Source organism: Onychostoma macrolepis, chromosome 03 (genome assembly GCF_012432095.1).
Source record: "Onychostoma macrolepis isolate SWU-2019 chromosome 03, ASM1243209v1, whole genome shotgun sequence".
NCBI classification, from domain to species: domain Eukaryota; kingdom Metazoa; phylum Chordata; class Actinopteri; order Cypriniformes; family Cyprinidae; genus Onychostoma; species Onychostoma macrolepis.
In genome coordinates this window covers 12,026,738-12,098,826 of record NC_081157.1, presented here as the reverse complement: position 1 = coordinate 12,098,826, position 72,089 = coordinate 12,026,738, and the positions used below count along the sequence as shown (strand labels likewise).

The following is a 72,089-nucleotide window of genomic DNA, read 5'->3' as shown; positions in this document are numbered from 1 at the left end:
TCGGAAACAGTACTTTCAACATCGTTGCCTCAGAGGAGCCAAACAGAAGCTGGGTTTCCACAGCCCGACTCCTGATGATCCTCTCCAGGTTGGGGAAGTTGGCCAGGCACAGGTAAGAGAGACGGTAGAGAAGAGCTGTCTTTTCGGCAGCAGGGAGGAGCTCTTGTACAAACGTCGGGCTCCACTGGGACATTGGGAAACTGGGAAAATAAAATCATATTTTTAATAAAAAGATCACGTTGATGGCTGGTATTTATTTCAGCAGATTTGAAAACATGAAATAAGCTAATACTTGCGTCTGCTATAAGCCATCCTTAGTAGGTTTACACAATTTGTTCTTCAAAACTGTACTAAAGCAAAACCAGAGTTTTGTTTGGTTTAAAACATGTCTCGAAAATAGAACATGTAACTGGAAGGATATCTGAAAACGATTATAAAGCTGTGAAAATTACTTACCCTTTGTTTTAGCAAGTGATATTGAGAACAAGGTATCTGGTGTTTTTATACTAAAGGTATCCCCCACCCTGTCTCTGCCCTCAGAGAAAATGACTTAAAATAATCATGAGATCATCAAATTAGGTTGTGCTATCTGGAATATAACTTCCTTTATAACAGGGGATTCAAACTCAATTACTGGAGGGCCACATCCCTGCAGAGTTTAGCTCCAACCCTAATTAAACACACCTGATCCAGCTAATCAAGTCCTTCAGGCTTAATTGAAAACTACATGGTTTGCCTGTTGGAGCAGGGTTGGAACTAAACTCTGCAGGGCTGCGTTTGACACCCCTGGCTTAAATCATAGAGCTCTGTCATAATTATGAGAATGTTTCTCAATATTTTTTGTCTCTCGTAATAATGAGAATTGTTTTTTATAATAAGGACTTAGTTCTTTGTTACCATTTGAGTTTTATTCAAAATTTAATGATGATTAAATAAGTTAAAGTGGGAATAAATTATTTCTTGAAAGTATTGCAGCAATATTTTAAATATCTGTATCTTATTATTAATAAGATATACTTAATTGGTCCTGGATTTGCTTTTTTACCAAAATATCTGCTTGCTGCATGAGGGACAGGTGAAAATGTCCTGAAATGTGGGGGTATCAGTGCTATTAGCATGTTAAGTAAAATAAGCTTGAGCACAATAAACTATCAGACAGTATCTTGTGAATTCTGTGGAATGGCCTAATTCTTTAAAATGTGTAAGTATGATTGGGATTGATTTCCACTGAGATTAATTAGCCTGGAAAACAATGTTTTGTTTTTGTCTTTTTCACCATTTCAGAATGCCACCAACCAGGAAAGACCATTGATGCCGTTCAAAATGGGAACTATGACTTTGAAATTATTTGATTCCCTGCTGATTTTGTACGTTTGCCCACTGACAAAGAAATTATCAGTCTATAATTTTAATGGTAGGTTTATTTGAACAGTGAGAGACAGAGTACAACAAAAAAAAAGTTATACATTGATTTGCATTTTAATGATTCAAATAAGTATTTGACCCCTTGGCAAAACATGACTTGGCATGAAACTCTGCAGGACACCGGCCCTCCAGGACCAAGTTTCGAGACCCCTGTCCTAAAGAATCCATAGCACAGTGTAACCAAAAATAAACCAAAGGGGCATTTTCAACAGCCTTCCCAAGCAAGGCTGTATAGCAAACATGAACACCCTCAGCTATGTGTGAAAAACATGACTTAGTACTTGGTGGCAAAACCCTTGTTGGCAATCACAGAGGTCAGATGTTTCTTGTAGTTGGCCACCAGGTTTGCACACATCTCAGGAGGGATTTTGTCCCACTCCTCTTTGCAGATCCTCTCCAAGTCATTAAGGTTTCAATACTGACGTTTGGCAACTCGAACCTTCAGCTCCCTCCACAGATTCTCTATGGGATTAAGGTCTGGAGACTGGCTAGGCCACTACAGGGGCCAGTTGCACCAGCTGGACGTAAAATGCACTTTAAGACATGCGTAGAATTTATACCCGTTGCACCATCTCGGCGTAGTGCTATGTCTGACACTAAATCTTACGCCTAGTCAGATTTGCTCAGACATTATTTGATTTCAGGATTCATATCTATTAGTTAATTATTACTGCAGACGTGAACTGTAGTCTAATGTTTATGGTCTTTTCGGGCAGGATAAGCGATATCAATCGCAAAGCTTGGTGTAGACTATACCACACTGCCGACAGTAATTGAATACAAAATACATTTCTGTACAGCATGTAATTATGCAGTAAAATATTGCATATGAACTGGGATTATTAAAAGAAACTGAACCATTCGAGATCTTGCTTGGAAGGATAGTGTAAATGCTTGGAAATATTTCTGGTGCTTTGGTGGCACAGCGTTTTTCCAGCTGTCGATTTGGTCGCTCTGATAAGGAATATCCACGGCAGTAACGTATTAACTATCTCATTTTGAAGAATATTACTGAATATAAAAATGCAGTAACCAGCAATATTAACTTCTCTATTGTTGTACAAATAGGATGAATAGTCAGTGTAGTATTTGTCCCGCCCCTCCTCCATTGATTGGACGGGTGGGTAAAAGTGACAATGAGAAACGCTCTGATTTTTCCCAAAGCTAAACAACTATCTTTCATGGGAATGAGCAGGGAGACTTCAGATATACAGTGCCCTCCACTAATATTGGCACCCTTGGTAAATATGAGCAAAGGCGGCTGTGAAAATAAATCTGCATTGTTTATCCTTTTTATCTTTCATTCAAAAAATACACAAAATTCCAACCTATCATTGAAGTAAAACAATTGAAAGTGGGGAGAAAATCTCTTTGTGAAATAAATGCTTTCTCTAGTTCATGTTGGCCACAATTATTGGCACCCAATTATTGCAACGTCCTTTTCCCAGGGTAACAGCTCTGAGTTTTCTCCTATAATGCCTGAAGAGTTTGAAGAACACCTGATAAGAGATCAGAGACAATTTTCTTCAGACAGAATCTCTCCAGATCCTTCAGATTCACAGCTCCATGTTAGTAGTACTTCTCTTCAGTTCACCCACTCATTTTCTGTAGGGTTCAGGTCAGAGGACAGGGACAGCCATGGCAAAAGATTCATTTAGTGCTCAGTGACACATTTATAAGATTTCTAACAGAGTCAGTCAGGTTTTTTTATCTGTTGGTATTTGATAGAATCCATGATGCCATGCATCTGAACAAGATGTCCAGGACCTCCGGCAGAAAAACAGGCCCACAACATTAAAGATCCAGCAGTATATTTAACCGTGGACATGGGGTACTTTTTTATCCCTGTTTGTACTAAACTCATCTGGTGGGTTTGCTGCCAAAAAGCTATTTTTTTCAGTTTCATCTGATCATAGAAGCCAGTGCCATTTGAAGTTCCAGTCGTGTCTGATAACTGAATATGCTGGAGTTTGTTTTTGGATGAGCTAGGGGAATTTTTCTTGAAGCCCTCCCAAACAACATGTGGTGATGTAGGGGATGTTTGATTATTTTTAGGCTTTCTGACCTCAAGATTTAACTAATCTCTGCAATTCTCCAGCTGTGATCCTTGAAGAGTCTTTAGCCACTCAAACTCTCCTTCTCACCGTGCATTAGGACGATGTAGACACACGTTCTCTTCCAGGCAGATGTTTAACATCTTTAGTTGATTGGAACCTCTTAATTATTACCCTGATGGTGGAAATGGGGATTTTCAATGCTTTAACTCTTTTCTTAAAGCCACTTTCTATTTTGTGAAGCTCAGCAATCTTGTTCTGCACATCAGAACTATATTCTTAGGTTTTACTCCTTGTGATGGATAATTAAGGGCATCTGGCCTTTGTGTTCCTCATATTTATAATCCTGTGGAACAGGAAGTCATGGCTGGACAATTTCATGCTCCTAGTCAACCTGGTGTGATAAATATTGTGAATATGAATGGGAATATACTTCAGAGATATTTTACTCATAAGAATGTCTAGGGGTGCCAATAATTGTGGCCAACATTCATTGGAGAAAAACATTTATTTCACAATGAGATTTCCCCCCCCCACTTTCAATTGTTTTACTTCAATGATAGATTAGAATTTTGTGAATTTGTTGAATGAAAGATCAAAAGGATAAACAATGCAGATTTATTTTCACAGCCGCCTTTGCTCATATTTATCAAGCGTGCCAATATTAGTGGAAGGCACTGTGTATATATATATATATATATAAGTCCACTCACAAGAAACAACTAAGGTCAAAATCCACATTTAAACCGTTTGGAGTTAGAGTATTTAATTCACGATTCTAATAAGCCTCATGTTTCACTAAAATGCGGTCCAAGTCACCCCCTCTTCTTGGTAAATATATCTTTTCAATTCCTATATATCATAATGAGGTGATTGGATGGTTAAACTCCACAAAATGCAATGCAAGAGGGTAATTCATGTTTTTACATCTTATAGTACTGCAATGTTACGCGATTGTTTTTCCTATGTAAGATTTTCCTCAGGGACATGTAATTAGATAAATCACCACTCTTGTTTTACAAGTTATTATTCCTTTAATAGGAATTGATTTACCCGTGTGAGGGTTTTTGAACGATGTACAATGGTAGGTGTAACTACATTGACTGCACATCCCACAACAATAATTGCCATCTGGGATAGGTTTTAATGTAGTTTGTGTATTAATAGAAAGAGGAGATAAATCTGATCTCACTAAAGAATCTCTTAAGTTATGTCCACGTTTAAACACCACTAAAGGGGGGTCATGAAAAATTTCCTTAAGTCTTTCATCGGATTGTAAAATATACCAATGACTTTAATTTGAATTTGAATTTATTTTTTTGATATGTACTGTTTGTCTAGTGTATCGCATAGTACAGATATTAAATTAAAACGAATTTAAAAATGCAAAACTATAATAACCGTGCCTCCCACCATAGGTAGCTAGCCTATGGCAGGCCCAATGAGGTCTTCCCCTCCTGCCAGCTGCTCTATTCACAGCATTCACTATATGCATCCAGTTAAATGGTTGCAGATATTTATAAGTGTTTATAAATATTTATAATCAATGCAAAAGATTACGCTAACCATAGTAAACATGGTAAATACGACTGCTTGAACAAATCAGACAAATCATATAGGCTATCACAATCATTTATTTATTTAGTAACATATTTAATCTGTCAGAAAGTCTTGTCTCTTTATACCTGACTGCCTGATGTTCATATTTAGCTCCACGTATGTCATAAAATATATAATCATAGCTAGTTTTTGTTCGGGAGCTCCCTCTCCTAACGTTACTCAGGTCTTATTTTTGATGGAAAAATTATAGAAATGATAATTCCTTATAAGTGTGACGTATACTGTGACCACAAATAAACAGAAACCGACGCGACTGAATAAGTATATGTGCGCTCTTTCTTTTGTCTAACAGTAAATATCACTTTATTTCTGTGACAAATTTTCAATTCTGACAAATTAATTCATTTTGATCAATGTATCACTTATTATTGTAAAACTGGTAAAACATTGATGCTTTTAGATTCAAATTGTTACGCAAACAACAAAAAATGCAAACAAATAGCCACATTTATGTTCGTTTTGTGATCTCGGTAGCCTCCAGTATTTATTTCTAATTAGTTTTCTGATAACTTCTCTTTGTTGGTGAAATGACGGGGTTGCGTGACATTGTTCCAAAGAGGCATGTAAAGGGCACAGCGGAGCTTCTGGCCCAATGGTGGAAACAGCGTGATTTTGGGCTCGGTGCTACAAATCTGACACTATAAGCCCCATCTGGTCCGTTGAAAGCACTGGCACGACAGTGGAAAAGCAGCTAATGAAGCTCTCTCACGCAGGGCTGAAAGGAGAACAAAGACGGACTAGCTGCAACATTAACAAGTCTGGACTAGAAGTCTGAAGATGTCATCTTCACACAACAGAAAGCTTGTTTTCATGGACTATGGAACTTTTTGCCTCTTTAGGTGTGGCCAACAGCTCAGGGATTTGATATATAATGAACTAAGTGACAGGCTAAATTATTTGTGAAGTGTATCATCAGCTGTTTGATTGCACTGGAAACATACATGACAACAAATGTTATCTGCTTAGTAATATATAAAATTTGTTGAGATTGAGAAGCAATACCATGATATGATCATAATGTTTGTTTGTTTTTTGTTTTGTTTTTTACTTACAGTATTTCTCTTTATTGGTGTTACCTTTACATATAACTTTTTTTTGTTGTGGAACATTTATTGAATTGAAATGAAAATGCAGACCTACTAATGTTCAAAATAAAAATAAAAAAACTAAGAAAACAGCATTGGTTTTATACTGCATTGTTTGTTAAATACAGTATAATGTCACAGGAATGGCTGTAGGAAAACAGCACAACAAATCATTGCATTGCAACATATCCTTAAGACATCACAGAGCCTACTGTAGAGTCAGACCATTTGGCCAAGGTAGGCAACCACCTTAGATCCCCAAATGCCAAGGGCCCCCTAATTTGCTTTTCATATAAGAGATGCGCATTAAACACGGACGCACAAACAATTGCTGTGGTGTTCATTACCACATCAACCGTCGGTGTGTCCACGTTGAACATGCTTCTTGTGTATCCTGCTTGTAGCAATTAAAAATATCATGCATCTGAAAGCTCTAAATATTTAGCGTGTTTATTGTTTTACTCGTTTATGAGAAAGACCCATGTTTTTCTCTGTTTTGATTGTCTGATTTGGACTTAGACTCAAACTTCTTTGGACTCGGTAGTCTCAGACTCGACAAAGGTGGACTTGACTACAGCCCTACTGTCCATCAAGTCGCCAAATTGACGAATCCGTGAAATTTCCTTCCAGAGACGAGGAGGATATAATAGTGGAGTGTTTTTTTTTTTGCAGTCTCTGGATTCCCACGCATTTGCGGAGTGATATATTGAACACGTACAAATTCAAGCCCCCCACCAATAAGATCAATTCGTCAACCGCAAAAATTTCCATTCCATACATTTGCAGATGATATGTGACCCAGACAGTAAAATAACAAATGTTACCGCTGAGTGGCCCGGGAGTAACTATGACACATGTGCGTTGTCAGAGTAACATTTATTGCAGTTTTGAGAATGGATCACACAGAGCTTGCTTTTGGGGGACAGTGGATATCCCTTCGTTCATGGCTGATGACAACTTTCAGGAATCCAGTAGGAGCTACACAGGCAAAATAGATTTAAATAACTTCAGCTTAGCTATTTATATGGATAAATAAATACATTTAGTGAAAGGAAAATTAATGAGGTAGCTATCATCTTTCTTTTTCATATTGCATGAAAGATACAACACTGCTCTAACAAAAACTAAAGTAATCATTGAAAGGACGATTGGCCAGCTTAAAAGGAGATTTCACAGTCTTCATGGAGTACTACATCTAGAGCCAACAAGAGCAGGGAGAGTCATCATTGTACAGGTGCATCTCAATAAATTAGAATGTCATGGAAAAGTTCATTTATTTCAGTAATTCAACTCAAATTGTGAAACTCGTGTATTAAATAAATTCAATGCACACAGACTGAAGTAGTTTAAGTCTTTGGTTCTTTTAATTGTGATGATTTTGGCTCACATTTAACAAAAACCCACCAATTCACTATCTCAACAAATTAGAATACTTCATAAGACCAATAAAAAAAAACATTTTTAGTGAATTGTTGGCCTTCTGGAAAGTATGTTCATTTACTGTATATGTACTCAATACTTGGTAGGGGCTCCTTTTGCTTTAATTACTGCCTCAGTTCGGCGTGGCATGGAGGTGATCAGTTTGTGGCACTGCTGAGGTGGTATGGAAGCCCAGGTTGCTTTGACAGTGGCCTTCAGCTCACCTGCATTTTTTGGTCTCTTGTTTCTCATTTTCCTCTTGATAGATTCTCTATGGGGTTCAGGTCTGGTGAGTTTGCTGGCCAGTCAAGCACACCAACACCAAGGTCATTTAACCAATTTTTGGTGCTTTTGGCAGTGTGGGCAGGTGCCAAGTCCTGCTGGAAAATGAAATCAGCATCTTTAAAAAGCTGGTCAGCAGAAGGAAGCATGAAGTGCTCCAAAATTTCTTGGTAAACGGGTGCAGTGACTTTGGTTTTCAAAAAACACAATGGACCAACACCAGCAGATGACATTGCACCCCAAATCATCACAGACTGTGGAAACTTAACACTGGACTTCAAGCAACTTGGGCTATGAGCTTCTTCACCCTTCCTCCAGACTCTAGGACCTTTCAAATGAAATACAAAACTTGCTCTCATCTGAAAAGAGGACTTTGGACCACTGGGCAACAGTCCAGTTCTTCTCCTCCTTAGCCCAGGTAAGACGCCTCTGACGTTGTCTGTGGTTCAGAAGTGGCTTAACAAGAGGAATACGACATCTGTAGCCAAATTCCTTGACACATCTGTGACAAAAATTCCCAAACTCACTGCATATTTTAACACAGGCATAGGAGAAGATGAAGACGAAGATCACGGTGAAGGGGAAAGGCAATCACCACCAATTAACGTTACTGGTAGGTCATATGCTAGCAGTAGCTAGATGCAGTAGGCTATAATTAGTCAACTAATTAACTCGGTTTTTCATCTTAAAATAGTTGAGTTTGCAGTACTACACACTGGAGCTGTGGATATATTTTTTATGATCCATACGTGATGTTGATGTGAACGATTCTGCATAATTGTAATTAAATAGGAATATCCTACATATTAACAGACTGCAGTATTGTAAATAAAGTACTCTTGTTATATGCTATATTAATAAAGAAAAGTTGCCTTTGCCTTTCAGGGCTCTACAATGCGACCATTTCAGTCGCATTTGCAATATTAAACAAGAAGTTAATATTAAGGGACTCGCATTGTCTGACTTTAACAATATTGCCTGATTTTGCTCTATTGCGTCAACGTAAATAGTTTCAAAAAAAGTCCCCAAAAATTTAGGGAGCACACTGCCAGAGCTGAGCCGCTGCCAAGCAAACATAGCGGTATTTTGATTCACTTGCTTCGTTCCTGTATGAACCAGCTGCTCGAACGAATCAATTGAATGAATGATTCAGTGAGAAAATCAATGACTTACCGCCACCTACTGGCCGTTTTATTTTTTCAAAGTATCATTTCAATCGACCTATATTTCTGTGTTCAAAATTTTTATATTTAAAACATTAATCTCACAACATTATGAATTTAAAACATCCATGCCACCTCTGAGCCTCTTTAAATGTCTGTAAATATACCTATATGCCTCTTTTGTGTTCTTCTGTGCCACCTTTAGTGGAAATTAATTTTGTTATTGATTTCTTTAGATTGGTAACTTATTCTTCTTATTCTACTTGTTCTTATTCTATTGTTTTAATTAGAAATTTTGGAAAAGATTATAAATATACATTTTTGAATTTGACATAAAATTATATACTTTTAATAAAGTTAGAAAAAATGCCCCAGTAAATCACTTTAAGGAGTCAAATATTACCTTGGAATGAGATTTTTGTAATTGATCAGAAGGTGCTCCTGAATTTTTTGACTGTGCGCCTAAATATTTAAAAATAAAAATATTAAATAGCCTTTTTGTGAGTGGTTTTTATGTTTATTTTTTTATCTTACACAGCCCCAGCATTGGATGATGAGCCACGCACCTCTGATGTCTTAAATGACTGCATTGAGGAAAGCTTGGAGAGTAACGCAGCAAGTGAACAAGTTCTAACTTCACCCTCAAATCAACCGGATTACACAAACACAGATCCAGGTTGCTGGGGCTGCATTAAAGAAGCAGCAAGGGAATACTGGATTGAGAAAGGACCTTTAATATGCCAGAACAGAAATGCAGATTTTTCTGTGTCAGAAAAACAGTACAAACACCAGAAACTAAGTTTTTCCAAAAGCCTCTTCTCACGCAAGCTTGCCAATGGTGAATCCGTGTCACGTGAATGGATGCTTTATTCCCCATCAAAGGGATGTGCATTTTGTTTTGTGTGCCTCTTGTTTTCTGAGAAGAAAGATTCCCTATTTTCCTCCTGCGGCTTTAATGACTGGAAGCATGCTCAACAGCGTGTGGCTGAGCATCAGAGTTCTGAGTCACATCACAGGTGTATGTATGTTTGGGCATGTCGAACTGCACAGAACGGACAGATTGACAACGAACTACGAGAACAGTTTCAGACAGAATGCCACTACTGGGTTAGTGTACTCCAAAGGGTTGTGGCTGTTGTGAAGTTCCTAGCTGAGCATGGACTCGCATTTCGAGGGGAGACACGTGTTTGGTCAGCAAAACAATGGCAATTATTTAGGATTGCTCGAATTGATTAGTCAATTTGATCCATTTCTCAGTGATCACATTGCTCGCTTTGGAAATCGCTTTGCTTCAGGACCAGAATGTCAGGTAGACATAAATTTGTTGTCAATGTTTTTAATGTCATCATTGATAAACTTGTTGCAGAGGTAAGCAAGAGATGCGAGCCCTACAAAGAACTGGACAACACATTTGGATTTTTGAACAAGGTCACTGAACTCTCGCCACAACAAATTTGTTCATCTGCCACATTGCTTCAAAAGAAATATAGTTGTGACTTACAAGAAGATTTAGTTGATGAATTTAAACATTTTAGGGAATACATCAGGAATACAGACGTTAAATCAGCAAGACAGTGTTTATAGCTAATCCGAAAAAGGAACATTCACACCGTGTGTGGAGAATGTGGACATTGCCCTGAGGCTTTTTTTTTTAACTATACAAGTAACAAATGCAACTGGAGAACATTCTTTTTCAAAGTTGTCATTAGTAAAAAACAGACTGAGATCGACAATGGCATAAGAAAGACTTAATCATCTGACGCGCATTCGAAAGTGACATACTAAGGGAGTTGAACTTTTCTGATGTTATAAGGGATTTTTCATCCCAAAAAAGCCGAAGGAAACCTTTGTAATGTACTCCCTATTATCTGATTAATTTATAGCAGGGGTGGCGAACGTCGCTCCTGGAGAGCCGCAGCCCTGCAGAGTTCAGCTCCAACCCTAATTAAAACTCACCTGCCTGTAGCTTTCTAGTAACCCGTCAGACCTTGATTAGCTTGTTCAGGTGTGTTTGATTAGGGTTGAAGCAAAACTCTGCAGGGCTGCGGCTCTCCAGGAGCGATGTTCGCCACCCCTTATTTATAGCATTAAAAGGAACATGTTCAGACAGTATCATTTTTGTATATTGTTTATATGAAATTATAAATGAATCAGTGAATTTTTTTTATATGAAAGTTTATTTCTAGAAAACAAAAGGCTAATTTGTTTGCAAGATGGAGCCGATGTAGAATGTAGTTCTACATAAATAGCCTGTGCAAAATATGTAGGACTATGTGTATAGTTCATGCAATGATATTTGTGTATATTGTACATGAATCTTGATGACTTATTGGTTTTGATATTTTATGGCATTTATTTCAACAAAATAAAAGGCTGATAACTTGCACTTTGTGATTATTAAGATTGTGTGAATGTAGGCTGTAATTCTGGTGGATGAAGGGCCCCACAAGTGGTAAAGCCCAGGGGCCCCTTACAGTGTTAATGCGGCCCTGCCCATCGGGTACCTGACTGCTTCAAACAGAATACAACCTTTTAATTACTAAACGCATTGAGAACTTGATGAACAAAACACATTATAGAACATATGAACATGGTTTAGCTCACCAACTGAGGCAAAAGACAGCAGATCGCACTATAACTCAAATAAAAGATAAATTAGGCAATAAATGTACGGAACATTTACAGATCAACCATTGTTTTTATGAGTTCTACTCAGAACTATATACCTCTGAATCTCATAAAGATGAGAATTTGTTCTCATAATTTTTTGATAAAATTACTATACCTTCAATTGATAGTAAGACTACAGCTGAACTTGAAACCCCTTTTTCAGTTGAAGAAATAAATGCCTCAGTAATGTCAATGCAAAATGCAAAGTCACCTGGTCCTGATAGGTTTCCGAGCAAGTTCTATAATAAATTTAAGAATGAATTATCTCCACTATTATCAAACGTGTTTGAGGAATCTTTTTCTTCTGGTACTCTGCCAGAACTCTGACTTTCTTTTTTATGTTTTGGGAAAATTTGGGTTTGGTTCAAAATTTAGACATTGGATTAAAGTTCTTTATACTTCACCAGTAGCAGCAGTACGTACAAATAATAACTTTTTTTTAATTTTCTCTACAACGTGGTACGAGACAGGGTTGTCCTTTGTCTCCTCTTTTGTTTGCGTTGGTAATTGAACCCCTAGCCGTGGCTTTGGAGTACCAAAAAGGACTATATAGAGGAGATATTGAACATAAAGTTTCTCTCTATGCAGACGATATGCTTGTGTACTTGTCTCATCCACGTACCAGCTCTGATTGAACTGTTAAACAACTTTGGCAAAATTTCAGGATATAAAATTAATATGCAGAAAAGTGCGCTCATGCCTATAAATTTTACATCACATTCAATACTATCTAATTCTTTTCCATTTGAAATAAGTACTGAAAAATTTAAATACTTGGGTATCTCGGTCACTCACAAATATCATAAACTTTATAAAGCTAATTTCTGCCCACTTATAAACAATTTAAAACAGGATCTTGACCATTGGAACCTGCTCTTATTATCTTTAGGAGGTAGAATTAACACTGTCAAAATGAATATGCTGCCTATGGTTTTTGTTTTGTTCCAAAGTCTCCCTACTTTTTTAACAAAATCTTTTTTATGAACATAGACACCCTTATATCTGATTTGATCTGGAATAGGAAAACACCTCAGATGCGTAAAAATATACTGCAAAGACATCGTTCTTGTGGTAGACTGTCTCTCCCGAATTTTCAACAATACCATTGGGCTTCTAATATTAAATTTATGTCGTACTGGGCTAATCCTTCTGACAGTCCAGCATGGCTGTTGTTAGAAAAAGCTTCTTGTAAACCTGCATTATCTGCTTTACTTTGTACAAAGATTCCTCTTTCTGACCCAGTGTCTAGACATTCTCTAAATCCAATTGTTAGAGCATCTTTTAAAATATGGAATCAGTTTAGACGAGCCATTTTGCTTACTGATCTCTCAATGCAAGCTCCTATCATATGAAATCATACGTTTCCTCTTTCGATTACAGATTCTGCTTTTAATTGCTGGGTAGAGAAAGGACTTGTCACATTGAAGGATCTATATAGTGATTTTGGTTTTATGTCATTTTATCAAATAAAAGCAAAATATAATATTCCACAAACACATTTCTTTAGATATTTACAGATTCACAGCTTTATGATATCTAACACTCTGGATTTTCCAGTTCTACCTACAGAATCACTACTTGATACAATTCTAAAAATCAACCCACTTTCCACAAATAATATAGGTTTGATATACTCTCTGATTTCTTCACAAAATTGAGCATCCTTAACAAAATCAAAGCAACAATATCACACCAATTCTATGCACATTGCACTGGCTACCAGTCCAATATCGAATTGACTACAAAATTATTTTATTTGTCTACAAAGCTTTTAACAACCTAGCTCCGAGGTATCTCTCCGACTTACTCACCATCTATAACCCGGCTAGGTCACTTTTATCCCAAGATGGCCATCTTCTGCGAATACCACAGTCTCGCATGCAACGCAGGGGCGACAGAGCCTTCGCAGTAGCTGGTCCTAAGCTATGGAATAGCCTGCCATTATCTGTCAGAACTGCCTCCACGCTAGCCGAATTCAAATCTAGGTTAAAAAACGCATCTTTTTTCTTGTGCTTTTAATTCTGTGTAATGTGTATGTGTTTATTTTGCTTTTATCCTTACTGTATTTTATTTTACTTTGTACAGCACTTTGGCCAACAAAGGTGGAATTTAAACGTGCTTTAGAAATAAATTGAATTGAAAATTGAATTGAACAATGGGAAAGTGAGCTTAATTTGCTTCTCTCAGAGGAAACATGGCAGGATATTATAAATAAGATTCATTCAACTTCAATTTGTCTACGACATACAATTATTCAGTTTAAAGTGGTTCACCGCTTACACTAGACAAAAGCAAAACTAGCAAACTTTTCACCAAATATCAACTCTTTGTGTGACAGGTGTAGAGTTGAGATAGCTAATCATACACACGTTTTGGTCATGTTCTGAGCTTGCAAATTTTTGGCAATTAATATTTAATTTTCTTTCTGAAGTCCTGTATTTATCTATTGATCCTTCCCCTATTCTTGCAATATTTGGTTTAACTACAGAACTTTGTTTAGATAATAATACAAAAAACATGATTTCTTTTTCAACTTTAATAGCTATATGTCTTATATTGCGTAAGTGGAAGGACAAATTTCCACCTACCTGTATTGTAAAACAAAATGCACTGTAAAATACATTTCACGTATTTGATTAGTATATTATTTTAGGCAGAATCTAAAACAATCAATAAACATCAGTAAGACTGAGAATGAAGACTCAAAACCTTATTCAATTTTTGCAAGAATGGTCAGTTCACATACACAGAGTTTCTTAGTGCAAAGGACAGCAAGTTGTTATTCTTCCAGATTTTTATACAGAAGATACCGCGCTCTGAAAGACCTTGCTTAGTAAACACGTCATATGCTGATTAGTTATAGACTACATCCTGTTCTAGAAACGTATGAGGCCCTATCATCTTATACACTGGTGTCAGCAGAATAGTCGACATTACACAGAGCCACCAGTCACGAACATAGGATAGGGAGGAACATAAGAGTTCACCCAAAAAACAACTGTTATAAGGATGTGTATGGTGAGAGATACTGTGGTTCTGGTGTTTCCAGAGGCTGAAATATGCTTTCCTGGCTTTTCTGCCAGAAGGTTGATCTTGGGTGGCAGCTATTGAAGCAAGATCAGAAACAAATGATTTTTTGATTACATGCACAATTTTTTTTTTTTTGATAGCCCCGGTTTATGGTTATTGTTCAGTTACCACTTACACCGTTCTAATTCTTTTGCAAATTACTCTCTTTTCTTTTCACAGGTGGGTGGAGAGTCAGTCTGTCGGTTTTTGCCGTGACCACCCAGTTTATCTGGGTATCAAGTGTCATCAGTTTTTTAAAATTTCCCAGAAAGGCAAACCTCAAAGAAGTGACAACATCTCAAAAAGCAATCAAAAGCAGAATTTCCCGTTTCGAGGTGCTATCACAGAAACTCAGAAAAAAGTTCACCACACAGAATAAAGGTCAAAGCAGCAAAATCTGGTATGTTACACTTTTTTATATTATACATATTTATTTAGTATTTTCTGCTGCATTCATTTCTCAATACGAGCTTATCAAAAATTAGCTCAGGTTTGTAGTTGACAATAGCTATTAGGGCTGCACGATTAATCACATTAATCGTGTCTTGTAAATTAGTAGTGAATGTCCATCACCTGCTTTCAAATGGAGCAGCATTTACTACACAGAGCCGTAGTTCACTGACATTGAAATCGATTCATCTGCGATTATGAGTGCAATATTGCATAGCTTGTCAGCAAACTACGGCTCTGCGTAGTAAATGCCGCTCCATTTGAAAGCAGGTGATGGACATTTACTACTAATCACAGAACCGGCTTTACTGATGAGATATGCATGACAATCACATGCGACTAATTGTGTGGCCTTAATAGATATACGTTTTTTTTTTTTGTTTTTTTTTTAAAGCAATAGGGCACAGTCTGGAGAAATTTTGACCTAGGGATTCACTGATACCGATATTGACATTGGGTAATGCGCCCAGTATTAGTGTGGTACTCATACTGGTTCTCTTTAAAATGCTCTGATACCAAAAACTTGATTCTGATTAGCCAGTCACAACATTTTGAGGTGTGTTATTCCCTGATAACAATCTTTGTTATTAACAACAGTGTATTACATTCCACTCATCCAGGTATTTTAGATTGGCGCAATCATACACAGTTCTGTTGAGCTTATGAATGCAATGGCCTTCTGATGACTCATCGCTGAAATGGCATTGTTTTCAATGCAGATTTTAATTTAACAGCTGGTAATGTGCCGTACTGAATGTTCTAATCATGCTGGTGTGATCGTATCAAATATAAAAAATATATTATTCAGATATTTTTTGTCTTTTGGAAGCTGCATTCAAAATCTACTAGTCTCAAAATTCAGTTTGAATAGGCATGATGCCACTGTGCCCAGGGTTGGGTATCGTTTGGTTTTGTTTTTTGATACCGGTGCCAAATCGATCCTTTTAAAACGGTACGGTGCCTGAACTGATACTTATAAAAAATATATATATAAACACTCGACTACGAAAATGTATAGTTTTATCTGTGTTATTAAAGCCATCTCTGGTATTTTCATAATGATTAAGTATATTTACAATCCATTGCAAATCAATCTTTTAGTAGCCTATGGAACATATTTTCTACCTCATTCTGTGACAAGAAGCTACATCAGATCACAAAAGGAAGCATTTAACTGGTGTTGTGGACTAAAAAGGTTTATAATGTTCTCTTTCGTTGGACAGCAGGTTTAAAAACGTGAATACAAGAGAAGTTTAGCTTTAGGCGTTTAAGCATGTTTAGCTTAGCTAGTTACTAATCTGCATTCTGATTCGGTTCTAGTACATACTGGTTACATAGGTACCGGTGCCATATTGGTACCAGGTTTCGGTACCCAACCCTAACTGTGCCCCACGGTTGAAATCGCGTTCTGGGAGGAGCGTTATGTCGGCTGGGCCCACCTCTGGTCTAGTGCCCTGGGCACATGTCCAGTAGGTCCGTGCGTTAATCTGTCCCTGATTCTGTGAAGTGAAGTTTAGCTGATCTCAGACTCAGTTGTGTAAGGAACAAAAATGTATTGCAAACTGTATTTTGTAAGTGAAAAAAACAAAAAACTATTTAGCTTGTTCAATTAAATGTATTTATCCAAACTGTCAATAGCATCCTGTTTTGAGTATGTTCTCCATTCATTTGGGATCTCACCCTTCCTCTCAAATGTTTTATTGTAATATTTTTCCAGATCTTTCTGGAATGTGCACACAAACCACTTCCAGTAAGGAAGTTCAGAGAGATCAGGAAGTTCAGTGATGCTCCAGTCTGCGTAAACTCTTCTGTATTCTCTCCAGAGGACTGCCTTATTTGACGAATCAGGAAAAAAACACTTTATACTGTTCGCTACTGCAGATGTGCATATTTCAGTAGAAAAGTTTGTTGTTTTGTAGTGAAACCACCCTTCAAGGCCTGTAACACGATGGAAAGGAACACTGTGATCTCCATCATGGTTTTCTATGGTGTTGGTGCAGATGGCTTTACAGAATGGACACTGAACCCAACAGCACTGACAGAGGTGATCAATCAAAAGCTCATCTGGTCTGAATTTAAAGTCCAGCTTTACTGGAAATGTCTCTGTGTTGAATCCACTGCTGATATCTGACATTACAGCAGGAAGTTCTTGTCTTATCACATCTTCTAGGAGGTTGAAATAATCAACATCATCATGTTTGACTCCACTGAGGTCTTTTTCAGAGAAGATCAGCTCATCTGAGAGCTGCTGTGTGAAAGTCTTCAACCACAAACCAGCATCTCCACTGTTGACTTGAACATGTTCAGTAGATTCACGAGCTGCTTTCATGATCTTGTGCTGCAGTTGTTCAGTGTTCTCCTTCATCTTGGGTAAAACACTGACACTGAACTGATCAGTGATGTACCGACTGACTTCATCTCTGATGAAACTCTTGAAGTGATCTCTGGGTTTATGAATGTAGTTCATGTATTTGTCAAAATCCTCCTCTTCTGCCAGTTTCTTCAGGATGTGTTTCTCCAGATTTGATCTGTTTCCATTCAGTGATGGACAGTTTGATCTAATTTCATCTGCTAAATCTCTGGCAGTCTTCTTGTAGACACTCTGCTCAATGGGCTCTTTAAGTTTCTGACAGATGATTTCACCAAAAATAGCAGCTGATGTTGCTCCATGACAGTATTTCTGGAAAATACTATAGAACTCATCTCTCTTCTTCTCTAAATATATTACAGGATCATTTCTGTCCCTGAACAGTCCGAGTTGTTCAGTGATCATTTTGTTTGCTCTCTTGCAGAGCGAAAAAACCAAATGAATGAAGAACTCTTTCTTGAACACATATTTCGCTGATTCTTCCTCATGCCCTGTTATTCTCTTCCTGATGTAATCTGTGAGTTGTTGAATGTAGCTGATGTTGTAGCCCATCTTTGAAATATTAAATGACTGAATCATTTTGTTTGTTTGCCCTGCAACATCTGCGACTAATGATCTTATCTGAGCTTCATCCTCTGGAGACAGAGTTTGAGCAAATCCATGTGTTTCTTTAACTCTTTGTGCAGACTTTCGGAAAATAACATGTTCAGAGTAACTGAGCACAGGGAAAATATCATTGTATTCACTGCTTTCTTTCCAGAGGTCAACAGGGAGAATTCCCTGATGAATGTCATTAAGATGTCTTCTCACATCTCTCATTATGTCAATGTATTTGATTGTAGGATTGTAATCTTGGATGATCTCCTTCACACTCTGTTCCCAAAACAAATCAAACTCTTTCTTCAGTGTTTCTTCATCATTTGTTTTGTCTTTGAGTTTTAAAGCAAGTTCTTTACTCTTTTCATAGAGAGTGTTTTCATGATGTTTCCTCTGAGCATCAATCTTTTTCTTCAGGTCTCGCTGCTGAAGAATCTCATTTAATTTTCTCTTTGTTTCACTCACAATATTTTCCTGAAGCTCTTTGATTTTGATTTCAAATGATGTTTTCCAGTGAATCAGTATATTTTTATCTTTATCTTTCTCAAAGAACTTCGACATTGATTTTTTCACTTCTTCACTTGTATTCTTCAGTTCTCTTTGAAGATCAGTTTCTTCAACCTCATGAATTGTTTCGTTTTCTATTTTGTTGTGTAGTTTGTTCTCAGTTTCCAGCATGGCACTGCGGAGACTCCAGGACCATTTGCTGTATTCTGTCTCCAGTTTCCGGTAGGCTGCAACTTCCAGAGAATTTCTGAAGCTGAAAACGAATCCTTCATTCAGTAAAGCCTCCCAGAGATCTTTAATACGGTCTTTTAAGTCTATCAGCATCATTCCACATGATTTTGAGGCATGAGACATAACAGTTTCCTTTAGTTCTTGAATGTTTTCACAGTAGTTTGGGTTTGGTGGTGCCATGGGTGGACTGCCCTCCCAGAGATGAGCAAAATACTTCACATCATTATGAACATCAAATCTAATGATATCACTGAAATGTTCTGCATCATAGACTTCCTCTTCAGCAGCAAGTTTTGTCATTTCATCCAGTGTCTCCTGCAGTCGTCTCCTTCCCTCCATGTTTTCTCTCCAGCTGTGATGTCTGAAACGTTCTGATGCACAAACACACAGCTGGGATTCAGTCTGACCTTCTTCATCCTCAGGAACGCCTGAACAACAATCTGAAGAATGTCCTGCATCTCAGATGGGTTTTCACCAAAAATATTGATCAATGTAATATTTCCAAGACCAACAACAAATGTGGCCAATTCATTGTCATGATCTCTTGTTGATCTTCCAGCCAGTTCTAGAGCACGAAGACCCTCAGTATCGACAACCAGAATATAGTCAAAGTTCAGTTGTGTTTTCATCTCGTCTGAGACTCTGACCAGCTGCATGAAAGCTCCTCTGGTGCACCGGCCAGCACTGACGGCAAACTGGAGACCAAACATGGCGTTCAGCATGGTGGATTTCCCAGAGCTCTGAAGCCCTAAAACTGACAGCACAAAGACTCTCTGGTCTCCCAGTTTCTGGATGAGTTGATCTAGAACAGCAGAGATCCAGATCACAGGAATATGAGCAGCATCTCCATCCATCAGCTCCAGTGGAAATCCAGAGATCATCATCTCTGCTGCAAGACTCGGGAGAGAAGAGAACTGAACCTGCAGGTCTTTCTTGTTCTTCTTCACAGATGAACATGATTCATAGATCTGACCGATCTCCCTCATGATGTGCTCCAAACCAAAGGTTGCTGTTTGTAGTTCCTCAGATATTCTCTCAAGTTCAGTTTGATCAGTGTTGAGATGTTCAGAATTATAATGACTCTTTTTCGGCCACTTTTCATCATATTTGTGATGAAGGTCAGAAATATCCCACGAGGAATGTGCATCTAGGAAAATTCCAAGCCATTTAAGAAAATACATCTTATTCTCAGCATGTGAGATCATTTCTTTAATAAATGACTGTATAAAAGTATTTATGTTAACTTTATGCTGCTGTTCCCGAAGTTCTTTCATTTTGGCTCTTTGACTTTTTTCCTTTTCTGTCTCATCTGCTTGAGGTCGATGTAGTTCTTTGTTCTTCTGACACCACTGATGCCACAGTTTCCCCTGATGAGGCAGAAGTGATTCTTTGATTTTTGTCAGATCTTTATTCCCCAGTAAACTCATCGTCTGCTGTGCTGCTTCTCTTCCTCTCTTGCAGTCACCATCATCTTCCTCATCTACTCTGATATCTGAGCGTTTAGACACATCTTCAAGTCTGAAAATGGAAGATGATTCTTTGAGACAATCATTTATAACTCTTCTGAGTTCTTCAGATACATCTGACTGATTTCTGCCTTTTAGACCAATCTTGTATTTCTCTTTTTTCATTTCAGTGACAGCAGAATCATCCTCTGTAAAAAGACAAATGAGTGGCTTTCTTTCCTTGTACAGGTTTTGTATCTTTGCTGCATGTCTGTCATACTTGTCCAGTCGTGGTAGAAGAACAACATTGACTGAGGCCATTTCAGTGAGGATCTGCAGCTGTTTCTCATGGTCTCCTGCATCACCGTGTAGATTACAGAATGCAACACAGTCAGTGAATTTATCTGTGTTTTTCCCAGAAGGGCAGTACCAGGCGATCTCCACCACTCCATCCATCAGTTCTCTGGTTCTGCTGCTGCCTGGGCAGTTCCTGTGGAAGAACGTGTTGTGTTTCTCATTGATCAGACTGTTCATCAGCTGAGACTTGGATGAAGACACAGAGCCAAACCTGAAGAAAAACACCATTGGAGTTTCTGCCTTGTAGACCGGCTGGGTTTGACTGATGATTTCATTGTTGGTGTTTCTCATCTTCCAGCTCTTGTTGATTTGTCTGAATGTCCAGAGAAGAAACTCAGTCTGTTGTGTGAATGGATCAGGAACAAGCAGAGGCAGAGCGTACTGACACTGGGACAGTTTAGTCACCATCAGCTGCTTCAGGAAACCATCAGCACAATGAAACACGGCCATCTGAACATCCATCGGGTGAACAGGGTCAGACTGACTTGTTCCTTTTTTAAGAACATCATCAAAAATATTATCCTCAACTTCTTTGTCTCTTTGTTGTGTGTGATCTTCCTCAGTTTTAATGTGTGTGTGATTGTTCTCCTCAGTTTTAATGTATCTTGCTCTGTAGTTCATCATCAGTAGTTTTTGTATGAAAGTCTGAATCAGCTCCTCTTCAGCACAAGATTCATGGGACTGTAATGAATGTTTAGTTATCTGAAGAACATCTGCAGATCTCAGTTTATTGTGGTGTCTGTCTTCAAGACGAAGTCTATGAAATAGCAGGTTTTTTCCCTAATGAATATGAAACAAATAACATTAAATTTACGTCGATCCTTTGGTTTTAAATAATAAGCAATGTGGTTGATTATTACATTTTGGTCATTAAACACATACTCCAGAAAGATAAAAGATAAAATTAGACTGTAGTTTTTTTTAATTCTTCTTCTTATCATTATTATCTTTAAATGTTAACCCAGGAAGTTATTAAAATAACTGGTCACTCACTTTTTGTTCTCCAGTCTCTGATGTTCCTGTGTCCTCCATTCTTGTCAGTGCATCATCTTAAAAAGCAGAAAGTAAACAGAATACAAGTAATGTATCCAGTATGCAAATTTGTTTCAATACCCAGCCCTAGTAAAAATGTTAATATCATGTTATATTGTAGACTCAATATTGTCTATTCTTGCTCAGTTTGTACAATGACAATATTACCTATAAAGCCATAGCAGAACCGTGCATCATGATTCAATGGTTCATAGAGAGAACCATTTACATCATTCCTGAATTAATCATCCGTTTGAAGGAATTCAATGAAAGAATGATTTTCTAAGTTAAGACATTCAGTGCCATCTACAGGCAGTTTATGTTTCTTATTTATAGTATAACTTAATCAATAATAATATTATTGTTATAAATGATTATTTCACATTAATTAGTGGCAGGTGTTCAAAGTATAAAAGGGGCAAATGCAACAAGGCTTTAAATAGGGCTAGGGCGGTTGCGGTTAAGGTATTTCCCTTGCGGTAATTTTGAGTGGCTCAATAGCGCGGTATGCAGTATTACCGCATATATATATATATATACGTTACGATGTAAGGAGGTCATATTCAGAAACCGAAACTAAATCGCGTTGAAACTGGAAGTGAAGTAAACAGAAGAGAATGACAAAATAACGGTCCACATAAAACATAAACCTGACAATAAGATCATTAGTATACCACGGTTAGTTCTGATCCTCGAATCTGACTGACGAGATACTTTTTCTGTTGATATTTCACCTGCGTGTTCTAGACGGACTGTTACTCAGTCAGTGCGGCTTCATCATTTCGCCTCAAGGTGGCGGCAAGAGACTGTCTTTGAGTGAGTCTTTAAACCGTTCATTCAACTACACGTTCAGAAACGCTGATTCATTCAGAGATTTGTAATAAAACACGCTGTTTAAATAATTTTAACTTTGAGCGCCACTTTTAAAGGCTCAGCTGACCAGCAGAGCGTCAATGCTAAGACAGATTTCGCTTTCCTTGGACATGACAACCTGTTTTCACAAATTTATACATGACTCGGCCTGAAGGACAGACGCAGGTAATCGCACGCAGGTAATAGGGCTGTGCTCAAAATATCAGTACAGCAAATTATTGTGACGCATTCCTTGCTGATATGTGTATTGATATGGATGTTTCTGTTACGGAGCCGACGAGACGTGAGGCAAGCGGATCCAAGTGCAAGCTTTTATTAGTAAACAGTCAAAACACAGGCAGGGTCAAAACAACAGCAAATGGGTAAGGCACGGGCAAGACACAAGAGTAAACCTAGGGCAAGCGTGGATCTTCGATTGGCAAACAATATCCAGAGGGCTTGACAAGAGGGGTAATCCGATAACGTGAGCAGTAGTCCAGGCAGGAGCAAACAGAGCACAAAACAACAAGACTAAAGAGAAATCCAAGGTAAGCTATAAACTTCAGGGCAGGCAGAGATCAGACAAGAAATGAGATACACAGGCTAGGATAAAGATACGAATGACTCAGGCAATAAACTAGTCTTAGACTTAGAAAACACGGAAGGGCTCCGTAATGTAGCTATCACTGGGAGAGCGATAAACGCTAGACCAGTGCTTCCCAAACCTGTCCTGTAGGACCCCTAGCCCTGCACATTTTGTATGTCTACCTTATCAGACACACCCAATTCATGTCTTGCAGTCTCTAGTAACGAGCTGATTAGTTGAATCAGGCGTGTTAGATAAGGGAGACATGCAAAATGTGCAGGGCTAGGGGTCCTCCAGGACAGGTTTGGGAAGCACTGCGCTAGACAATACTCGGCCACTTGATCAGGATCTGAGTGGGTGTTATATAGTGGGTGTGATTAGTTTTAGGTGAGCGTGTGATTAGTGAAATGCAGTGGCGGCTGGTGGCAAATTTTCTAGGTGGGGCGCCACATCCAAAAATTTTAGCATACATCCCGTTATGATTTATCCCAGTACATGAAACATTTTAAATAAAGAAAATTGTTTTACCAAATTCAAGATTGAGGATGATTCTCACAAAACTATTTTCTGCAAGATTTTTTCAAGAAAATTGATGTATACAGTGCAACAGCAAAATTTTTGTTTAGACCATTTTCTATACATATATAAATAACTACAAGTCAAGCTGCAGTGCCAACAGACCACTATCCCAGTCGCCTTAAAGTTATATAAATATACACGGATCTGTATTCAGAATTATTAAACAGAGCAAAACACAAATTAAAAAAGTAAATAAAAACATGAATTTGTTGTGTGCGGTGATCTGAAGGCAGCTCAACATGACCAGTGAACAGTTCCTCTGTCAGAGTGAATGTTGATGCCAGTACACCGCTATACATAGCAAACTCCTATAAAAACACGCTTCCTCAGCGAGTGTCCATTATAAAACACTTGGAAGACATGCCATCATACTGAAGTGTGCTCATAAAGCTATCAGAGAGCGCACATAAACAGTTTGTTTATTTGCATATTAATAATAATGGACATCTAATAATGTAAGTGACGATTCATGTATGTCACTGACTGTAATCATCTTGACCTCCATTACAATCGTCATCCATCAAAACTTCACTGGTAAGCCCATACAGACTAGTCCTGACTTCATATTTCTTCTTATTAGCGGTATGTTTGTTCCAACCAGTCGCTGCACAAGTTAAGGTTACGCATGATGACGAAAGCACGTTAGTGCTAGCCCTCCCGGAACCCATAGAGATTGCATTGCAGTCTTAAAAAATAAATAAATTTGTATGGAAGTCTGACAGAAATCGCCCAAAAAGGGCGGTACTACACAGAACGTGACTCGACGCTGATTGGACTATATTTCCAGAGGCAGAACAAACAGTACAGAAGAGTTAAAGCTAGCGTAACACTGTGATTGAATGTGAAAGAAAAGAAAATTACTCCCTTTCGTGCTTTGGTGGTGCGTCGCCCGATCGCCCTAATGGAGAAACCGGCCCTGGTGAAATGGCTGCTGGGAAATGTAGTCCAGAGTGACATGTAACAGTCTGTGTAGTGTGAGTCAATATAATGTGAAAGCGACCTCTGGTGACGAGTGGACGGAAGACCACGGAAGACCGGATTTGTGACAATTTCTGTACTGATACAGCAGCAAATGCTGTGACCCAGTTTAAAAAATAAATAAATAAGAAACACAAAACAGAAAAGACCAGTTATCAAATATTTTCTTTGCACCTATTAATAACTCTGGGATAAGAAACTGAAGTTTCTTACATTGTCCAAACCTTTAGGCTCTCAAGGCTCTCTGTTATACAGAATATATTATTCATTTTATATTGACATTTTAAAATTTATTTCAAGAGAGATAATTGAGTTTACAGGCTATGGTGGTTTTGCTGTTGTAAACACTACTGTTGCTGTTGCAGAAAAAATAATCAATATATTTTTGTCATAATTCTGTTCTGGTTTTATTGATTTTTTTAAATGATACTCTTGAAAATAAATTTAAGCAAGCATATACATTAAAACTGCAAACTCAATGCGAACCATCAAACGTATTCCATAACAAAGTTTAATATTTATGAATTAGATAAACATCCATTTCATTGCGAGTGCAGTGCGCTTCCAGAGAGAGCCCGCCCTCACACACTTTTGATTGGTTGTGATATTTGATTGATTCTGTTGCGTCACATTGTCGTGTCACATCTGTTGTGGGCTGCCAAATTATTTGTCACTGGAATCTTGTCATGTAGTGTGTAGTTAGGACACAGAGTTAGTTTGTCGCAAAGACATGCACTTAAGCCTGGGACACACTAGACGATTTTAAAACCATGGGAGACCACAGACCTGAAAACAGTTTCGACTGATTTTTAGCCTTATAATCCTCTGAACGCACACACCAGGTGATTCGACCAGACCGCGGGACCACACACTTGATGACTGCAGGAACGATTTCACAGTGACGCGAAATCTCAAGGAGACTTGCGAGATCAAACGTGACTACAGAAAAAAAAACATAGAGGACAATTGACATTGTTAGCTGGCTCGCCTGGCATGCGTTCTATTGTACTGTTCTGTTGTACTCCTGGCATGCATTCTACGGAACTCCTGTTGGACAACATCTCCAGGACGCTACTCTCCATATGACTAGTAAGCCAATTCTCAAATAACTGCTATGATGACTTTTGTTCTATCCACTTAAATGATAGAAGTACTTATGCTGTCCAATCTATAAAGACTGTGTCTGTCTGTGCCAGGATCTAGAAAAAATCTGATCGTGATTAAACCAGAAAAATACAAAATTAATGAACAAAAACAATTTTTAAAACTTGGGCTCCTAAACAGTAGGTCACTCACACCCAAAGCAGTTATTGGAAATGAAATGATCACAGATAATAGTTTTGATGTATTCTGCTTGACTGAAACCTGGCTTAAACCAAATTATTATATTGGTCTAAATGAGCCTACTCCACCAAGCTACTGTTATAAGCATGAGCCCCGTCAGACTGGTTGTGGCGGCAGTGTTGCAACAATATGGTGATATTCTCAATGTCACTCAGAAAACAGAATACAGGTTCTCATTCGAAACTAATTCGAAATACTTATGCTTAATGTTACACTGTCAGATATGCAAAATAAATCTGTCCTATCTCTTGCTCTGGCTACTGTGTATAGACCGCCAGGGCCTTATACAGATTTCCTAAAAGAATTAGCAGATTTCCTCTCAAACCTATTGGTTTATGCTGATAAAGCGCTAATTGTCCGAGATTTTAACATTCACGTTGATAATACAAATGATGTGTTAGGACTTGCATTTACTGACCTAAAAAACTGTTAGGTTACTTGCATAACCCCGGTTCTCTGAGAACAGAGGGAGGTATCTCACTATGGAAAACGCCCCAGGTGTGATAGACTATGGAAGCACCAATTACACAACGTCTGTCCGGAGGATGGACCAATCACAGCCCACCCTCCCTATATATACACAGCTGTGATCCCCGAAATGGCATTCTAAGCGCGCTCTTCCCCCGTGTTATGTGAGTAGGGAAGCTTGGTGAGATACCTCGCGCTGTTCTCAGAGAACCAGGGTTGCGCAAGTAACCTAACGTTCTCTTTCAAACAATCGCTTGGTATCTCACTATGGGAATGATATTGCCAACTCCCATAACGCATGCTTTCCGAAGCCGCCGAACAGATGAAGGTGCAGTGACATCAGGGCGGTAAAATCTGATAAATGTATGCGGGGAAGCCCAACTTGCCGCCACACAAATATCTCCCACCGACACCCCTTTGTACAACGCCCATGAGGTAGAAAACCCTTGTGTAGAATGGGCCCATAAGCCCTCTGGGCAATGAAGACCCATAGATGTATAGGCTAGTTCAATCGTCTCCACCATCCAATGGGAGAGGTGGTGCGAAGAGATCGGCTTACCCTTACAATGAGTGGCTCATGAAACAAATAATTGATAATTCTTCCTGAACGATCGTGTCCTGTTTACATAATAGCACAACGCTCGTACAGGACATAAAGTGTGCAATTTCCTTTCCTCCGGAGGGTAAAAAGCTTGCAACTCCAAAGCAGAGCAGTTATAAGCAGAATCACTGACTTTGAGAACGAAAGCCGGGTTTGGCAGCAGAGTAACCTTGCTGTCATCCGGACTAAAATTCAGACATGCTTGATGAACTGACGAGGCATGTAACTCACCTACTCGCTTAGCTGAGGCTAAAGCAAGTAGTAAGAGCGTTTTCAAAGATAGGAGCTTAATATGAAGACTCTCCAGAGGTTCGAATGGGGCCTGAGATAAGGCATTCAAGACCATGGACAAATCCCATGACGAGACCAGTCGCTTCGACACCGGGCTCAAACACTTCACCCCCTTCATAAAACGGCATATAAGAGGTTGCCGACCCACTGTAACTCCTTCGAATCCCACATGACAAGCAGAAATAGCAGCCAAGTAAACTTTAATTGTAGAGAACGCTCTCCCATTCTTCAGTAAGCTTTGCAAAAAGCAGAGAACATCACTCACCGCGCACTGAAAAGGAATAATTCCTGCACCAGTCCTCAAACACCCTCCATTTAACCCTCTGGGGTCGACAAACGCAGATACGCGTTTTGTGGCATCTTCTCCTGATAACGCTGAAAATAACTTAAATTACACTTTCAGTTTTGATTGTACAGATAAGACCAATACATCAATCGATATGTAAACGCTCAACACAAACAAAGCGTGAGGAGATTGTTCATCGCGGCTACTGTTCGTTTCTGGAAGAAGATGCGCTGAGTAAAGGCAGGATTTCCCTCAAAAGAAGAACAAGATTTCATCCAGAAGAGGAGATCAATCTGATGAGTAAGTAATGTTTCTTTTTTACATTAGTTAATGTGTTATTGTGACATAAACACATTTAGTTGGGTTTTTCCCAAACTACAACATGATGAATGCTACACGTCTAAGAATGTTTAGACCATGTTTATTATTAATACTCTGTTCACAAATAGATTTAATAGCGTGCTAAACAATAATAATTAGCTTCTCAGATAAAAATATCCTTTTTTTACGATTGTACAAATCATGCATGAGTCTATGGCAACAGAATCATATCATAGGCTACTATAAAATCATACAGAGGCTAGGCTATATGACTACAAAATCATAGTTGGGTTTTTCCTGACTAAAATGTTTGAAATCGAGTAAAACATTTTGAATATGATAGGCAATTCATTGTAGTTAAATTTCTTACGGCGCAATGATGTTTTCATGCTCTATATAAAAACAAAAGTAATATGAATATACACTGTAACATGATGAATGCTACGAGTCTAAGTATGTTTAGAACACGTTTATTATTAGTAGCCTACTCTGTTCAAAAATACTGTCATTGATATAACTGAGATAAGCGCGTGCTTCTGACGCTGCGTGCAGCTGAAATCAACCACACACTCATCACAATGAAAACATTGACCTTAGAATAAATAACGAACGTGAACATTGAGATTACGCTGATGTAAATGATGAAGCCCATACACAAGAATGCTTATTTCGTTTAACCTGTTTTCATGTCCGTTACTATCGGCATGTCCTCAGAGTAATTACATGCTCTAAACTGCCTTTGCTCCAGCTGTATAAACACAGATGCTAAATGCTGCTGCTAATATGCTTAATATTTCGCTGATGCATACAATGCAAACCGCTAACATGACACTTAGTTTAAACTTGTTTATGGTAGTGATGTTACGTTCAACACTAAAGCTCCGAAGCTTGTATCAAAATAACAACATATTTCACATTGAAGCAATGTATTGGAGCTTGATTAATTTTGCCAAAAGCACATGATCTATGACGTCCGAAGCTTCATTCGCCTGAAAACCACGTGACTGCTTCAGTATCTGGTTCAAACGAAGCGAACCTCAGCACCGTTTCCTTTACATTATATTACATTATAATGCATTAACATTACTTTTTTAAAAATCATAATTTATACATTAAGCTCAAATGAACTTTTCCTGATTAAATAACTAAGGACTGAGGCAGAGTTAAAATAGACAAATCAGATCACAGTTTTAATTTATGAATTTGTTTAATTTATTTTACTTATTTTAGTGGCAGTACACTGACACAGATGAATGACTTTGACAATGACCATTATATATGTATATATATATATATATATATATATATATGTACATACATACAATGAAATAAAGAATCATTTGTAGAACCAGATGTGAAATCAGCATCTGTAATGGAACACAGCCCTTTGGAAGGTGTTATTCATTTTTATGACCACTAGATGGCCACAGCATGAACAGTTTTGAAAAAGCATCGCGTAATGAACCTTTTTCCGATACAATTGTGTTGAAAGCGTCGCTGGTTCAGAACGCTTCACTTCGCCATCACAAGTTTATGGTTGCTCATTTTTGTATTCAATTAATGAAAATAACCACAGTAGTGAAGTTCGGTTCTTGAACGAATCGTTCTTTTGAGCCGGTTTTCAGGAAGTAACCGGTCGAGCCAGTTCACAAATCGAACTGAATCGAACTTTAGTTCTGGTTTGATGATGCAGGACACACAGCCGAAGTAGCACCTCCAACTCAAAAAGAACCGAATGAGCCGTGACAAAGTTTGCCAAGGATTACGAAGATTCTGATGAGCGAGTTGACGATACTGTACAAGCCTGAGGGGCATACTGGAAATATGCTTATGACTGTTATTAATTTACATTTTATTAAAACCTGCAAAAACCTTTCTGTCGAGTGATGTAAGTAATTTTACTATAGTTTATTGTGCATGCATATTACATTTAAAGTTGCTTAAGCGAAATCAAGGAGTTTATAAGACTGGTTTATGCATTCTTTATACTATAGACATGTAGAACATATCCGCGTTTGTGCATCAATGTCTGTAATGTGTGCTGTAAGTGTGACACTTTTAGGAATCTTATCCAGGTTGTAGGCTAGTCGATATTGGTCAGTCAGTCGTATCTGACAAAAAGGATCCGCGAATGAAACTGTGACCACAAATGCCATTAACTTAAGTGAATTATATGGCAATAATCAGCAATATTCTTTCACACAAATAACTTTATGTTTTGAATGTTTCAATATTTGTTGACACAAATGACTTATTTGAATTTTTCAGTGCTATAACATGGCACTGAGTTGTTAGAAAAGAAATGCGTAGAGACGTTATTGCTTAATGATGTCAGGAACCAATGAATCGGCTTTCTGAACCGGTTCAATGAGCCGATCTGTCCGAAAAAACCGGTTTGCGGAAATGAATCGGACTTTACATCACTAATACAAAGCAATATGGATTTAAACAGCATTTACTTATAAGATGTTGATTTCAGCTGTTCTGAAGTGTGCTGCCAAACTGCTACAGCAAACAAAAGCCAAAGTATTTGAATATTGAGCAGTGAGCTCATTGGCTACTGATACAGGAGAAAACCAATCAGCTGTGCCATGTGATAATGATGTCATTAGGTCAAATTGAGTTAGACCTATCGGACTGTGCCATCTAGAGTTTCATGCCAGAACTCTGTATTTATTTATTTAAACATTCATTGGGCTAGTGCAGGGGTTTTCAAACCTGTCCTGGAGGACCTGCCCATTTTACATGTCTCCCTCATCTAACACACCTGATTCCACTCATTAGCTCGTTAGTAGAGACTGCAAAAACTAAATTGGGTGTGTCTAATTAGGGAGACATACAAAATGTGCAGGGCTAGGGGTCCTCCAGGACAGGTTTGAAAACCACTGGGGCTAGTGTATCAGATGATTGTACATGTGTACAAATATATTTAGTAATTGACTGGTTATTGAATGTTGAATTAAAATATCAAGAAAATAAATCTGTGTTCCTACCCCTTTCACATTTACTGTTGTTCAGGTCTTCTCTCTGTCTTAATGCAGTGTTGTACATCTCTCCAGTGTAGTGATGCTTTTGATTCTCATCAAACAGACGCTTAATCTTGTTCATCAGTTCTCTCATCTCTGATTGGTTGTTCATCATCTTGTTGCAGGTGTGATATCTTTCTCCACATTTCTTCAGCAGCTGCTCCAGAACAGTGTTTTTCTTCAGATCATCTATTACAATATCAGACTCATCTTCTCTCTCATAGACAAAGAGAATCATCACAAAATGAAAAATCGTGTCACCGAACACATTCTGAAGCCATTCAAGACCCATCTTATCAGCATCTGTTAACTGGCCCAGTCGTAGAACAAAGATGAAGACGTGGATTTCATTTTCATTCACCAGTTGATCAATGAGATTATCCACATGTTCAGCTTCATGTAAATCAGTCATATTGATCACAGAAACATGACGATCTGATATCTTCTTCTGTACAGGAAAAATCCTGGATATTTCTGCATTTTCCACATTTGTCTGTTTTTCTCCTAGTAGAAGGTTTTCATGTCCAAACTGGATGGCCACAGAGTTTCCAGTTAACGCAATGGTCAGATTGGGAGGTATGAACTCTAAAATAAACATCAAAGTTCTGTTCTTAAACACATCAAACATTTCAACATAATAATGAGTCTTATTATAAACAATATCGTTGCTATCTTACCCTTGCTGTTATCTGATGAATCGGAGTCACATTGTTCTTCAGGTTTGGAGTTGCTCCCTTCTTTTCTAGACTGTCCATTATCCTGAAGAAAGATTAATTATCATAATCTAATAGTATATTTAGATCTTTTACATGTATCTATATATGTACAGTTTCTCTTCAGTTTCTCTGTAGTCTAATTTTCTGGACAATTTCCTTTATACTTCAACTTTGTATTCATCATCAGTGATTTGCTCTTTGCAGAGTCTGGGTCTTTGTTTCTTTACTGACTTCCTTTTTAACTGGATCAGTGTCTTTATCATAAAAGACTGAGCTTTTTTAGATTCAGAGAACTCATCTACCTCTAGATTAGACCTGTGCTGAGTTTGGTTCATGTCTTTGCTGATCTCTCCTTCTGTCGCAGGAAGATGGTCTGTCTCTACAGAAGTGTCCATGGTATCATCTAGATTTGAATTGGCCATCATGTCACTGTAAAGTAAACAACAAACAAAAAACAGATCAAGCCTTGCAACCACAGGATATGTTGATGGTATTCAGACATCTGGAGTCGATGGATGAAGTTTGTAGCACTTACGATATTAAGAATACCAACCACATCAATTCAAACTATTACAGTTTTTTGTAATTCTATTACAGTTTTAAATTGCTTACCATTTCTGAAACTATGGCTCTTCTTCTCTAAAGTCTACACACAAAACTTGCACACAATATGCAGAACATTACACATCCCTTGCAAAATCAAACTCTTATAAAAAATGGCGTTTTTTAAAGCCAGACATACGCATTACAAGTGCAGACACTCGGGAGGTCATGATTGCACACGCTACAAGTCAGTTAACCTGATAATCGTTTTGAAGCATTTGGCACAAGGCACGACTATACTACACAGCAAGCCAGCATAGGGTCAAAAATTATCGAAGACCTCTGCTTTCTTTCCCAAACCTATCTTCAGTAACAAAAGGGCAAAGGGATGCTGACAGTGATCAAGGCCTGTAGGCCAAGATGTGTATACATTGGGGGTCTACTAATTGCACAGTGGGTGCAGCTGTAATCTGCTGATTGGTCAGTTTGAATGTCTCACATTTGGTTTTTAGTCACATTGTCAAGAAAGGGATAAAAGAAGACTGTATTCGATTTGAAGCAGTGCTGCGCAGACCAATCGAAGACTGGCATCAAAGTATCGTGAGAGTAATCTGAAAGCATAAGAATTAAGCATAAGTTTAGCTCAACTGCTGGTATATGTGCAGTACATTTATGAAGGTACAATTATGGAAGATGTACTTTTTTGCAAAGTGTTGGATGGCAGGACAACTGCGGAGGAGATTTTCAAAGTCTTTGCCTTGTAACATCACATGGGCTTCTTTAGAGTTCACACAAAAATCACTGCCAGATTTCTGGATAGCCCTGTGTGCAGAGTACCCTGCCTTGGCAAATCGTGCTGTAAAGACTTTGATGCCCTTTGCAACAGCATACCTCTGTGAAAGTGGATCCTCAGCACTTACCAACATGAAGAACAAATATCGACACAGACTGTCCACGATTGAGAACGATTTAAGACTCAGACTCTCTCCAATACACCCAAACATCGCAGAGTTATGCAAGTCACTTCAAGCACACCCATCTCATTAAACGGTGAGTAATTTATTAAAAATATACGATAGGTTGCATACAAATTATGCTTGATAAAAGGGAGTTATTTTACAAAGGTGTTACACGTGCACATTTTTAAAATACTTTGTGACTGTAGTTTAAGTGTGAGAGAGGGGGTAGGCGGAAGGACGTTAAATGCCTGGGGGGGGGGACGCGACTGTAAAAAGTTTGAGAACCACTGCCCTAGAGTAACCAGAACAAAACAAAGCAAATATCATTAATGTACTTAATGACATGTAAGTGCAACAACATTATTCAAGATAAAAAGAGTTTGATTCAACAAAGAGTATCAGAAAGCCAAGTCCTGACTGTGGCGAAAGGAGGAGTTGGGGATGGAGGAGGGTAATTTGCTCCTGAGCAAGCAAAAAAGCTGCTGAATAATACAGAATAGAGCTTATGCCGTGATTGGCATAGTATTCTTATAGGTAGATGTGATCAGCCGATGCAAGCTTGCCAGAACTAACGCTATATGCTTGATTAAAACTAATGTTATGCTGGTTTATCTAATTGTTTTCTGCAGCGTTAATGACAGATCATGTCAGGAAAAAGGGAAGCAAAACATTCTGTTGTCTCCGCTGGCTTTATTTCTTAAACAGCTTCAAGTTTGACACACTTCTGTGTTCTATACAGTCTGTTTCACGTTTATTTTCACACGCCGCTTACTACGCCTATATTAAGACAATTGCTTTTCTCAGCAATTCTCAGTCTTTAAATCCATATAATTTGTGCTGTCATTGATGGAAAAATGTTTGCTTATAGTAGTACTTTTAACAGTATAGAAAGACAAAGTAACCGCAGTTTTACACAATGCATGTCTGGTTTGGTGACGCAACTGCTAAAGCGAGTGCGCTTATGTGGAAGCGACCCAGGTTCAAATCCAGTCCGTGGTGTTTCCTACAACATTCAATGTTCAAATATGTGTGCCACTGATGTTCTCTAGATAAGTGAGTTAGCTGGTATGATGGGGGTGTTAGTAAAAGGTGAACTATTATACTGTGCTGTTATTAATTTATTGCATTAGAAGCACATTAGAAGTCACTAAAATACATTTGAAGTATATGCTGAGTGAATTCTGCATTTAAAAACTTAAATACAAGTGTGGTTATTTAAAGTGTACTTAAGTATACTTGGAATAGTTCCAGTTTAGCACAAACTTTAGTTGAACTTCAACACTGCTTTTTAAGTTAAATGCATTTAGTACAAAATTAGTTGTTCCAATTTAACAGACTTTAAGTATTCCAATTTATAGTGTGCCATAAATACATTTAGTTATACTAAAATACATATGAATAAATTGTGATTAAGTATACTATTTTTATTTTTTTTACCTGGGGTAAAAAGAAATCTACTTGAAATCTACCAGTCAAAATCGGGCCGACTTCCCAATTTTTTTAAGCATGTTTGAAAATCGTGAGCTCAGTAGGCACTCGGGAGGTGCTTGGCAGAACTCTTCTTGGCAGAAATTCTTCTTGGCCATGACCATTCGAGCATCAATGATTTCCATGTGATTTCTCCTGATGGGAAAAAAATCGCGTACAAGCTCAAATGACAGCAAAAATCGCACAGTGTAAGGCCCAGATTAACTCTACACACAAAGATCAAATGAACCAGGTTCATGTTTTGATAGGTTGTGTTTCAATTTGAAATGAAATAAGCAGAAACAACAAAATGGCACCTTTAGTCGTTTTTCTGTTTGTTAAAAAAAAAAATTGATTTCAGCTCCATTTTCGTTTTTTAGGTCATGGTTAAAAAAAACGGATGAATGACCTCAAAATTCATTTTCCACATATGGGTGGTCATGAGACACCCCTTTCTGCTGATTGGTCAACCTGGACCTGTGACATCATCAGTTATTCCTCAGTTCAGTTCAACAAAATAATAGTCCTCTACTGCTATAGCATACAGGGCAGGTCCTAGATTGATCTTTCTTTTGTGCAACTTCACAGAAATGTTAATTTCAGAAATATTAATCTGCACCCAAACTATTTCATTTAGCTGTGCAGAATTTGGATTTAATTGGAGTGGATTTTTCCCTTTGAAACAAAAGCTATGTTACATTAAACAAAGAAATATATATTTTTTTATTAACAAAAGTTCTCTTGCACTTTTGCCTCCACTATCATCCTGTCAATCATCTCGCTGGCTCGCTCGTCACGTGACTCTGCTTTGCTCTGGGGCTGTGGCTCGTGCTGTATTAAGCGGATGCTTGTCTGCTGTCTAACTGAACTACATTTATGGTATTTCTGTAAAAATGCAAAACAACGATGGGGTGGTGGGCAAGTAATGCAATCATTGGATGGCCAAACACTGTGTAACACCAACTACTGGCATAAGCCTGAACAGTTATTTATTTATCATTATCTAGTTATTTATCAACATTTCACTTAAAGGGATAGTTGAGTCAAACATTTTTTGTCATTAATTACTCACCCTCATGTCGTTCCAAACCCATAAGACCTTTGTTCATCTTCAGAACACAAATTAAGATATTTTTGATTTTAAGGGTCCTTACACGATCAAGGCACAGAAACATAGTAAGGACGCTGTTAAAATTATCCTTGTGACATAAGTGGTTCAATTGTTATTTTATGAAGCTATGAGAGTACTTTTTGTGCACAAAGAAAACAAAAATAATGAATTTGAGAATTCTTCAATTATGGAGAGTATCACGAAGCATGCGTGAGGTGCTACTGATGTAGAACACGCTGCGCCTTGTTTACAAACTGCAAAAAATGGCTTATCTTACATAGTATTTTTGTCTTGTTTCTAGTCAAAATATCTCAAAATTCTTAAATCAAGATACTTTTACTAGATAAGCAAAATGACTTAAGATATTTAGTCTTAGTTCCAGAGGAAAAAACTAAATTAACTAAACTAAATTAAAACAAGTAACATTTTCTGCCAGTACACTGTACAGTAAAATACTTGATAATACTTTAAATACTTTTAAGAGTATTTTACTTACCCCACTGGCAGATAGTGTGTGTGCTGTGTAGTGGTTAGCGCTGCTTCACCACAGAGATTTAACTCCGCACAGCTAAATAAAATGCTGGGTGCAGATTAATATTTCTGAAATAAATATTTCTGTGAAATGCATTAGGTTGCATAGAAGAAAGCTCAATCTAGGGCCTGCCCTGTACAGTTTAAGAATCAGTAATACTATAGCATAAACTTTTATTAACATAACAGTTATTAACATAACTGATGTACGGATGCTAGTCACTACTGAAAAGTTAACAGCATGCAATAACAGTATGCAATGACAGTAAGCATGATATTTTATTACCCCACTAAATTTTACATACTTTGTTCTGACTTCCTTAATGAACTTTGTTCAATTTTATCATAGTAGGAACCATTCAAACTGAGCATAAGAGCTCTGTATACCATGACTGAATTGGAGACATTTATTATAACACATTTTGCTTTTAAAGGAACACTCCACTTTTTTTGGAAATAGGCTCATTCACCAACTCCCCCAGAGTTAATAAGTTGAGTTTTACCGTTTTTGAATCCATTCAGCCGATCTCTGGATCTGGCGATAGCACTTTTAGCGTAGCTTAGCATAGATCATTGAATCCGATTAGACCAGTAGCATCGCGTTCAAAAATGACCAAAGAGTTTCGACAGTTTTCCTATTTAAAACTTGACTCTTCTGTAGTTATATCGTGTACTAAGACCGGCGGAAAATGAAAAGTTGCGATTTTCTAGGCCGATATGATTAGGAACTATACTCTCATTCCGGCGTAATAATCAAGGAACTTTGCTGCCGTAACATGGCTGCAGCAGGCGCAGTGATATTACGCAGCGCCTGAAAGTAGTCCCCAACTAGGTAACTAGTTATAATATAGCTGGGGACTACTTTCAGGCGCTGCATAATATCAATATCAATTTCAATGGTCTTTCCAATTGAAAATGAATGGGAAAAACGAAAAAAAATGCATTTTTTTTTTCATTTGTCAAAAAAAAAAAATCTAGCATAAATCTGAAAATTTCGACACAGAAATCAAGGCGTGGTACTAGAGCACAAATGTAATGTAGAAAAGACATGCTCACTCACACACACAAACACACACAGGTATGACTGCTACAGAGAGCATTTTTTATAGAATGTGGCAAATAAAATCAGCCACAGATTCAGAACAAAGATGTAAAGGGGTGGGACCTAATGCACACACATGCACACGGGCACACACACACACACACACACACAGGTGTGATTGCCACAGAGAGCACTTGTAGAAAAAAAGACACAAACACACTTACACACAGACATAAAGACACAAACTTACACAAAGACACAGACTTACACACACACACACACACACACACATGCAGAAAGCATGTGAGCAAGACCTAATTCATGCACATGCACACACACATGGAGAGAGCAAGAGAGAGATGAAACAGATGAAAGACAATTGACCTTTTCAACTGTGAGAAAGTTTTCGTTGAGATGTAAGAGATGTACTTTGAAAACAAAGTAGTTGTTCCCACGCAAAAGGTATAAAAGAGCATCTTTGGTGTCCTGCACACGGTTCATTCTGTTCTGGAAGCATGGCAAAGAGGTACACTCTCCTTGAGACCCTGGACTACGTGCTGGATTCCAGCGAAAATGAAGAAGACCTGGAAGATTCTGAGCCAGAGGACTGCAATGCCCCTGAAGACAACACAGGGTTGGAAGAGGAGGAATCAGAGGAGGGCTGTGAGGAGGAAAATGCAGACCAAATCTTCATTTCTAAAAATGGGCAAATAACCTGGTCTACTACTCCACCTCCACAGGGGCCAGGGAGATTTTCAGCTGCACAAGTTACAAAGGTGTCACCTGGACCAACAAGGTACGCGTGTTCTCGTGTAGAGGACATAAAGTCAGCTTTTTTGTTATTCTTGCCATCAAGTATCCAAAGCATCTTGGTCAAGATGACAAATGTTGATGGAAAGCGTGTTTATGGTGCTGACTGGAAGGATGTGGACTGGACAGATATGGAAGCGTTTATCGGTCTGCTCCTCCTTGCAGGAGTTTATCGCTCCAACAATGAGGCCATAACCAGTTTGTGGGAGGCGGAAACTGGGCGTGCGATTTTTTTTTTTTTTTTTTGTGCAATCATGCCGCTGAAAAGATTTCAAATTTTGTCACGAGTCATCCGGTTCGATGACAGAGCCACAAGATCTGCACGGCGAGAAAGTGACAAGCTGGCACCAATTCGGGAGCTGTGGGATTTATGGGTTGAGCGACTCCCGCTAATGTTCAACCCAGGTTCGGACATTACAGAAATCAGGGCATGCGTGTGGTCCTGGATTTGACCGCTGGACTCCAGGGACACACAGTTACGTGTGATAATTTCTTCACATCTTATGCCCTTGGCCAGGAGCTCCTGAAGAGGAAGATGACCATGGTTGGCACAGTTCGCAGAAACAAACCTGAACTCCCTCCTGCTCTTTTGACAACGAGAGACAGACCTGTGTTTTCCTCTCTTTTTGCCTTCACGGAGACACACAGTCTTGTGTCATACTGCCCCAAAAGGAGTAAAAATGTGCAGATCATGAGCACATGTCACAAGGATGCCAAAATCAGTGACAGGGAGGACAAGAAGCCAGAGGTCATCTTGGACTACAACCGCTGTAAAGGTGGAGTGGATAACCTTGACAAGGTATTTATTTACTAATTGTATGATTTGATGCATTATTTTGCTAATTTTCAAAGTTGGTGATAGAGTGAGTGGTATTTCTTTTGCCAGCAGATATACTAATGTGTGTGTGTGCATGTGTGTTTGAAATATTGCAGATGATTGCAAGCTACAGATGCAAGCGCAAGACAAATCGTTGGCCAATGGTTGTCTTCTCTACCATCCTGGATGTTTCGGCCATAAATGCCTTTGTGGTGTGGACAGAAGTCAATCCATCATGGGAGGAAGGGAAAGAGACAACAGGATTCTTCCGACGCTCCAGGGCCCTCCACTGAACCTCCACCATCAAAGAGAAAAAGGTGTCAGGTTTGTCCACGGGCAAAGGATTCGAAAACTGACAAGCAGTGTGCAAACTGCAAAAGAGCCATCTCTGCTGCTCACACAGTGTTGTTGTGCCAGATGTGCGTGGACTGACAATGTAATTGTGAAAATGTTATTGTTATGTTCATTCTTCACTCCTGTTCATTTCTGCATATTGCTGTTGGTTTTGTTTACATATTAGTTATTTAATTTCTTCTACATTCTAAAGTTTATTATCATTTTTTACACTTGGTTCATTAAAATTGATAATATGCAACTACAATCTGACTCTAAGTCTTGTCCTTTAGGTGTATCTTATGTGGCATTTTTCTGTCAAATTTCTGTGGCATTTTGTAAATAACAGACATTTCAGAATGCATCAAAAACTACAAAAATTCTACTATTTGAAAGAATATTTATTTTTAATGTCTTTTCTGATGGTTATATATACATAAATTCAGAAAAAAATTCACAATAGTTGTGATATGAGCAGTTGATGAAAGATGATATAATTTGATTCCTTTGAGACTTCTATGTTTTTGTTGTTTTTTTTCTTGACTTTAATATTTGTTAGTGTTTTGAGTTGATTTGAATTTATTGACTATGATTTTGATAAGCAATTCTCTGTTGTTTTGATACCTGCTCGGGAGACATGTGACATGTCATGTGATGAACTGATTGTTTAAATGAACTCTGAGTGTGTTTGTAAATTGACACCCTGATGAAGGCGAGTTATCCGCAACGCGTCGGTGCACAAATGTGTTGTTGTTTTTTATTCTAAAGCCATGTGAATAAAGGCTTTTTAATTTTTTCACACTTATTCGAGTGCCTTGGATTTATGAGTTTTAAGACGATACGAAAGAATCCCACAACCAAAGAGCACCAATTAATGGACTTTTTATACCCCGGCAGCACTTTTTTTTGCATACCTTTGAATATATAAAAACTAAATCATTTAGAGACTGAATAGACTCTTTTTTTTATGTTCTGTTAAAGTAAGGAAACTTAATAACTGTCAACTATTCAGTCTGAGAGAAAAAAAGAATGGGACAAGCCAAAATATGAATATTTGTTCCCTATACGAAAAAGCCCTGTTGAAATTCTGAACTACTTGTGCTTCATGAAATTTCTGATAGGTCTACTGGTTATGCTTAACAAAAATACAGAACCTGAAATATTTCGCAAATGTTTGTGCATCCCAATAAAACAAAAAACCTTGTATACAAGACAATTTCATACACATTATATGATCATTCATCGCTATTGCTAAGCGTATTTCCGTTTCAGAAAACAAAGGCTCGTAATAGTATGAAAAAGGATACAACCTTCATGATGATTTCTCCCATAGCTTAAAGAAAAGTGAAAGATATGTCTGTGAATCATGTGTATGTGAATAATGTTTAACTTGGAGTCAAAGTTCGTTCGTTGATTTATAGGCAGGGAAACTAAAAGACTGCTGATGTCTCTGTCTGTGCCATCTGTCCATCTCCAGAGTTTCTCTGCTGGTCTCATTCTGTGTTCCTTGCTATCACATTGCACATAAGAAAGTGAACATGTTGGTCACTTAAAGGAATATTCTGAGAAAGTAAACTTCGACTTCAAGTGACATCAGTTGTGGCATAATGTTGAATACCACAAAAATTACTTTTATGTTTATATTAATTTGAATTACAGTGATCTGGGGTTACTGTGAGACACCTAGAATGAAAGTGAACGGGGTTAATCCGTAAATGTTAAAACACTGTAATAATAATAATAATAATAAAACATATGCAAGAACATATGTTAACAATATTTTATTGTGAAAAAAAAAACACTGTGAAGTTACTTGTAAAACTGTGAAAGGACAAAAATGACTTTTAACTGAAAAATGTATGCAATATGCAATGAATAAATTTACTACATTGGCATGTGTGCCACAGTTTTGCATGTGTGTGAGTCAGAGCTGTTTGTGTGAAAGTTTGTTGTGGGTAGTATTGCAGTGCTATTACTCCCTGCAGGCAAACATTTTTTTCTGTTCGTGCAAGATTGCCTTGATTTTCTGACAAAACTGGACTCACACTGCAAAAAATGCTTTTCTTATTTAGGTTTTTTGTCTTGTTTCCAGCAAAATAATCTGCCAATGGGATAAGCAAAATGATCTTATTTCAAACAGAAAACAAGATTATTTTTCTTACCCCATTGGCAGATTATTTTGCTTGTTTCAAGCAAAAACTCACTTAATTTTGACTTGTTTTTGTTGAAAACAAGACAATAATTTTTACTTGTCTAGAAAATCCATCTTGATTTAAGAATGTTTAGATATTTTGGCTGGAAACAAGTGAGAAAAGCATTTTTTGCAGTGCAGGAACTTTCACAGGAACAGAACACCATGCAATAAAACAATGACTCTTTTGCCACTTTCCCTTAAATATCCAGACCAGAACAAATAAATCTTCAACTCTTAAGTTGTAAAACGCAGAAGACCTTCTCACCAGAGACTTAGGGGGGTTTTCCACTGGGTACAGTACCTGGTACTTTCAGTACAACCTCGGTTGAGGTTCCAAGCGAACTGTACCATTACCAAAACGTGACGTGTACACTCTGCTGATCACTGATTGGCCGGAGAAAATCGTCACTACCTGCGTCATTGAACGTGCGACATGAGACACAACAGACCCGCTAGATTTAAAACAGCAGCCAGCGAAGGATGGAATGTGAACATGCAGCGCCGGATGAAGCTCTATGAAGACTCTAAGTGGGTGCAAGAATCAAGGGTGTTTGAATGTGGGTTGGGAGGTTAATCAGGAGATTGTAGATAGAGTCTCAATGGTCCATTTGAGAGATAGGTGATGGTAATGCACTTATAAGTCTGCGATCTGCTGTAAAGCAAGAAAAAGAAGAAGGTTCAAACATAACTGTTTTTAATGAGCGCACCTTTTTTCGTTTCGTTGTCTGTTGAGGAAGTACAGACATTCCTCTCATTGACTACGTTTACGTGGACATCAGTAATCTAATTACTTACCTTACTCTGAATAAGACAATATTATGATTAAGGTGTTTACACGAGTTGCTTTTAGAATAATCCTTTCATGTTCCCGTTTTACATGTTATAGTACATAGATCGATTAATGGCATGCGTCATTACATCACCACGCGACGCCATCCGATGTCTCCTCCAGAATTTCACGTATAAACATATAGTTCGTCTTCGTGATGATGCCATATACAGTTTTGGGTGTTTCATTTTTAATTTTATGAAAGCTTCAAGTGCAGTTAATTATTTGTACGTGCATACAGACGACAGCTACGTTTATTTGCTCTTTTATTTGCCGTCAAACGGTTGAACACTGTCGTGTGTGTCATAGACATAATATACGTAGACGCCTCATCAACGTGCTGGAATGTAATCCAGCGTCGCCGCCATATTGGTTGGGTCTCCTCACTCTACGCTAGCACTGGAGTCAACGGAGAACGAGCAACTATGCCCGTATTTTGTGCAGTTTACAGTTGCAATAACCTGCGCAGTATTGATACCAGATTGCGTGGGATTACCTTTCACAAGTAAGATTGAACAATAATTTGGGTTATTTTACCATTTATAATATTATGTCATCGTAACTAACGTTACTTACGTGTAACGTTATTACAGCAGGAACTGGTACTCTCTCTCATTGTCTCTTGCTGTTTGTTTTTCATCTTCACATTTTGAAGGTTTCCCAGTGATAAGTGAGGAGGCAATGGGAAGTTGCTATAAGACGGGAGGGTTTTGTTGCGACTTAGTCGTCAAAGCTCTGTAGTGAGCACTTCCAAGCCTGATGATTTTGACAGGATGGGTCAGATTGTCAGGCTTAGAGATGGTGCGACCCCATCTGTCTTCAACTTTCAGAGGATGTGTTCTAACTCGGGGAGCACATTGCAGAAACCCAATTCAGAATTGAGAACCATCATTTCATGCTTTTTTGTGGTGTCTGTATTTCACAAAGTAAGGCTGCACCACGTCGCAAAATTAACTACCCTGGATTTACAGAGTGCCAGCATACGCAAGAAGCTGTGCAAAACAGTTCTTTTTCAAGGGTTTTAGCTCCAGCCACAGTTGCATGCCTGACAGGGTAGTGTAGGATGCTGGAATGACCTGGAATTATAACGCTTACTTTTCCAGGCCTTTAAAAAAAATGTACTGGGCTGGTACAGTATATATGGGAGCTTGTATGTATATGTGTTACAGAAGGTTTGTGTGAGTGTGTGTGTGTGTGAGTGAGAGAGTGAAATAAATTTAAATGAACAATCAAACTTGTTTCTTTATTAAAATATAAAATTAATTCATTTATACATTTATCAATATGCCATAGCCTACCATATGGCATCACTGCTACTGTATTTCAAAGTCTCCAAAAACACTTAAAAGGAAAGCTTATGATGTAAAGGACAAGCTATGTTTAACTCGCAAAAAGCTGAGGTTGAAAAGGCAACAGACAAGGAGACTAAAGGCAAGAGTTTCTTCCTTGAAATATGTGTAATCCAAGTGCTTCAGAAGAAACTTTTAATTTCATCTGAATGTGCCTCTCTTCTTGAAAGCCTGGATGATGTTCCCCGGGAGATCTTTCAGAGAATCCAGAAGAAGAAAAAATCAGTGTTTTCCAAAAACTTGAAGCAATTTGCAACTACACTGCACTTCAACTCATCCTTAGACCATACGAAAATGGTACATCCTGGATTTACTGTTGCTTCATTCACATGACTTTTTAAAACTAAGTTGGAAAAGACACACTTTGCTCATTGATGATGGATGAAATGTAGATTCATAAGCAAACTGAGTTTGGTGGGGACCAAATTCATGGCTATGTTGCCATCGGTGGTGGTGAGATAGAGAATGTTGTGGCAACACAAGCACTGGTCCTCATGGTTGTTGCAATCAATGAGTCTTGAAAGATTCCCATTGCTTACTTTCTTATCAACACCTTGACAGGACCAGAGAGAGCAAGCATCATCTGAGAGAGCCTTGTTAGGTTTCATACAATCGGAGTTAGGGTTGTCTCCTTGACATGTGATGGACCCTCCCAAAACTTAGCAATGATCCGGGAGCTTGGTGCTAACTTGGACATCATGGACATGAGACCTTATTTTCTCCATCCTGAGGATCACACACAAAAAGTCCATGTGCTGTTGGATCCATGTCACATGTCATAGGCTTCTTTGGAATGTGTTTGAGGTTCTGGTAGAAGATGGCCAGCAGATAAGGTGGCGGTACATTGAGGAGCTCCACAAGCTTCAAGAGAAGGAAGGCTTGTGTCTTGGCAACAAACTGAAAATGGTGCACATTCAGTGGCGAAATCAGACAATGAAGGTCAATCTTACAGCCCAGCTCTTTAGCAGCAGTGTGGTTGATTTCCTAGAGTATTGTGAGCAGGAGCTGAAGTATCTCCAGTTCAGTGGATGTTCAGCCACAGCTCAAATTGATGACTGCGCACAATTGATGTAGCCTTTGATGTCCTAAACAGCTGCAACCCACTTGGAAAAGGACACAAAGCACCCATCGAGCCAACTACTAAACACCGTGCTAAGGGTATTTTAGAAAAAACAGTCGCTTCTCCATGGGCTGAAAATGAAAGGAAGAGACAGCACACATGTGCCTTCCACACAGAAAAAGACACTCATCTATGGTTTCATTGCTTGTGGCAGAAGTGTGATGGGCATCTACTGTTACGAATGGATTCGTATGTTTCTAGGGGAACGGGATCATTCGTTTATGTGTGCGTGCGTAGGTCTTTTCCTGTGTTTCTGTCTCTCCCTCTCTTGCTCTAATTGTTTACAGGTGAAGCTGATTAGGAGGACGGAGCTGGTTGGTGGCAGGAAGGATTGCCGCAGTATTTAAGTCATCTGGTGGAAGGAATCGTTGGCTCCCCGCTCTCCTCGTGGCTTTGTTGTTTCCACTGTTTAACATGTGTGTGTGAAAGCATCGCTAAGTGAGACATTTGTTGTCATCCATTGACTAAAGTAATGTGTTAGTTGTAATTGTGCGTTTGGTTGCTTACGTCCTGGACGTAAGTAATGCCATTACTTTGGCAATTTGCCCCTCCCAAAGTTTATGATGTTCCTTTGTTTATTCTTATCTAATAAACTTATGTTTATTTGTATTTAAGTCTCCTGTGGTTGAGAAACTGAGGATGAGAGCGGGGACCCCAGGGATCTTTCTTAGATGGATCCCTGTTAATTGTTATGAACTAATTTATTTTCTCTTTGAGTAGGGGTTTAACTCGTAGTTCGTAACACTACGAAGACCTAGTAGAGCAGCCAGCTGCCCCATCCTGATACCTTCTGACCTACAAACTCAGTCAGGACCACTTGGAGTTGTTCTTCTCTGCTATCAGAGCACATGGAGGTTACAACAAACGCCGAGGGGCATACATGCGCCTCCTTGTAAGGCATCAGGTGAAAAAGAGCACAGGCAACTGTCTCCTTCATGACAACACAACCATCCTTGACTCAACTGCGACTGTGAACATCGCTCGCCGGGTGGATGTGATATTGACAATCTGTCTGAGTACAAGGAAGCAGCAATCTCTTACGTCACAGGCTTCATTGTAAAAAAGATAAAAGAGAAGCTTACTTGCATGCCTTGCTCACAAGCACTGACCTCAGATGACTTTGTGCATCCATTTCTTACATTGAAGGACAGAGGTGGCCTACAGAAACCATCTCCAGGCATCACTGCAGTTTGCCAAGCTACAGAAATATGCTTTCAGCGGCTTCTAAAAACCAATGAGGGAAGGACTCCACGGGGAAGAGGAACAACAGAAGCCATTGTCACCCAGGTTCTTTCTGATTGTTCTGAGAAGAATCTCTTCCCACAGCTGCACAGTCACATGTTTGACGTGTGTTGAAACTAACCATGTCTATGTTCTGGTGAAGATGGCTTCTGTGTGGTACTGCAAAGTCAGATTAAATCATATAGCAAGGCGGGAGACAGATGAAATTAAAGAAGGCAAGGTGGTCCACAAAAAACTAACAAAATTAATAAATTTTTATGGAGATTAAGGTAAATGTGATTGGTCATTTCTGTCTGTTTGTGTGTGTGTGTGTGTGTGTGTGTACAGCATGTTTTTCTATGTGTTTGTCAGAATGTGGCCAATTAACACTTTCTTTGTAGTTATCAGATGTAGAACATGGAAAATCGTACTGCGCCTGACTCTCTTTGGACAGCATTGTAAATATTACTTAGAGCCTGCATGAAAGGGGCCCAAGTAACTTTCAATGTCAGCTTTAAAAGGAAGTAATTGTTGTATGTTATTGTTTATAGTGTGTTTACAGCATGTATATATTATTTATTCATCTAGATATAATGTAAATTGTACATTGATTGTATATAGTGTGTATTTATTAGTGCTGTCAATCGAGTAAAAATTTTAATCGCGTTAATCACAGTCATGGACTGTGATTAATCATGATTAATCGCAAATTTAAAATACTAGGATGTACCTATAAATGTGTTTAAAAAGAAACCTGCAACATGACAAACTAGTTTAAGGAAACACACTTCTGCCAGGTATGAGACATAATCCTTATTATTCTTTTATCATTATTCTTTTGTTTTTATTCAGCCATTATCAGCCTTTATACTGGCAATAAAACATTTACCAAGCCACATCGCTTCAATCCCAGGATACATTTACCAAACTATTAACAACAGTATTTCTAAATAAATACAACAAAACATTTCTTGCGACCTTACGTGAAGTATTATGATAAAATGCATTATGAAGAAGAATTGGACCTGTTCTGCAGCTGCATTAGAGCTAACATTAGCATCATGCTACATAAGACAATTTATGAGATTAATAGTACACTTTTCCTCAGAACTCACTTCAAACCACCATCGAGTGTTTGTAATAACTTCCTTTTGCAATCACATGCGGAATTTGGTCGTTTACTGTTGTAAATATGCTATTTATAGCCTTTTATGTCGCTGCACAAATTAGCATTTCAGATGCACACATTCCTTTCAAGAAAATCACATAGAGACCATATCTATCGTAATCGTGTGTGTATTATCTTATATATAATCTATAGTGGCTTTTGTCAAGTTTATTTCTGCTGTGTAAAAGCCTTAACGTGTGCTCTGCTGAAACTCACGTTGTTTGTGATGTTACCGCCTCTCTGTTCTTAAGTTGCCAGGTATACATTCCAAGTATAATACACATTAGTAAAAGGATCTATTTTTATTTTTATTTGTCTCTATACACTTTGAGCGGCCACGGTACATTAAAAAAGTAACCCAAAATAACGCAACCCACGGCTCTGTAATTTTTCCCGCGACTGTATTTTCAAAATAGCCCACTTGTGCCGCTACCCTGGCAACACTGGTGCTGTACCCTCATCACACAATGATAGATAACCTTCCACACTGCGATGACGGGAAGAAGTTGGGGTCAAACCTTATCAAACAATTAATCCGCGTTAAAATTCTTTGATTAATCACATGCGTTAAGTCGTTAACGTTGACACCCCTAGTATTTATGCAATAATAAGTTATTTTACTGTGGTCTGTTCTTCTTTTAACATTTCTCTAAGCTGCTGTGCCTATAATTTAATGTCCTCTGTCTACGGGGGATTATAAAAAAGAACATCTTATTTTATCTTATATTGATGAAACACTACAGAGAATCCCACTGATTCCCAGGATGATTTTCAGTTGGAGTCTGCATGAACGGGGGCCTAAGGTGATATTGATCTGTTTTCCATCTATTATATGAAATATATATGCAACCTCCCTGGTCAATGATTCTGTAGATAGTTTCTGGAATTCTGTGTCAAAGATCAGTTAATGACATATTTACAAAAAACAATCACAAATCTATATGTAAAAAAACAACAAAAAAAAAAAACATTTTTCGTATTCTCTTATGCTGCGTTCACGTCATATCGTAATTACCGTAATTCCGAGATGACAACACGTGACGTTCAACTCGGGGCTGTTCACATCCTCCAACTGGGGATTATCTGTTTCTATAGCGACAGTCAACAAAATGAGCCCTCGAAAGAATGTTGAGAACAACAACAAAATAACAGTACGAACACGGTATGTTTTTTATAGTATCTATATACATGCATCTATTTTCCTCTTTTTTTAGAGCAGTAATATAGCTTTCTTTGAAAGCGCCGGCATTTTTCTCTGGTTCCGCGTTAGGTGTAGCGGTCACGTGGTACAAGCCGTAGCTTTCAGAAAGCTCCCAGTTCACAAGTTGTAATTACGAGTTCTGCGAGGACGTGAACGCTTTTTACAAGTTGGTATCTCGTAATTACGGTTATTACGATATGGCGTGAACGCACCTTTATGTTAAGTTGAAAGCTTCAAAGAGTTTACATCTATGGTTAGTTTTATTTTATATTATAGATATTGAGTTATTGAAGTGTTATTGTAATACAGTAATTCGAGGTTATAAATAGCTTTAAACCCATAAATAATTTAGAATCTGCTGTTTTTAATAGGGCTGGGCGAAATGTTAATATTTAAAGTTGTTCCTATCACCCATCCTCAGTTTTAACCATTGTATCGGTTGTATGTTCTCTATTTCTTTCATGTCTTGTCCAGTGGCGAAGCACCCAATGAGAAGCTGGTACTAATAATAATAAACGTATAGTTTCCCTATAACTTCATATATTTACTTTACAATATATTTAACGTCAGTTTTCTTCCTATAGGTGCATAGCATACCCTTGTCAAAAATGATGATTCGTCAGTGACGAGTCCCACCCACATTTATGTTTACGACGTAAGAACATAGTAAAATGCGCACGTTTTAAAATAATGTTGAATTTGAAAATAGTGAAACAAACCTCAATCAGTCTTTAAAAATATTGGATATCCCAAATGAAAATGAAGTCTTAGCACTGAATCCAGACCGCCTACAAATGAAACCAGACTACCGGGTGATGGATTTAGACTGGAAACTTATGAGTGTGTTTAAAGTATCATATTAGCAACGTGTTTAGACCGTTAAATAGATGCGTCCTTTGTAGAAAGAAACACATAAACGTTGTGCTACATACTCTTCTCCACAACAAACTGCATATTTGCAGCTGTGCAAATTTCTGCGGTATTCGTTTACTCTCCTTTGAACGCGAACTGACAGAGACTGATTATAAGATCATCTGCGAAGCTCTGTCGTCTCAGATTAAGGTAATGCTTTACAATAAACTTAGGTCAGGTAATGCAGGGGCGCCTGCAGGATTTCTTCAGAGGTTTTTTTATTTTATTTTTTTTTGTTTGTTTCGTTTTTTATGAAGCTAATTTATAAAAACGTTTGGAGCACTTTTTGTTCGTTAAACGTAAGGGTTTTTTTTTTAAAGTAACGACCAAGCGGCCAGCGGACAGTGATCAATTTATCCTTCTCAAATCATCACGACTTGCTTAAAATACAATCTATAGATATATAAACAGTTCAAGCATATCACAATGTTAGTTTAAATGTTTAAACTATATAAATGTGCGCTAGGTGCATATCTAATCGTTTGTGTGAAGAGTGGAAGCTGAAGCGCACTTTGCAGGACATGGAGGCGCCAGAGCGGTACTTGCATTTTTTTCTTGATAGTGGAAACAACTTAAAATATGCCGTAATTTTTGCTTATAAAAGGTAAAAGTAATGCATCATTCGGAACTGTAAAGGGTCTACTGTTATTTGTGTGCATTCACAATATCAACAAAACGTTGTGCTTTTATTAAAATAAATAGTAAAACAGAATATACGCTTGCCCTCTCGTCTTGAATAGGAGCGCTTCACAATGATGAACCGAAACTCAACGAATTGAATCACAAATATGATAAATATATCTATAGAATGCTTTAAATTACTACTTTAAAACAAAATAATTCAAATTGAAAACAAAAACCCTTTCATTCTAATCCGTAAAGATGCATTTCTCTCTAAAGGCACGTCCAATGAGGAGATGGCAAGTCATTTTTCATCACCGTCTAAAATATAAAAATAAGGAAAAGCCTAAAACAGGCCCGATTATATTTTTTTCTGATTTTTGTTGCTCTGCTCTGAATTCCTTAGAATTTCCTTAAAATTTAAAGGATTTTCTGCAACGCAATTTTGTCTGATATGTGAATTATTTATTAGCCTATTTTTAATCCATGCAGCAAAACAGCTTTAAAAATTACTTTATTGCATTCCAGATGATTTTAAAGAATTTTTCACTTTTACGGGTAGCTTGAATGTAAAACATTGTCATGAATTCGTTGTAGGCTATTCCCATTTGTAAAATGGGCTACAAATTAATTGTTGTAGTCTAACCCAATCTCATGAAAGTGCGCGTAGCACGATTTTCTCTTTCTATTTGACGCAATGTTTATAAGCAGAAATTGACTTTGGCATGCAAAAGACTGATACATTCCTTATTAATGGCATGGCTGGTTCAATCGACAGAAATACGGGACAACGGGCCTATAATTTACTGCTGAAATGTTTGCGGGGCAAATCTCAGGTCAGTCTGAGCGCTCATGGTACGCACAGTGCGTCCAGCCGTACACCTGCAGGCGCCACTGAGGTAATGCATTAACTAACATTAACAATGAGAAATACATTTGTTACAGTATTAATTAATTTTTAAGGTTAGTTAATAAAAATAGGCTACAACTTTTTGTTAGCTCAGGTACGAATGTTAACAGATACATTTAAATTTTAATTATTATTAGAAAATGTTGAAATTAAAATTAATGTTAATTAATGCTTTAGAAGTGTTGTGCATTGAACATTTGCGCTGTATTTTCTGTTGGCAATTATGCAGTTTTCTTACACGCACCTTGCCCACCCAGTTTTATATCGGCCCACCCACTTAAACATTTCTGGCCTCGCCCCTGGTCTTGTCCCTGTTGTTCTGTAGTGTCCTGTAAATTTGTCCTGTTATATATTCCCACTCTTGGTCTGCACCTTGTCGTGGTGAGTGGGCTTTTAACCAAGACAGGCCATACTGAATGTAATTTACCTTGGCATCCTTTTTCTCATGTAGAACATGTAATGTCCCCTGCTTGTGTGTGTTTTGTCATTAACTGTACCCCACGTTGTGTGTTGATGTGCAAGAGGAGCTGATTGCAGTATCCATCCTCCAGATGTGGAGTGCTGTGGTCCCAGTTTCCATCATGGCTCATTCTCTTCTCTGCTGTTGCCTGCACCCTATTGCTTTGCTAATGTAACCAAGGTTACTAAAGCCCATATTAAACCTGTAAAAGGAAGAAAAATAATTATTATAATGCACATATAATATATTTTATTATAATTTTATGGTTTTAGAAATCAAATACTGCTAAAGAAATGTAGTAACTGTCACAAACTAGAAAATAAATTAAATTGAACCATTAGGAATAGCTCCGCCCTTAATAAGAGAACAACAGTCTCTGGTCACGGAGTGAAGTGAAATGGCGGCTGGAGCAGTGATGCGTGGCGGTTCGCTATTCTAAAGTTAAGAAGTGAGATACTAGATTAACTATTAAAATTCATAGTTTAAAACATCACTAACAGGAAAGAGTTGTTTAAATAGTTCTAATCGCGTTTGTATTGACTCTAAGGATTAAAGGAGGAGATGAGCTGATTGATCTGAGGGAAACCGCATAAAACAGATTTTCCTTGATTCATAGGAGATTATTTCTAATCATTATCAATTTATTCTTGGTAAGTAAGCTCATAAGCTACCATGTTTAGTTATGGTTTTTGCATTTTTCAGTTTTTTTGCGGAGTTAAGTGTTCTTAAATGATACTGTGATGTATAATTTTTGTGAAATGTTAAGAGATGTGAGTAAAGTGATAAATTGACTGACTTTTTTTTGTTTAAAAGTGGTTATGTACATTTGCTTAATTTGTGAGTGTAAGTTTTTGCTAACCATGCGGGCTCATGTGCTATGAGCTACAAGCTAATCTAGTGCTCATATGTCATTCTAAGAAGTTATCCTTCATTAATATAGTTATATTACTGTTAGGAAAATGTGTTAACTAAGCAAATAAGTGTTGGGAAATATGTATTGATGCATCTGAAAACATTTATTGTGTTGAAACTGATTATCTGAAATATTAATGTTTTTAAATGGGAATTAATTGTGATTTTTTTTTTTTTTTCTGCCTTGTCTTTGCAAGGTTGTATTTTTTCCCCCTCTTCTTTTCCTCTATTTTGTCCTTCTATATCTCTTGACATTGAATGAGGAGTTTCTTGGAGTTTTGTTTCTGCCATCAACGAGCAGTCCTAAAAATTGGTGGAAACTGGCAGGCCAACCTGGTTTTCTTTGAGCTTGGACAACATTTCATGTTTCATGGAATTGGTAGGACCACACGTATTTTTAATTTTTTTTTCTCTTTCCCTGGATAGTAACACAACTGTGGACAAGGACTGTTTTTTTTCTCTTTGCATCTCAAAATTTGCGTATCGGCGTTCTTTAACTGGACACAGGAGTACAAAGAACACTGAACTGAGCTAAACTCCTGTTTATTTGCCTGTTTATAAGACATTTAATCGAAAGGAACTCTGATTTGAGTGTCATCAGACATTTTACCTGAAACTTATCATCCAAGCTGCTGTTTATTTTTGTTTTTTGTTTTGATTTTTCATATCTTTTATTGAAACTGTTTATTGAAAAAAAGGGAACACAAAGGTTGAGTCGTATAACTGTAATTTGAGTTTTGAATGATAACTGGTTGTACCATTTATGTGAAAAGAAACAGTTGTTTAACGATATCTATAAACTAAACCAAGCTGGGAATGAAACTGAGTAAATAAGGAGTAAAGAACTAATAGACTAACCTAAGAGTTAATTACATAACTAAATAACACAAAGAGTCCTTATCTGACTTAAACCGCTTTATTTCCAATAAGCTAATTAAAAAAAACATTTTTTTAAATTTGTTGTGAAGCTGTCATTTTGTTTTCCCTTTTGTTGTTGTTGTCTTCCCAACGCAAACAAGTAATAAAAAAAAAAAATTACTTACCTTTTCAACTATAACTCTTGTGTTCTGTGGTTATTTCCCTTGTCTTGCTGCAACACTGGCTCAAGAGCGAACGTAGTCGTCTGATCTGGTCCAAGGCATTAGAAAGTGGTTTGTTAGATTGTAGGTCACGTGCTACACCTTTGTTTAACTTGTACTCCACCTTATCCTATGTCATCCACACACATCCACTTGAACACTACTTATTAAGCACCCCATATTTGAACCTATAGTTCAGTTTTTTTTCTTTATTAAAAGGTGTTTTTGTTAAGTCAGATTAATTTATTTAGCACACTCAAAATGTTCCAAACATTGTTCATAAACCCTTTTCTTCTATCCCAGCTCTATCTTTCACAAACAAGCAACACTCTTCATGAATTTTTACAATAAGATGAGAGAACGTATACCAGGAATATTCTTATCAAGTGGATTTATCGAAGGCTTAACACAAGGGGGGGGGAGAATCAAAACAATGAAACAAAAGGAGGAGAGAAGGAAGAGCAGAGGTGACAGTGACAACAAGTGTTATGGCTACATGTGTTGCTTAACAATGAACATAAAAACTCAACATTAGCCATGACAGTCAGGACTATATTTAAGCATACCCAAATGGGCCCTAAAGGCCAAATTCAAATGCAGTGACACTGCCAACTGTAAGCAGTTCACTGCATTTGGATTTGGTCTTCAAGACAGTTAGCTACAGTACTTAAAAACATATTTCCCCTAGGTGTGAAATGAACTCCATCTTTCAAAAATAGCCCAGGACTGTCATGCCTAATGTGAGGGTGCCAACTTGACAAACCTCCAAGACTTGTCCAGTTTCACCGGTTTGGCACCTCTGGGTCACAGCTGAAAACATGATCTTCATGCCAGGGTGCTGGAGTTGAAGCTGGTGCAGGTCCTCCTTCATGCCATTGACGAGCAGGACGCCGGTGGTCTCCCCCATGTCGTCGTCGCCGCCACAGTGGATGATGAGGAAATCCAGTGCTGCTCTTCCTTCCAGGGAGTGATGGAAAAAGGGGAGAAGCCCTTTCCACCGGAGTCCACCCCAGTCAAACCAGCAGACACGGACACCTGGAAGATTCAGGTTGCTTATCATGGTCTGGGCAGCTCTCTGGGCACCGCGTCTTACATAGCTGTCACCAATGATCCACACTGTGTCTATGGAAGTAAAATAAATGTGTTTAATAATGAAAAATAAGTTAACTATGAAAGGGAGAAAATAGAACAAGGGAGCAACACCTCAAAATATAGACAGTCTACTTTTTTGGCTGACCTTTTAAAACAGACAATATAACATCAGCTGTCAAGTAGTCAAGACTAGTACTCACAGTTTAAGCTGTGTGCACAGACTGCTGTAGATGGGTCACAGGTAGCCATGGCAAGAATCAATCAATCACTGAAAGAAATAAACATTGTAAAAAATGCAGAAAGTTTTGTATGATGGGTTAGGTTCTGTGATCGTAAAAACCTGCTTTTCATTTTAAGGTATTGTTTTCGTTATAATGTAGTAATTCAAAATAGTAATCAATTTAATGTTAGAAGTGGGTATACGCAAAGCCGACTGTTAAAGAAGTGGGTATATACCTTGTATGTGCGTATACCCTGCACTACAAAGTTTGTTCAGTATAAAAACCATAATGCCTACGGAGAGTCCCCACAAAGATAGCGAAGCTAATGTGTGCGTGTAAATGCGTGAGACTTGAGTGTTCTGATGATATCCATAACAGATAAATAGTTATTTAAAGTTTTGATGTGTAGTTTCATCTTAATTTAACTTACCTCAAGAGTAAGCTGGAAGTCGCTGGAACCGTTCAAAAATCAGCCGCCAATACGAACGAGGTCGAGATAGGCGAACGTGGTTTCTGCAAACAGGCTCCTCAGCTCCACCCACGTCCCGCCTCTTTTCCCATTTTCGATTGTCCGGGAGTGATGCGCAGTGACGCGCTGCTAAGATGGCGACGACCGGCTCCAGTCATTTCATTTTTGAATGAAATGTTCCCGGAAAAAATCTGTGAAGTCCCCTATATGTTTAGGGATCAATACCAACGCTTTGCCAAATTGCCTTTCTGAAAGAGCCTCTTGGCACTATGTAAGGCTAATATTGTTAAAGCAAATTGTCTCTGCCTGTTTTCACTGATGCTGCCTTCACATGCTCCCAGAATGATCGTAAATAGGAATGTGGTAGTTAAAAGCAATGTGAAGTCGCCCACTTGAATTTGTTGAACTCACAATCACACATGGGATTTAAAAAGTTTGTGACAGCAGTTAAGGTACAATGAGACCAGCTGTCGTTATTTTTATCGCGTCGTGCTCCTCGTCTGTGTAATTCATAAACAATCATTTCACAATCAACCAGATGACTGACTTTTAAACCGAATACGCTTTATGTAAAGATAACAGGCTTGTACTAGTAGTGGAATGTTTATTTATATGCTGGAGCTGGGAGCAGCAGCTCATTTGCATTTAAAGGGACAAACACAAAAACGGCTCATTTTGGCTCATACTCTAAAAGTGGCAACTGAAACAAGCTATAAAAAACTGATAGTTGAGGTAGTGCACCCATATTTGTTTTCCACCAGGAAAGAGGATCATCCTCGGCACTGACCTCAGGCATCTGACCATACACCAAGAAATCACCATTTAAAGGCTGTTCTTTAAATGAACAGTGCTCTCGCACAGACTGCAAAACGATTGATCGCCTTCTGCTAATTTACATCTGCCCACTAGGTGGCGCTGACCAGCAATGCATTTTTTTCCCCTCATGTAACCTATGTATCTCGTATATTAATTTAACATTGTCCGCTACTCAATATATAGCATTAAATTAAGATATAAATAATTGTTTAGTTCCTAAACAGAAATGATATATATAGTGCGTACAATAATATATCTTAAAATATAATTAGAGGTACATTTAGCATCAAGCTACACTTCAAAATGTATGTGATTATTAATGCTTTTGCTCAAATGTTTCAAAATCCACTTTAAACCATCAAGTTCTTGTAATAACTTCCAACTGCGATCTAAAGTGGATTTTGATTGTGTAATAGGCAGACATGCAATCTTTCTGTTTTATGACTGCTTATCATTTGTCATAAACATCCTTTATTTTTATAAAAATACCATGAATTGACAGATCTATAGTGAACACGCTATAGTGAACCAACTTACAAACGGACAGTGCTCTTCAGATCACATAAATCAGTGGAGAATTAGAAATATTCTGTATAAAGAACATGTGAGAATAGATCTGTTCTCAGATACCAACGATAACAAGAACTGAGAATACTCTTCTTCAGTGTTTGTTTACACTGGTTTTGGAAACAGCACCACCACTCTCACCTTTTTGTGCAACGGCAGCTGCTCCGGGCACATGATCGTAGCTTAAATGTAACTGGATGGCCTGTTTCATTGCAGAGCCACAGGGTAAAAATCAACACGCAGGACGAAAGAAAAAAACGTAACTTTTTAAGTTAAAACAACTTTGCGCCTAACATTCGTGCCAATTTTCACGTTCAGTGTGAAAAGGCATCAACTCGTCACTTGAAAGCTGTGCTTGACTTGAGGATGTTGGTTCTCCTTTTTCTTCCTTGTATGGTGGAAGGAAGTTGCTTCAGGTCAGTTTTGAATTTTTTTGATGGCCTGACTTGACTTGAATCTCTAGACACCAGAGCACCTGATGTACTTACAACATTGCCCATTTTCCTCACCTCATCCGGGAGACTTTGCTTCACATTATTATCCAGAGAAACAAAGCTCTTCTTAAATCTTAAAAGTTGTAGTGTTCAAAAGAAGCTGCAGCTGCAGGTCATCATGGCAATGCTGAAGATGCTCGGTTATCTTTTCCTTCATCTCCTGGGCTAATGCAAATTCACTTGGTTCACGACTGAGACATTAATTTATCTTCCAGATAATGCCAAGACTGAGAACAGAGTGATATGTTTTCCCCCACTAATTGCATCTGTATAAGGACTGAGTGGCTTACCTTAGGGAAAAAAACGGATTTATTTTTTCAGGAATTTCATGATTCACGATTTTATGACTATTCTTTGTCATGTTCGTTTTACAAGTTGTCTGAGCTTTACAGCCAAACTAATTGACCTATTAAAAACAAAGCCTTTCAAGGTAACAAAATATGAAAAATAATTATTTGTCAAATAAATATTTAGGCCAAAGTGGGCGAAGATTAAAATCTTTGTCATTTTTTTGTTATCAAAAAATAAGAACAAAGATACACATTACAAATACACATAATATACAAATAAAACAAACACCGCTTTATTTTCAGGTAGGTGTATTTGGCATTCAATAAATTGAATGAACAAATATAAAAATAAAACTCTATATACATTCTTATTAAAACAACTGTATTAAAGTCAAGAGCAGTGAGTGATTATTCTCCGTTTTGTTGTTTTATTAACATTAAAAGAATAGTTCACCCAAAAATGAAAATTCTGTCTATCAGTTCTGTCATAGTGTCTTATTTTTATACCATCATTTACTCACTCTCAAGTTGTTTTAAAACTGAATGAGTTTCTGTCTTCTGCTGAACATAAATGTTATGTTGAAGAATGTGAGTAACCAAACAGTTGCTGTTCCTCAGTGACTTCCATAGTAATTTTTTCCAGTCAATGAAGACCAGCAACTGTTTAGTTTCATGCATTCTTCAAAGTATCTTCTTTTGTGTTCAGCACAAAAATTAATAATAAAATTATTAATAAAATTAATACAGGTTTGGGACAACATGTGGGCAAGTAAATAATGACAGAAATTAAGTTTTAGAGTGAACTATCCCTTTAATGACAAGTGGCAACATGTTTAGTTCTGTCGCTTTGAAGGCACAATATGTAAGATTTTTTTTATTAAAATATCCAAAAATCACTAGAACAGTGTTATATATTTTGCTGAAATGTTTTTGAAGAATGTTTAAATCCAGAGAAATAGCAATTTTAAATAGTGACTCGTCCATGGTCATTGCATCGTCTGTCAGTGACGTCATACACCCTCGATTTCCGGTTTTGTTTTGTAGAAAATATGGAAACACCAAAGACGCTTTAATATGTTATGCGTTTTATTAGACAGGTGACGACTGCACAGAGTAGCATTACAACAGAACTTTCAAATGTATCTAGTATGATAAAACAGTGCTGCTTTACCCCGGAAGGAGCGGTTCAAGCGGTCGACTGTGGCATAATAAAAGCTCCGCTGCTTTCGAGCCGTGTGTCACGCTCGTTCAGCGGCCTCGTTTCGCTTCGACGGCTTCATACTACGACGTTAAGAAATCTTTAATACATTAGCTCATCCATGAACATGATTTCCGCATCTGTTTCTCTCAACTGTTTACAACTTCGACTGTTTGAAGGATCAGTAATTTTCTGTTTCATTTTACCTGGGTGCGGGGCCTATGCCAGGCCTGCTGCTTGCTTGTGGATGCAAGGGCAGCTGGAACATTCTTGGTGTGCTGTCTGGTAGAGTAATGCAACCAGATGGTTGCACAAACATCTTCCAGCAGCACACGAGCATGTATATGCAGTCAGTTGAGGTGGGGTGCTGGTTTCAAGTGTGATCTAAAAAAAGTGATGCAAAGACTTTCATGTATTTCACATATTTAGGGTGTACACTTTGTTCAGTGTAACACTTTAGGGTGTACACTGAGCTGTTTACCTCAAACGGTACAATGTGATCTTATATATATATATATATATATATATATATTATTATTTTTTTTATATATGCATGTGTATAATGTATGTATGCAGTACTATATGCAGCATCACATGCTACGTAAACTTAATCCTAACTGCAGGTGGTGCTGTTACTGCTAGATTTTATCGCTACGTTTGACATTGATATTGAGACGATTATTATCTAAATCCTGAATGTATTTACCTCAAGCTGATGTGGTTCGTCATGCTTTCTTAATGACCTATAGCACCTGGCTCTAATTACTATTTTCCTTGAAATAATGTTTGAGACTGAAGTGTCCAAACACACACACACACACAGTTATTAACAGGACATTATTATTATTAAATCACTTTTAAATTCATCCATAAAAACAACATTGATAATTTGGAAATTAGCTACCATGGCAGCTGTCTAACATAATACATACCTTGATATGTAAAAAAATTTTATAACCCTTGTCCAATTTTGATCGCCTCACATCTCCCTGAAAACTATCAACAAAACGGATAACATCTGCTATTCTTAGTGTTGGTAAATTTATTAATGATTGGGAGAAAACGAGTTTGCACTCCATTATGACAATGAATGAATGAAACGATCGTAACAGGCAACGGCGCGACCAGAAGTACCGCTTCCCTACTTCTGTTCTCGGCCGCCATATTGTGAAATAGGCCTATGCAAGGCAAAGGAGGATAGTTTGAGTGGCCAAAGACTCTACTACACTATTTTCATTCAAATCAAAGCGTAAACAAATGTAGAAGACATATCCGTGTGGCGCAGCTGACACAGAACAGCGTACGCAGTTTGCGTCCAGAGGATATTCTCCAAAATGGCGCTACGCTGACGCAGAGGAGACGAAATGTTGAATAAAGTCTTTTTCATTTTATTTTATTTGCGTACAAAAAGTATTCTTGTAGCTTCATAATGTTACGGTTGAATCACTGATGGCAGATGGACTATTTTGATGTTTTTTTATACTTTTCTGGGCCTTGACAGTGTTAATTGCTTGGCAATAGGACGATTCGGCCGTAGGCAGAGTACCTTAGGTAATCACAGCATGCCGATATACAGCCATATCTCACGTCTACTTGTGTGATATTGCTTATATATTATATTAATTAGTAATCCAAAACTAATTTGTTTATACAACAGTTTGATGGCACAAATGTGTGAATACATAAACAACAACAACGGAGTGTCTTTTAAAAGCTCTCTTTTGAACTACTTCCTTCCATCAATGATTCAAATCTAAAGTTGACAGTTTAACAGCTGAGCCCAAGCCTCCGTTACTAATTCCAAAATGTCACTTTAGAATTAGTAACGAAGGAATGTTGAGTGGCTTCATTGAAAGCTTATTGTATTACTGTATTAAAAGCAGTGTGTTATGTAGAGTATTATGAGAGAGAGATGGACTGAGCAAGTGTGATTACCTGCATCTGATACAGCATTCAATCTCATAATCACAATAAACATTAGTTTGAATGTCTGCTGAGGAAAGGGTTATATTTGTCGTAACGTTAATATCCTTTCATCTGTTAAGGGTGATTTCTGATGACTATCTGTTGTTGAGACTAAAAATAACTTCCATTTATAGCATTGTTTTTATGAGTGAGTCAGTAGTAAAGACTTTTATACTGAAAAATAAGTCTCATCACCATCTAATGGCGGAACAATGAAACTAAAATCAACACTAAAACAGACCGTTTCTCAATGCTAAACACTTATTAAATACTACTACTATTATTTATTTGAAATATTATTTATTGAATAATAATATTTAATAACAACTCCCTTCATAAAAGTTGCTAGGCAATTTAGTCAAAAGTACAAATGCAGCGCTCTTATATACAGCATTGAATTTACATAAACATGGGATTTTGCCAAAACTATCTTCTCTGGAACAAATAATAGATTAATGAGATTAAACACTGCCCGTTAGATTTACCCAAAACGAATTATATCTCATGTTTAACCACTACAGAGACATCAGAGCCAGCGGTAAATTCCAGAAGATCTGGCCGAAGTGAGGCTTCTCTCGGCGGGTTCATGAGCATAGAACGGCCGCTGACCATCTGGAGCTCACATCTCCAAAAACGTAGAAGCAAATTTTTAAATAGACGTTATCTTTATTAACAAACTGCACATTTGAACTATAAACAAGTACATTCTCGCCTGAAAACATCTTAAAACTATATTCCATGACACAAAAACAGTAATATTTATAAAACGATACTGGATTTGGGGCGTCCGTCATGACACTCACTGTAAGAAGTGCTGTAAGCAGAGTGATATGTACGATTACAAGCTGTGAAACAGCTGATGGAGTTCTGATATTACTCTAATATTGCACTCTTATCAGCCAATCAGATTTGAGAACCAGAAAGAACTGTTGTATATTATATAACATAAGTATTATTATAATTGTTATTATTAAAGTACCTTCCAAAGGTTTGGAAACATTACAATTATTTGATTTTGAAATAAATCTCTTCTCATCAAGGCTGCATTTATTTGATAAAAATGAACTAAAAACAGCAATATTGTGAAATATTATTACAAATTAAAAATAAAAAGTTTTCTATTTTAATACATTATAGAATGTAATTTATTTCTGTGATGCAAAGCAGAATTTTCTGTATCATTATTCGACTTTTCATTGTCTTTTAGGAATGTTCTCTTTTGTCTCTTACTTTTTACTTTCGTCTCTTAGGTCTTTTACAATTTGATTTGATGCTCAATCTTGAAAACAGTTGTGCTGCTTCATATTTTGTGTGGAAATGGTGATACATTTTATTTTTTCAGGATTTTTTTTTCCAGAAAGTTCAGTCAACAGCATTTATTTGCATTCATCAAATATATTAAATTTGTTTAAGCATTTATTAAATGGCAATCTTTTGAAACATTTTAAATGTCTTCACTTTTCATGAAAGTGAGGTATGATGTCAGTGCCGATGGCCTCGTGGGCAGCATGTCGACATGTAGCATTGTTGCGCTTCAGGCATCCCGTGTTCGAGTCCCGGCTCACGGACCTTTCCCAATCCCATCCCACCTCTCTCTCTCCAACTTTGTTTCCTGTCTAACTACTGTCCTATGAAATAAAATAAAAAAATTAGGCAAAAACGCCAAAAAATTAATCTTTAAAAAAAAAAAAGTGAGGTATGATGAATAAAATTATTAATTTCTCTTTTTTTTTCAATCTTACCACAAATGTTTGTGTGCTATCATTGTTTCCACAAAAATGTTAAGAACCAAAAACTGATCTTAACATTGACAATAATAGTTTCTTGAGCAGCAAATCAGCATATTAGAATGATTTCTGAAGGATCATGACACTGAAACTTCTTTGTAAACTACAACAGATCTATAAAAGAATGTTGCGTTCCCAAATGCAAAATAAAGCAACTCTAACGCAGCTAGCATTTACAGTAAATCGAAGCTGAAAACACAGTACTGTTACAGTAGACTATAGTCTATATTTAAATAGTTGTATCATGCGTGTTGTGAATTTTATGATAGTACTAAGCCATCTCAAATTCTCACCACCATTCATAAAACATTAGCAGGCTTCAGTGCTGATTCTACTCACATTTGTTGCTTTGAACCATTTCACGATTTCAATCATCGTGCAGTAACCCCAATCATCATTTTGTAATACTGATCTACATGATTCACGTGGGTCATGATTTTAGGCCATTTAAAATAAAATAAAAATTACATGTTTAGGGCCCAATGAAATGTTTTATTTTTTCCAACCTTATGTTTTATTGTTACCAAATTCTGTTTTAGCATATACTTTCAAATAATTAGATATATTTCTTACAATATCCTTATGATTTTTTTCCTTAGAAACTCTGTGTTGCGTATTTATATTTTTAAGGCATAAAACATTCATTTAATTTATCTTTTAATTAATGAAAATTAAACATCTTATTCTTTTGGAAAATAAAGGGGATTTCATATTACAATTAAAACATTGAAGAAATATTGTATGATTATTCCTTAAAAATAATGCTTTAATAATTTTAGTAGCAGTAGTAGCCTATTACGTACATTCTACTGAACAACAGTAATATGTTTCTGCAGCAATGTTCAAGTTTAAACCCAACTTTTATTTTGACGGGTTGCCGTGAATACCTTTTACATTTCTGTGTGTATATGACATGAGGATAGTTTTACTCAAATGAAACGGTCAAATGGTCATGAAGTGACTCTCAGAGAAGGTGTTGTTCATGTATTATGTCCTCATTTAGTGAGGCGGCAGATGTTAATATCACGCGCGCTTCAGTACGAGTAGTAAACACAACCGCGAGTCTCCGCCATTCATTAACACGCAGAATTCATATTTAAATAGTCTTTTTGCAGCTTAATATTTACAAATACTTGTGGGAGGGCGCTCACTTGTGCGTGCGCGCACGCCCAGCTAACAAATTTGAAAGTTTTTCTAACGTTCTATTTTGGTTGTGGGAACGTTATTTGGAATGTTCTAAAAATGTGGAAATGTCCAGTTTGCTAGAACGTTATTTTATGGTTAGCATAACGTTCTTTCCACCTCAATTTCATTATCAATACAACATTCAAAGAACGTTGGTTTGTAACGTTCCAAAAATGTTAAATCGTTAAATTTTTTTTAATGTTAGCACAACATTATTTTAAGGTTAGCATAACATTCCTGCAACGTTCTTTCCACCTAAATTTTATTAACAATGTAACATTCCAAGAACATTAAAATCCCCACATTCTATAATGTTAATTTAAGGTTAGAATAATGTGCCTGAACCATTCTCTCAACTGTATTTTTATTAACGCAAGGTACAACCATTCCAGTAAAATGTAACAATGTGAATTACAAAATTATATGAACTGCACATTTAAAAGAAAAGCTGATTAAAAAGTTATAACGTTAGTCATAAATTTATAGTAACAATGTGTTAACCTGGAACAACAACAACAAATGTTCTCAAACATTTAAGCTTGTACAGGAAACTCATTCTATTTATCTATTAATTAAGCTTAATCATTAATTAAGCTTAATCAGTGAGAATAGGAGTGTGTGGTGGTGCCAAACTAGCAGGTCCAGTCTCTTCATGCTCCGTCTGTAAAGTGAACAGATTGACTTGTGTTACTAATGGTGATTTATTATTTCTTAAGCACTTAATAATAACGGCGTGGCTACTCCCTAAAAGTTAACCCTTAAATTACAAGTACTATAAATATTAAATCAAACACTATTCAGAAGGTAGACTGCAAATGTTATACAATGGAAAGAGTCATAACGCATGGTAATGGATTACACCAGAAAATCAGTGTGAGGAAAATAAGGTGATATACATCAAAATTTTGTACCTGCTAAAATCAATTGACTTTTTTTTTTTCATGGTAATAAAAATATGTTTTGCCATACACCGAAAGTAGGAATACACTACTTTCATTTTATGGCATAATAGCAGCATAAGTATTTAAGCATAAAGTTCACTATTAACATACTTTTAATAATAATGTAAAAAATGTAACTGGCATGTGATCAGCTAGAGACCAAAAAAGCAGGAAAATATGACCCCACCTCAAGCCACACCTCCCAGCACTTATAATTAAAAATATATTTTAGCACATTAAAAGATATATCTGGCAAACATGACAAACACTTTGAATTCTTTACACTTTTCCAGTCATTTTACCTTAACAAAACAAATGTTTTAATAGCATTTTCTGAGTAAAATTGTTGCAAATCAAGAAACAGGTTTCTGTTGCCTTACAATATTAATAATAATATAACAAATTTTGTCCCTTAGAAATACAGATTTCATAGTAGCTTGAGGGAGGATGCAGATAATACGTTCATTATCAAAATCAGCAATATCTGTAAAAATGGTAGCAACCTTTTTTATATGGTGAAATTTAATTATTCTGACTGTTTGAGGTGTTTTTTTGGTTGGAAAACTAATATATGGACCTCAAAAAATATTCATGTCATGACATTTTTAAAGAACCTTAGGCCCTATTTACACCTTGCTTTAACATTTGCTAAATACAGGTGTAAACAGGCTCTGAAATGTTTTACGATCAAACCACATGAAAGCAGCCACAAATGCATGATGTGACTGACTACATTGCATTGTAGGGCCGTGTGCAAAATATCAATATGAAGCTGTATCATCACATTATCCTTGGTGATGTGAATACTGCTACTGCTGAAGACCTCCATGTCAAATATTAAAATTGTTTAATGCACAGCTAGCCCTGGATTATGCCACTTATATCAAGGTCATTTAGTAGCATTGACAAATTTAAGGGACGATCTAATGGATTTTTTTTTTTTTTTTTGAAGGCTCTGATTGGTTAGCTGGCCCAGTGTGTTGTGATTGGCTAAACCGCCTCTAGCGTCTGAACGTCCCGCCCCTCAGCTCAGCTGCATGTGCTTCAAGTGAATTGTAAACAAATGACTGACGTCTATTTTACTTATAAATTTGAGACCGATTGAGATATTAGTGGAGAGAATAGAGCAGAATCTGTGCAAGCACAGCTTTTAATGCTAGGTCTATGGTTTTTGTTTGTTGTTGTCTCATGCTTTTGGATATGCTGTGATTATGCTTATGTTAGCTTTTAATATACAGTTTTATCACCATTAAAGCTTTAATACAGTACGGTACAGACCGCATAGCGTCTAGCCCTATTCAGATGGTAACTGATTCTCATATGGACATCAGTTAAAAAAAAAAAAAAACTTGTGGCCCCATGAGAAACAATTACCGTATATGGGATGAACTAACGACTCGAACCCGGAGACCCGGCTTAATTAACGTTACACACTTTGGGTGTCAGTCAGAGCACAGCGCTGAGTTCCTTATCAATTAATGACTGAATTTTGAACCCAATTTTATTTTCTCATTCATGCGTGATATTATTAAAAAAGATCAAGTTACTCGTATAAATTTACATACCGCAATGATATAAACGAAATGGCAAAATCTCAAACGTTGAAATTAATGTTGTCATGATACCATCACACCAGCTACCCAAATTCTTATTAATATTCACATAAAAAAAATCTGACAAACATGGCTAATCTCTAACGTTATATGACGCCTCATGAAATGGCGCGAAGACGAGGCCTGATAAATTAGCATCGTAGGAGAACTCGGGATACCAAACTAAAATTTATGGCACATTGCACACGATTTTACAATCGATCTACAATATGCCATACCTTTTATATTGGTATCCAGAGACAAAAAACATCAGAGTCATCAAAGATATTTCCAAAACCAACAGGACCTACCATCAAGTAATCGAACCACTGCGAACCCTCACAAAATGGCGACTAGTTTCTGAGATTTTCGGTTTCATTGGGCGGAGCTTATCCTGGACATGCGCATGGAGTGGATTATTATTTATTTTATTTTTTTAAAGAGTAAATATAATTTAGGTGTGGTGCGAATTTATATCTAAACTGTTGTTTATTGTTTAACAGCTTATAATGTTTTATTATTTTTGCAGTTGTCGTTTTGTGCAGTACATCCATTCTCGTTAGGTTAAGCAGCTGCTGTGGGTGTTTCAGTCACTGCTAGATGCACAGTTGGTATAAGAGTACATCAAATAAATTGAATTTGTGCCGTTAATTTATTTAGAAATATTTTATATCTGCTCTACTGTTGGAAATCAGAGCTGTAACCATGCAGATGTTACGGGATTTTTGGTTTCACGTAAAGTTTTATTACTCTGGGCGTGTGTGTGTGTGTGTGTGCACGCACGCACGCATCGGGCCAGAACTCAGAGTGCGCGACCATGTAACGTAGAGAGAGATATGACATGTCGTCGTGTAAATAAGATAAATAACATAAGGCTATTTAGTTTGTTTAATAATAGAACAAGGTATAGACCTCTTATATAGGAAAGGTAACTTTAAATGACTTCTGTTGTGATCTGGCACTATAGAGAAAATAGGGCCGCCCCCTTAATATAATTGCAGGTGAACAAAGGTTGCACACATGACTGGTGTCTTCTGATGGCAATGCTTGCACTTTTGCCGTCCAGCAGTGCTGTCGTCTGTTATGTGATTTGGATTGTGGCATTCGACTTTTGAAGCCTGAGGAGCAGCTGTGCCTGATTTCAAGCCTGCAAGTTCCAGAACAAGTGTTTCCATGAATGCTTTCTGGGTCAGGGGTCTTTCCTTCTTTGCTCTGGCCAGATGCTGATGCAAAATGAAGGCATTGATAACAGCAATATCTACAAAGTGGTAAAAGAAGGAACGATACCACTTCCGTGTCTTGTGGAGCACTTTGTAGTATCCAATGAGGGCATCGGACAGGTCCACTCCCCCCATGAACCTGTTGTAGTCCAGCACAGCACTGGAAACAGGCAGATGCACTTGAGACCACTGCCCATCATTGTCCTTCACCCTCCTTTGCACTGTGACACCTTCATATGCTTTGTGGAAAGTGCAGCACATCAGTACTTTCCAGCCAACCAATCCTCTTTGAGCCATCGCATGGACCTCCGTGGAGCAGTCTGATGGTGGTTGTCTTTGGGAAACCGATCCTGTTTGGACGAATGGTGTCACATGCCCAAATCCTCTTAGAGAGGAGGTCTCTGAAAAGCACTGGACTGGTGTAAAAGTTGTCAACGTACAGTTTGTAACCAGTGCCCAACATCTTTTCATCTACGAGTGGCATGACAGACTCATAGCTCAGCCCATTCTGAGATGGCACAGACTTACCCTCATACACGAAGAACTCACAGGTGTAACCTCTCAGTGAGTCTGCCAAGACAAAAAGCTTGTAGCCCCATTTGGTGGGTTTGTTCTTCATGTATTGTTTGAGTCCAGACCTTGCCTTGGATGCCACCATCCTCTCATCTATAGAGATGTTCTGATTTGGATGAAAAAATGTTCTGCAGGCATCCCTAATGTTGTCATAGAGAGGCTTGATCCTTCCCAAGCGGCCGTAGGCTGCTGTTCCCTTCTTCTTTGCATTTTCTTCATCATCCTGAGGATCGCTAAGATGAAGAGCGTTTGTGATGTTCAGAAACTTCCTAAAGGTCATGATCTTAGCAGGAAGGGGAACACTATAGATTTGAGATCTCCTCCAATAGTCAGTGACAGAAGAGACCTTCACAAGACCCATGTACACAACAAGTGCCAGGTAAGACTTCAAGTCTTCTAAGAGATGTTATGCCATGGCGTGTCTCTTCACTGCTGACATTGAGCCATCTTTCCTGTGAGGTGCTAGGAGACAAAGCAGGGACGTTTTTTATTTTTATAAATTTGTAAAGATTTCAAACAAACTTCTTTCACGTTGTCATTATGGGGTATTGTTTGTAGAATAAATATGCCAGTGCTGATGGTATTGGGGGATTTCAAAATTCATGTCTGCTGCCCATCTAAATGCAGTTGTAAAGAGTAGCTTTTTTCAATTCAGATCGGTGGCAAATGTGTAACACTTTCTTTCTGCAAATGACCTTGAAACTGTGATTAGTGCACTAATTTCCTTTTGTATGGATCACTGTAACGCTCTGTACAAAAAAAAAAAAAAAAACGGAAAATGGCTCCCTATCACTGAAGTATAAATAATGACTGGATTGCTCATTGTGTTTTAAACTGCCGTCAGGCTGTGAAGCCACCGAAAGTGTTTGAGATGCCATCTTACTATTCCCTACTGACAGAGGGCTCCAACGTCTGCGCTACACGGATTGGTCGATCCACTTCTAAAATGACCCGCTGTGCTGCCTACAAGTGTGACTCTAAGTTCTCTAAAGGATGTGGCAAAACTTTACACAGGTTAAATTCAAGTAGTTTTAGTAATTTATGTTTAAATTTGTATAGGAGAAGTGCCTCTTCAAAAACATTGCGATATAATAATTTAAATTAAGAAAGATAAATGAGTAAATCATTTAATTTATTGAGTGTCCAATAGCGACACCATCAGACAGTTTTAGGTGGAGGCATCATCTCTTAAAAAGCTGTTCATAGAGTCCTATAGAAATACAATTACATTTATTAATTTACCATTACTTATGTTAACCCATGCATCATATGAATGTACTGAATGTGTACTTCACTGTTGGCTAAACACTGTATTGGAACAAACCACTATAGAATTACAATTATATTTTTTATTTATTGACAGAGGAATTTATTGTTCATAATTTAATTTTACTGTTAATTTCTGTTATGCCCTTTTACTTAGTTTTTTTTTAACATCATTTGATTACAGCAGTTAAAATAAACTTGTCAAAATGTGCTTAAAATTGTGTAAATTTGGATTTTTGTGTAAAGCTCCTTTGTAGATTTCCAAAAGATCCAGTCAGGAGGAGAGAATAGTTAGTGAAGCTCAGGCGGCAAAACTTCAGGCCATCTGCCTACTCGTGCCTCTGCTCTGATGTTTTGATAGAACAGGACAGACAGTCAGGCTTCGACCAGATGTCGTGCAAACATGATTCAGTTTCCCTTCACATTTGCAAAAGGTAGACAGACAGTTACTTAGCTAAATAGATTAAGTCTTCTTGGTTTGTAGTATCAGCCATAAAACTGCAGGACAACGTTCTGACAAGCTCCAAAAAGGTTATCCAGCCACCACGACAATTTGTAACCTCAGTTAACCTTTAAATGAAATATGCCATTATTTACACCCTCTCATGTCACCCCAAACCAGTAGGACTGAGTGTTTTCTGTGGATCACAAACATTTAAAAAAAGCATTCACCTAGATAGTCTCAAGACCAAACATGTTTAAAGTCTTGAAACGTGCCACAAGTTGAATGGACTTCTTTTGTGATGCACTGGTGATCTGATTTGAAGCTTGAAATCCAATCCTGTGCATGGAAATAATGACCAGCATTTTATCTTTTGTGTTCTGCAGGTGAACATCAGTTATACAGGTTTAAAATAAAAAAAACTGTAAACCATCTCTTAGCACTATGAAAGCTTTCATTGTCTACGGTGTATCAACTGGCCGTTCGCAAAGAGCTTGAATGACAGGCGATCTGACCAATCAGAATGTGGATATTATGAGCCGCCATTGCTATCCGCCATCTTGCCTGACAGCTACGGCCTGTCTCCATAGAAATACATGGTAAAAAAGATCAACTGAATTGAAACTTTTTCAATATAAAAATGCGGAGGGTTAAGCGGGGCTGTTGTTGGCTGCCCCGGTAACGGTAATAAGCTAAGGTAAGTAAGTACTTGCATGTCCAGTAGCTGCAGCTGTATTCCTTCTAACCTTAACCACAAATCAGACAGGAATTTGAAAAATTGTGTGTTCTGTTGTTGAAATAAAATAATTTCTGATGTTTATTTAGTGCTTTACGTAAATATGAAAAGACGATTGGTTCACGTGTTTGAACTGAGGAAATACAGCGATCTGTCATGAAACATTAAAGAGCCACAAAACGGTATTTATTTTTTGAATTTCTTTAAAAAATACAAAATTTAAAAGCTGAGAGTCCTGAGACCTTGTTTCATACCAGAAGTAACCTGCTCTGTCTTGTCTGTCGGTGAGTTGTTGTGTTGTTTCCTCTTTGCTCTGAGATGTATTTTTCACTGCGTGAGAACCTAAGTGTAGTGTGAGAGTGGCATTGTTTGTCGGGGGTGGCAACAGTTACTAAGGAGGGTGGGTCTTTGCTAATGGTCAATTACTAAAATCTAGCTTGGCCTTTTGGCTGGATCTCTAAGATGGTAGCTTTAAGAGTAGGGTTTGCTCTTTTTCCCATTCACCTTCATTTAGACATATATAAATATATATATATATATATATATACACAGTCGTGGTCAGAATTATCGGCACCCTTGGTAAATATGACCAAAGAAGGCTGTGAAAATTAATCTGAATTGTTAATCCTTTTGATCTTTTATTTAAAAAATTCACAAAAATCTAACCTTTCATTGGATAATAAGAATTTAAAATAGGGGGAAATATCATTATGAAATAAATGTTTTTCTCTAATACACATTGGCCACAATTAACGGCACCCTTTTATTCAATACTTTTTGAAACCTCCATTTGCCAGTTTAACAGCTCTAAATGTTCTCCTATAATCAGGGGTGCACATAAGTGGTCTGCAGGCAGGGGCGCGGGAAGTGTTTTTTTCTGTGGGCAACTGTTTAATTGTTGGGAAAAAATTGGAGTGTCTATTTAAGTGCAAATAGCCATGTTGTTGGCAGAGGCTATTCACACTAACTCCACCCACAAACGTATGGTTAGGATAGTCAAATTTGCAAAAGATGGTCGTCAATTGTCAGATTCAGTGGCGCAGATGGTAAAGCATGTGTTACACTTCTTTTGACACGATCGACCAGGGTTCGAATCTGCCTTTTGGCGAACTTTTTTTCTCCCTTTTTAAAATTTCAAATCACATCAGAAAAGCATTTATTTTTTAATAAAAATGAAGGAAATAATCAAAAAGTTAAACATATCAGGTAGGGTTAGGGTAGGTGTAGGGAGAGCTTTTGTCCCAATAAGGTGGCATCCATTTAATAATTTGAAATAAAATTTAAAAATTACACTCAATAAGTTATTGCATACTATTTTATAATGTATTACAATGCAGAGGTGCAGATAATTGCCACTATTTGCAATAAGTAATGTTTTTCTCTAATAATGTTTTTCGCCACAATTAATCACACCCTTTTATTCAATATTTGCAATAAGTAATTAGCAGGATCCTGCTATTTGAACATAGAATAAATAGAATCTAAAGCTATTTCCACTGTGTAAATAGCATATCACTAAAGAATACTGCTATTTTCAGTGATGCCCCCATCACTGTTGGAGCTATGGCCACAAACATCAATTATGGTAAAGCAATACCTGTGGTCAACCAGGGCCATCAAAACAATGGAGAAACCACCTTTATAAAAAGGTGGATCCAGAGTTTGATGGCGCCTGGATGACCACATGCTTACCATCTAGAGCAGTTTGGGAACTGCCACCTTTCCTGGAATCCATCTGCAATTTTCCTCCAATCATCAGTACTTGGAATCGGCATGTACTGAGGCTGCAGTTTTTTCCAAATTGTGTCACACACTTCTGGTATT

At 37.6% G+C, this 72,089-nt stretch overlaps 2 protein-coding genes and 1 pseudogene across 2 annotated transcripts in view; 1 reads left to right on the top strand and 2 right to left on the bottom strand.

Annotated features, from left to right (window-relative positions):
* The window catches only part of LOC131537325 (uncharacterized), a 2,813-nt gene extending 2,204 nt beyond the window's left edge, over positions 1-609 (bottom strand). The window contains exons 1-3 of the mRNA XM_058770677.1: positions 457-609; positions 293-350; positions 14-200 (exon numbers count right to left, since the gene is read on the bottom strand). Of these exons, the coding sequence (XP_058626660.1) occupies positions 14-200; positions 293-312 (207 nt within the window). The 5' untranslated portion in view covers positions 313-350; positions 457-609. The remainder of the gene's footprint in view (positions 1-13; positions 201-292; positions 351-456) is intronic.
* A 12,755-nt stretch (positions 610-13,364) lies between these two features.
* LOC131536456 (interferon-induced very large GTPase 1-like) lies at positions 13,365-54,710 on the bottom strand. The gene is given in 9 exon segments (XM_058769383.1): positions 13,365-15,360; positions 15,526-19,281; positions 19,284-21,522; positions 21,736-21,791; positions 31,074-31,691; positions 31,784-31,865; positions 32,125-32,251; positions 51,388-51,622; positions 53,376-54,710. Coding segments are annotated over 7 exon segments (5,586 nt in total). The 5' UTR covers positions 51,417-51,622; positions 53,376-54,710; the 3' UTR covers positions 13,365-15,360; positions 15,526-16,846.
* Positions 37,491-39,667, top strand: LOC131536458 (uncharacterized; annotated as a pseudogene).
* Positions 54,711-72,089: the final 17,379 nt, after the last annotated feature.